At 39.6% G+C, this 72089-nt stretch overlaps 1 non-coding gene across 1 annotated transcript; it reads left to right on the top strand.

Annotated features, from left to right (window-relative positions):
- Positions 1-44083: 44083 nt before the first annotated feature.
- On the top strand, positions 44084-44189 carry LOC118491778. The gene has a single exon (XR_004892223.1). It is a non-coding gene; the product is annotated as a small nucleolar RNA R71 (small nucleolar RNA).
- The last annotated feature ends 27900 nt before the right edge of the window (positions 44190-72089 follow it).

Below are 72089 nucleotides of genomic sequence, written 5' to 3'. Positions count from 1 at the left end.
AGAATGGATATATCTTCTTTAATCGCTTGCTGCAATAAACTGATCATCATCTTCTCGACTTTGTACATCACCCGTTCCTGATCTATAAACTCAGATAACTGTTTGATAACCTGCAACTCCGTTCTAGGTAACACATACTTCTTCAATATACACTCCCATGATCTAAGATGGTTTGCCTGAACCCAGTTCTCGAACCGATCTTTCCACCCGTAATATTCTTTGATACTCATCAATTTCGGGGGCTTTTGGGTGGTTCCCGTCTCGTTTGCTAAATTCATGGCCTGAGCGATCGCAGCTGGAGCAGACGGTGTTGTAAACGCGTTGTAGAATTCAGTATCCATGATGACTTTGCACGTTTTTCAAGACAAATGACAAATAAGCGAAACTGATGAAATACCCTAATAAGCGAAACCAGAAATGACCACTGAAGCGAAACCAGTAAGCGAAACACCAAAGATAATCCTTGAAGCGAAACCTATAAGCGAAATACCAAAACTGCCTCTTAAAGCGAAACAATGAAGCGGAACCTCACTTATAGTGACGGACAAGCGAAACTATGCTACACTTTGAAGCGAAACCTCAGATATTTGACCGGATAAGCGAAACTATTATGCAGTTTGAAGCGGAACTGTCAAGATGTTCATTGAAGCGAAACATAGTCCGAAGATAGTTTGATCCATTTTTTGTCCGAATTTTGGCATGAAACTTTCCAGGGTTTGTCTTTGATCTATTGCGCACAATCTGAGAAATTTTGAACCAATTCTGACCGCTAAAACTTTCTGAATCGATAATAGAAGGTGTAGAAGCAAGAAAACAAGATGAAATCCAGCTAATTTCTGTAGAAAACCTTCTCCCATGCTCTGATACCACTTGAAGGATCGTGTTCTTGACCTAACGAGTCGTTCAGAGGCAATCTCCTATGTTTCAGGTGCGGAATAACAAGAAACATAGGTAGAAATAGCTTATTCTTCACTTTATTCAACTGTTGTATTGATTTATCAACGTTTACAGCTCAAACGTCACACCGGCAGCACCTCGGTATGGAAATCACAAAAGTTACAAATGGATTCGCTTCAGGGGTTTATATAGTGATGAGGTTTCGCTTCAAGTGATATGATCACATAAGCGAAACCTATCACTTTGACATTCAAGCGAAACCTTCTAATAAATGACCCTTTAAGCGAAACCTTGACCTAAAACCTATACAATCTCATATTTTCTCGTATATTGAACCCTAATCTATACAATACAAAGTAAGACTCGATCCAAGACAAAATCAACAGATGTAGTGCACTAACAGGTTAGATAGTTTACTCTGTGCATTAGATAACGTGATAATTGCTATTTGAACCTTGTGTGCTTACTCTCTACTGTCGTCCCACACTTACGCACTTTCGCGACACTTTCCTCACTTACATTGCTTCGTTATGAAGATCATGAACGAACGCGGAGGACATATCATCCTAACTCAAGCCCAGCTGACGGCTTTGATCAACGAACGAGTTGCTGAGGCACTCGCAGCTGTTCCTGCAGGAGGTATAATCTGCCATATCAACCCATCTTAGGACATTTAGATCCTACCTTCGCAAACCAACCCTCATGCTTAACCTTGTCTTTTATTCACGCACCTCAGGTCAACCTGCACAGCCTCCTGTGTGCACATTCAAAACCTTCATGGATTGCCGACCTAGCACTTTCAGCGACACAGAAGGAGCTGTAGGTCTTCTTCACTGGTTCGAGAAGCTTGAGTCTGTTTTCGAGGTGTGTGAATGCCCTGAAGATCGTAGGGTGAAGTATGCTACTGGAACACTAGAAGGTGCTGTGTTAACCTGGTGGAAGGCATAGGTTCAACTGCTTGGGCTGGCGGTTGCTAATGCCACCCCGTGGAATGGTTTCAAGGAACTGATCAAAGAAGAGTACTGCAGTCGTGACGACATCCACAAGCTGGAGGTGGAATTTTTCAATCTGAAGATGACGGGGTCTGAGATCGAGGCATACACGAAGAGGTCAAATGAGCTGGCCATCCTGTGTCCCACAATGGTGGACCCTCCCATCAAACGCATTGAGCTGTACCTTAAGGGCTTGGTGCCAGAAATCCAGAGCCACGTAACCTCAGCTAATCTCGGCACCATTCAGCAAATCGTCAAGTTGGCTCATCGTCTCACTGATCAGGCAGTTGAGCAGAACAGGCTGCCCAAACGTATTAGCGCTACTACTTCTGATGCTCCCAATGACAATAAGCGCAAGTGGGATGGAAATTTGGGAAAGGGTTCTACTTCAGCCCAGTCCCAGCAGCGAAAGACAGATGAGTACAGGAGCCCCAGTCAGCAGTCTTCTGGAAATCAAGGTCAGGGTGGGTACAAGGGAAATCACCCTAAGTGCAATCGATGTAATCTGCATCACAGCGTCCAGTGCAACAAGGGTCGTTGTCAGAGATGTCACAAACTGGGTCACGAAGCCAAAGATTGCAGGAGCCCACGTCCTGTGAATCAGAATCGCCAACAACAACAAGCTCCACAGAACCACCAGCAGCAGCATCAGCAGGGCAATAAAGGATGCTTTCTGTGTGGCGCTGAAGGCCACTTTAAAAGGAACTGCCCCCAGTTGAACCAAAACCAGAACAACAACCAACGAAACGGGAACCACAATGGAAACAACAACGGAGGCAACAATGGAGGTAATAATAATGGCAATGGAACCCAAGGTTGGGTGTTCGTGATTGGTTAGGGAGAAGCAAGGAACGATCCCAACGTTGTGATGGGTAAGTTTCTTCTGGACGACTTCTTTGTTACTGTGTTATTTGATTCAGGTGCCGATACTAGTTATGTGTCCTTAAAAGTTAGTCAGATGCTTAAGCGTACTCCAACACTTTTGAACACCAAACACACGGCAGAAATAGCAAACGGTAAAAGTCTTGAAGCCACACACATAGTTAAGGGCTGTAACCTCATCCTAGCTGGTCAGACCTTCTCCATCGATCTTATTCCTATCGTTCTGGGTAGTTTTGACATCATTATTGGGATGGATTGGTTATCTCAACACCAAGCGGAGATCATTTGCAAGGAGAAAATCGTCCGTATCCCTCATTCTGATAAAGAACCCCTCGTGATTCGTGGCGACAAGAGTGGTGCTGTTGTAGGCATCATCTCTTTCCTTAAGGCCCAGAAGTGTTTGCAAAAGGGCCACACCACTATTCTAGCCCTCGTTTCTGATTCATCCTCGGAAGAAAGGAAGATAGAAGACATTCCTATTGTGCGCTACTTTCCTGAGGTATTTCCTGAGGAATTACCTGGTCTTCCGCCTCATAGACAAGTCGAGTTTCAGATCGAGCTAGCTCCTGGAGCAGCGCCCATAGCTCGAGCACCTTATCATCTAGCTCCATCAGAACTCGAAGAACTGTCTACGCAACTACAAGAACTCTTGGAAAAGGGTTTCATACGTCCTAGCTCTTCGCCCTGGGGAGCTCCAGTGTTATTCGTGAAAAAGAAGGACGGTACCTTCAGAATGTGCATTGACTACCGTGAACTCAACAAGGTAACCGTGAAGAATCGTTATCCTCTTCCACGTATTGATGACTTATTCGATCAATTGCAAGGGTCGAGTTATTACTCTAAGATTGATTTGAGATCGGGATACCATCAGCTGAGAGTCCGAGAAGAGGACGTCTCCAAAACAGCATTCAGAACTCGTTACGGCCATTATGAGTTTCTAGTTATGCCTTTTGGATTAACGAATGCACCTGCGGTATTCATGGATCTCATGAACCGAGTGTGCAAGCCTTACTTGGATAAATTTGTCATAGTCTTCATCGACGACATCCTGATCTATTCTAAGAGTCAGGAAGAACACGAGCAACACTTGAGGCTTATTCTGGAACTTCTTCGAAAAGAGCAGTTGTATGCCAAGTTTTCGAAATGTGAATTTTGGCTTCGCGAAGTCCACTTTCTAGGCCATGTGGTAAACAAGGATGGAATTCATGTAGATCCATCCAAGGTTGACTCGATCAAGAACTAGCATGCACCCCGCACACCAACAGAAATCCGCCAATTCTTGGGTTTGGCAGGATATTACAGAAGGTTTATCAAAGATTTCTCCAAGATTGCACAACCTCTCACTTCACTGACTCAGAAAGGTGTCACCTATCGTTGGGGTGATGCACAAGAATCCGCATTTCAGCACCTAAAAGATAGACTTTGTAGCGCACCTATCCTCTCATTGCCCGAAGGCACAGAAGATTTTGTGGTTTATTGTGACGCTTCCATCCAAGGACTTGGTTATGTATTGATGCAACGTGACAAGGTCATTGCCTACGCCTCGCGCCTACTTAAAGTCCATGAAAAGAACTACACTACACACGACCTGGAATTGGGAGCAGTTGTTTTCGCGCTTAAGATATGGAGACATTACCTGTACGGTACCAAGTGCACCATTTACACCGATCACAGGAGTCTTGAGCATATCTTTAAGCAAAAGGAATTGAATATGCGACAACGCCGATGGGTCGAGCTCTTGAACGATTATGAATGCGCTATCAAGTACCATCCGGACAAGGCCAATGTTGTGGCCGACGCCCTCAGCCGAAAAGATACTACACCTAGGCGTGTACGTGCGTTACAGCTTACCATCCAATCCAACCTTCCCGCTCAGATTCGTGATGCTCAGGCTGAAGCATTGAAAGCAGAGAACACCAGGGCTGAGTCCTTATGAGGATCGAGGCAACGGCTAGAACAAAAGGAAAACGACGCCTACTATGTTAACGGACACATCTGGGTTCCACTTTATGGAGACTTACGAGAGCTTGTGATGGATGAAGCACATAAGTCTCGTTATTCAGTACATCCTGGTTCGGATAAGATGTACCACGATCTAAGGACCACATACTGGTGGCCTGGTATGAAAGCCAGCATAGCAACCTACGTCAGTAAATGCTTGACCTGTGCTAGGGTCAAGTTCGAATACCAGAAACCATCAGGCCCACACCAACAGCCAGAGATACCTAAATGGAAATTGGAGTAAATATCCATGGATTTCATTACTGGGCTGCCTAGATCTCAACGCGGAAATGATACCATTTGGGTGATCGTGGATCGACTGACCAAATCTGCACATTTTCTGCCTATCAAAGAAACGGATAAGTTTTCTACCCTAGCAGACATCTACCTAAAGGAAGTGGTATCAAGGCATGGAGTGCCAACCACCATCATTTCTGATCGTGACGCGCGTTTTACTTCTGAATTGTGGCAAGCTATGCACAAATCTTTTGGCTCACGTTTAGATATGAGCACCGCTTATCATCCACAGACGGATGGGCAATCTAAACACACCATCCAAACCCTTGAAGACATGCTTAGGGCATGTGTAATCGACTTTGGTAACGGCTGGGAAAAGCATCTTCCGTTAGTGGAGTTTTCATATAACAACAGCTACCACACGAGCATCCAGGCCGCTCCACTCGAGGCATTGTATGGACGCAAGTGCCGATCACCTCTCTGTTGGGCAGAAGTTGGTGACAGCCAAATCACTGGCCCAGAACTCGTAGTAGATACAACCGAGAAAATCGCTCAGATACGACAACGAATGGCGGCAGCTCGTGACCGTCAAAAAAGCTATGCTGATAAACGCAGAAAACCACTCGAATTCCAGGTTGGGGATCGAGTGCTACTCAAAGTCTCACCTTGGAAAGGTGTAGTTCGTTTTGGCAAACGAGGCAAACTCAACCCGCGATACGTTGGACCCTTTGAAATCATTGAGAAGATTGGCAAGGTGGCCTACAGGTTGAATCTACCTGAAGAACTCAGCGGATTTCACAATGTTTTCCATGTGTCAAATCTGAAGAAGTGTCTGTCAGATGAGACCCTCATAGTTCGCTTAAATGAGCTCACTATCGACGACCAGCTGCGATTCGTCGAGGAACCAGTAGAGATTACCGATCAAGACGTTAAGATTCTCAAGCACACCAGAATACCTCTTGTCCGAGTTCGTTGGAATTCTCGTCGTGGCCCAGAGTATACCTGGGAACGAGAAGACCAAATGAAACTCAAGTATCCCCAGCTGTTTAAGAAAAATGTAACCACTACTGAGGCTGAAGCTATCGCAGAATTTCGGGACGAAATTCCAAATCAACGAGGGGATGATGTGACACCCCAGGAAAACCAGGAAACCAACGCAACATAACTAGCTTCCTCAGTAACCATGTGCTAAATTTCGGGACGAAATTTTCTTAACAGGGGGAGAATGTGACAACCCTCAAAATCCCATGTATTCCGTACAATTTATTAATGATAATTAAAGTGCTTGACGACTGTGTGGAATTACTTAACTGCTCTCTGATTATTGTGTTATACTTACCTGTACTTGTCAACATACTAATAGTGTACAAAAAAGTCATTAAATAGTCTGTTATGCTTTCCTGAGTATTGAAAATAAAAAACGTTACAAAAATATATATGTATGACACTTTACAGATTAATTAAGCACTTTAACGGAACAGTATCAAACCGAACAACCGGACTTAACCCAGAACATAAAAATATTGCCAATAACATTGTTTATACTTTTCTGAGCTAGTTAGGGTCCCCGAACACCCTAACACCCCTTATATTCATTAACACACTAAACATGCTAACTAAATAACATTAGATTGCAACTAGATCCTAACTATGGCATTACACCCCAACCATACCCCCTCCCCCTCCTTCTACGGTTTTGTGGTGTGGGGAACACCCCACAATTGTTTGAGTATTTTATTAAAGAATGTTTAATATCTAGGTGACATAATATATGGTGGATAATAAGAAAGTTGGTTTATAAATTTGCACACTAGAACTTCCACCTTCATTTCATCCAACATCCAACACCAAACTTCTCTCTTCCTCTCCTTCCCCACCTTCGGCAGCCAACACCCTCCACCATATCACCACCATCAACTCTCATTCAAGCCATTCTCCATACAACCAAAGGTGCAAGAGGTCCAACAAGCAAGCTTGGTGCACTCGGAACTTGAAGGACCTTCTCTATTCGCTTTTAACCACCACTTTTCTACACTCGAACTCCCCTAGCCTTGAGCTAGTGGTAAGAACTTAGATCCGTTCATTCTTCATGTTATTTAAGTGGTTAATAGTTGTTTGATGATGAAAATCGAGAACACTAAAGATTAAAACTAAAAGTCTTGAATGAAAGATAAACTCGATGGATAAAGAGTAACTATTGGTGTAAATCATGTAGATCTTGTGTGGTTATGATTCTTGTTGATTTCTGATGATTTTGTTGGTTAATATTGATGTTTGATGTTGTTGTGATCGCTAAACATGTTAACGGAATCAATCGAACACACTTTATAATGTTAAAAGACTGAAAACAGCTTGCTGATCTGCATTTCCAGCCGCCTTTAACTGGCTGTAACAGGACCATAACTTAATGAAAAATGTATTTTCTGAAGTCTAGATTTATGTACTATGAAATACGGTTCTAATGGCACCGGAATCATAATTTTTGGACTTCGTTTACAATTTTTAAAGACCCGATTTATTACAGCAGCTAGAGCTGCATTTTTCTGCAGAAAATTGGCGATATGTTTTCAGTCATAACTTGAGTTCCGTGTCGAATCACCCCATGAAATCTGTAAAGTAGATGGACACTGATGTCGTAGTAATTGTCCCACTAGAATTTCGACAATCCGACTTACAATGAATTTTTAGTGAATTATTCCGTGGGCTGCAGTTAGCAAATAATAAATCTTAGTGCAGTCCGGAAAATGATTTTTAATAAAATATTGGTAATGAATTAGATCCCGAGATTTTTACACAATAATATTTGAGTCGTTTAGCATCTTTTGTTAAAAGTTGAGAATTTTTGAAATAAGATAACTATTTTATTAAAATGCTCGAAACAGCCTAGTTTCGGATAATTAAGTTGAAACGACATAAGTAGTGATTTGCGTGTCTAAATGTCGAATATGTTATCTGTGAATGATCTAACATGTTATGTGTCGATAAAACTGTTATGTGCAATGTCGTAAGTTTATTTGTGATTGGGAATAAATGGGGAGTTTATATGGGCATAAACCGTTAATGTAATGCATGTTGTGTGATAGATACGTGTAGGAACTTTGTGCTCTATTTGAAAACCACTAAATGATTAACTGGTAATTATATTAGGACGTGATTGACCGACCTCGACTGTTAGCTATATTTGAGAATCTAACCGAGCAAACCAAGGTGAGTTCACACACTTTCTAAGGCATGGGATACCCGATGGTTTGGGAATGGGTTAAAGAATTAAAACGGAATCTACATATCTTACTTAAGTAGGATATGTACGGCCATCCTCCTCGGGTAGGATGCCAGTATTAATCCTGCGTATTCTCTTTGGGAGAACTACGTACGTTCGTCCTCCTTGGGTAGGACAACAACCTTAAAACTTACTAGACAAAACTCTATCATAAGTCCCTCATTTTATATCGACTTAATCGCCAAGGCCAATGGCGAGCGGGTCATTAGTTAATAGCGCTATTAGGTTTAACAAACCTCACACCGTGCCAGTCGGACGTGCATGTACTAATGGACTATGGCAAACCATCAGTGATGATAGACACTGATGTAGGGCACAACTTACTTGCGTAGTAGTCGATATCATACGGTCTAGTAGTTCACATGGGGAAGCCCCCACTAATCATGGACAGGGTATGGGTAATAAAGAATGAACTGGTTAAACTTTCTTTCAACTACGGGGTAACCCCCACGGCAGTTACGCCAACGAAAGACAAACGGCGTTTTCAGAAACAACTTAAAACTAAATACCAAACGTGAACTCACTCAACTTTGTTGTTGACTCGTTGTTACATGCCTTACAGGTCGCTAAATGCTTGGAGCTTGCACGAGGAAGGAGTCGTTGTGGTGTACGGACTGTTATGTTCCGTGCTTAATATTTAAATCCCTATGAACTTATTACACTTGCGTTTTGAACTTTAACTTATAAACTATGGACTTATGTTTTTGGACTTTACGTTTATGCTTCCACTGTTTAATTTAAAACTTGGCTAACTAACTTTTGGTCACCAATCGTATTGTGGTTGGCTTTGTTTACTTAAATACGTTGTTCAATATGATTGGTGGCTCGATCCTGGTCACGTCACGCCTCCAAGCGGTGGTACCCCGCATGGTGGATTTTGGGGGTGTGACATTGTTGTAGGAATCCAGACGGCTTTTGATACTCGATCTTGATTCTAGCACATGTCAAGCATTTGCTAACGTACTTTGCTATGATCGCTTTCATGTTAGGCCACCAGTACAAGGTCTTGAGTTCGTGATACATCTTGTCAGAACCGGGATGTATCAAATAGTGAGATTTGTATGCTTCATCCATCACCAGCTCTTGGAGGTTTCCGTAGGATGGAACCCAGATACGTTCCATGAAATAATAGATACCGTCGTCTTTGAGTTAGAGCTGCTTTTCCATGCCCCGCATGGACTCAGCTTGAAGGTTTTCCTCCTTCAGCGCCTCCACCTGAGCGTTTCGGATTTGGTTAGGGTGGTTCGAATGAATAGTAAGCTGTAACGCACGAACACGTTTAGGTTTGGTTTCCTTTCGGCTGAGGGCATTAGCCACGACGTTTACCTTGCCCGGATGATATTTGATTACGCACTCATAGTCGTTTAGGAGTTTGACCCACCGGCGTTGCCGCATGTTCAACTCCTTTTGGTCAAGTATGTGCTGGAGACTTTTGTGATCGGTGTAAATCGTGCACTTGATACCATACAAGTAATGTCTCCATATCATAAGTGCGAAGACTACGACCCCAAGCTCCAAATCTTGTGTAGTGTAGTTTTTCTCGTGAACTTTGAGTTGTCGAGAGGCGTAAGCAATAATTTTCTCGCATTACATCAACATGCAACCGAGTCCTTGGATAGACGCATCCCAATAGACAATAAAATCGTCGGTACCTTCAGGTAATGAAAGGATAGTGGCGTTATAGAGTTTCTCCTTTAGCTTCTGAAATGCGGATTCCTAAGCATCACTCCGTTTGTAAGCGATACCCTTTTGGGTTAGAGTTGTGAGGGGTCGAGCAATCTTCGAAAAACCCTCGATGAATCTTCGATAGTAACCCGCCAATCCCAAGAATTGACGGATTTCAGTTGGAGCTTTAGGTGTAGGCTAGTTTTTGATAGAGTTAATCTTGGCTGGATCAACGTGAATCCCAGCTTCATCGACCACATGCCCAAGGAAATGGACTTTTCAAAGCCAAAAGTCACATTATGAGAATTTGGCATAGATTTGTTCATTTCGAAGGAGTTCCAGAATATGACGTAGATGTTGCTCGTGTTCCTCTCGATTCTTTGAGTAGATCAAGATGTCGTCGATGAAAACAATTATGAACTTGTCGAGATAATGTTTGCACATTCGGTTCATGAGATCCATAAAAACCGCAGGTGCGTTGGTCATTCCAAATGGCATAACCAGAAACTCGTAATGACCGTAATGAGTTCTAAAAGCAGTTTTAGAGATGTCCTCGTCACAGACTCTCAGCTGATGATAACCCGACCGCAGATCGATCTTAGAATAGAAACTCGACCCTTGCAGCTGGTCAAATAGATCATCGATGCATGGAAGTGGGTAACGGTTCTTGATAGTTACTTTGTTCTATTCACGGTAATCGATACACATACGGAAAATGCCATCCTTCTTCCTGACGAACAGTACTGGGGCTTTCGAGGGTGACGAGCTAGGACGAATAAAACCCTTTTCTAATAGCTCCTGTAATTGCGTAGATAGTTCTTTCAGTTCGGCTGGGGCTAGTAGGCTGGGGCTAGTAGGTAAGGTGCACGAGCTATAGGTGCCGCTCCAGGAGTTAGCTCGATTTGAAATTCAACTTGATGGTGAGGTGGAAGACTAGGTAATTCTTCAAGAAATACCTTAGGGAAGTCGCATATGATGGGAATATCTCCAATCTTCTTTTCTTCCTCTTGGTGTCAGTGACAAGAGCTAGAATAGCGGTGTGCCCTTTTCGTAAACACTTCTGGGCTTTTAGGAATGAGATGATGCCTACAACAACACCACCTTTCTCACCTTGAATAACAAGTGGTTCGTCAAGTGAATGAGGAATGAGGACAATTTTCTCTTGACAGAGTATTTCTACTCGCTGATCGGACAACCAATCCATACCGATGACAATGTCGAAGCTTCCAAGAACTATGGGAAAAAGATTGATGAGGAAGGGTTGACCAGATAGCACAAGTTACAGTTATTGATAACGTGAGTGGCCTCGATGTTTCTACCGTTAGCTAACTCGACGACGTGCTTAGTGTCTAGAAGAGTTGGTGTAGGCTTAAGCATCTTACTAACACGTGTGGATACATAACTAGTATCGGCTCCCGAGTAAAAAAGTACAGAAACATAATGATCATCAAGTAGGAACTTACCGGTTACCACGTTGGGATCATTCTTTACTTCACCAGCGCCTATCACAAAGTCTCTTCCTCTTACACCGTTACCACCATTGTTATTGTTCCTAGCTCCTTGGTTGTTATTATGATTTTGATTTAGCTGGGGGCAATCCCTCTTGATATGTCCTTCTGCTCCGCACTAAAAACAACCTTTGATGTTACCATGATGCTGTTGTTGTTGTTGGGGTTGGTTCTGCCTTTCTGGATGCGGGCTTCTACAATCTTTAGCCTCGTGCCCCAGCGTGTTACATCACTGACATTGGCTCCTTGCACATGGCCCATTGTGGTGCTGATTACATTTGTTGCATTTGGGAAGGTTTCCTCGATAACCGCCCTGGTTCTGGTTGGTCAGAGCTTACTTGTGAGGACCCTTGTTGTCACACCCCAACCGATGGCGGAAACATCGGGGCATGGCACTGAGCGAAACAGATTGTCCAGAAGTTTCCATAACAATTATATTTATCAGTTACTTAAAACAACATGTCCCATACCATGTCATAAAAGATAGTACAATTATTAAAGACAAAATCTAGGCAAATAGTTCTGTTCCGACAACTCATATTTCATTCGTACGGACAACTATTTGTTGGCCTCTAGGACCTTATTCTAGCCTCGCTTTCCTAGCAGATAAGCTTCCTAAACACCTGTCACATACGTTAAAATAAAGTCAATACACATAGTGTAAAGGCGAGTATACAAGTTTGATAATAGCATATAGGGTTCGAAATAGTTTACGCATAACCAGCACGTACACAGAGGAAAACGAAGCATGTTAGTTATCGACATGAACCTATCGATACCAATGACTGCGGGTTGACTACCCAAGGCAGTTCGTAATACATGATCACCACTGTAATCCATGCAAATAATTGTCCTTAAAAACCCCCGAGTGAACGGGTGCTGAGTCCAAACTATAGTACTATCGTCGTTAAGGCAGGTAGACAGCATTCCATGTGTAAACATAACGAACAAGCATTCATTAAGTCACGTAATACATGCAGTAGCGGTTAGCATTAAAAGTATTGCGTAGTTTGTTCGAGGTGATTTTGTATAAGTAACGTATGTAACATCCAAAAGTGCATAAAGCAAAAAGGGATCGAGTATACTTACAGCGATTGATGGATTGAAGGGAGCGCTTAGAGAGTAAGGTTAGCCTGATCAGAACGATAGCATAACGATAAGTGATGTGTAAACGAAAACAAGTGTCGATGGGTCGGTCAGCTGGTCGATCGGATGGTAGTCCGATCGGACGGCTGACCGTGCGAGTGATAGTCCATTCGGACGGCTGTCTGATCGGATGGCCGTTCGAGTGGATTGTTTCTTCCTTTGGGAAGGATGTGTTTGTGTATGATGGTTTGACTTTTGAAGTTTTTGTTGTAGTATTTTGAAAACATTGAAGTACCTCAGCCTTTCAGGTCGGTCGATCGGACGGTCGTTCGATCGGTCGGTAACCCGTTCGGTTAGGTGCCTTAGTGAGAACAAGTTCACAGCAGGTTGTCACTCGATTAGACAGCAGTTTGATCGGGTGGCATTCCTAGTGCATTGAACATGTTGAAAATTGTCTAAGTGTGGAAGCTCAAATGTCTCATGGTTCGATTGGCAGTTCGATCGGATGGTAGGCCGATCGGATAGTTGATCGTTCAGCATTCAGACTTCAGAGATTAACAAAAAGGTTATATGTGGGTCCTGTAGTGCAAGCCGTTCGGGTGACTGGTCGTTCGGGTGACTGTCCGTTCGGACAGCAGTCCGATCAGACGACACCTCGTCCTGGTCTTCCTGTTCGTCTCACACTTGGTTGTTTTGATTGTTTGTCGTTTTATCGAGACGATTTGATGACGTGTTAACCAACAGAACCTCATCCTTCGCTTTAGCGACCCGACTGAACAGGAATCACCCAAGCTCAGTCGGTCCACTGGTTCTAGACTATTGTTCTTGGTTAACCCGGAATCGGTAGCCTCATAGATAGAATCCAGATCTTGAGCCAACACGACCACAGATCGGGTAGTAAGCCGACACAAGTTCCGGTTCTATCGGTTTTGAGTGCATTGAGTGTAAAAGAGTTGAAAGAAGGTTGGATAACCATCTTTCAATCCTTTTCTTTGTGAATATGTTTAGATCTATGAAGGATTTTTGTTAGTTTATGTGGAAATCGGTTAGATCTAAGTTGTTCTTGGTGGATTTGAGGCCAAAACATGAAGTTCTTCAAGAACACATGATGACGTCATCCTAGAACACCTTGAATCTTGGTGATTTCACGGTTAAAAGTTAAGATTTAAAAGATAGAAAGGTGTAGGAGTGCGTATAGATTAAGAAAGTACAAGATTTAGGACGAGGTCTTACCGGAATCGAGAGAAATCGAGGAAAAGGTGAAGAGCACGAGCAAGTCGGTCAGAGAGTTTCCAAAAGTAGAAAGAATGAAAGTGACAGGGGTATTTATAGAGTTTCAAAAGAGGAAAGGGTTGGCCGATCTGCTAGGCAGCTCGATCGGACAGCCTGTCCGATCGGACGGCAGCCTCCCCGAATGGACGGCTGGTCGATCGGCTGGTTGCCTGATCGATCGGTCGCCTGGTTCGAGCGTTCGATGCGACGAGTTTTGTTGTTTCGATTTTGATTGCGAGCGTTTGCGATGCGGTAGAGTTTCCTTATTCAAATTACTTTTAATCCCAGCCACTCATATCTCGCGCTATCTCTTCTCCACTAATTATCATACTATATCTACATACAATCATCCTTATTTCGTATTTGTTTTGCGATTGCGATTCGATTGCGATTGAGTTCGATTGCGATTCGATTGATTACCACACATAACATAAATAAACATGCACAAGTAACACATAAGGCACACACACACGTATAATAATCACCAAAATGCGTAATTCGAGTTTGCGAGCGCGATGTTGATTAGATTAGTTCGATTAGCGTTTAGATGACTTTATCGCATTGTTACTTCCTATTATTCATAGTCGTAAAGCGATTCATAGCTATAAATATTCGTCGATTATTGCAATTATAATTAACTACTCCACATAATACAACTAACGTAAAACATAAAATAGACTAACTACAAGTCAAAGAAGTCAAAACAGGAATTTAGCAAGGAGAGACAGATCGCAATTAGCAATCTTTTCCTCCTTTGACTTCAATCTTGACTTTGACTTTCGAAACACGGGGTGTTACACTTGTGGCCCTCGAGTTTCCTTTGTTGAGCTGGAGGTTGTGTGGGATTAGCATATTTGCCCTGGTTGCCATCCCATTTGCGCTTGTTTTTTCCAGTGGTATCAGCAGTAGCACTGATTCATTTGGGCAGTTTGCCCTGTTCCACAACTTGATCAGTGAGGCGGTGTGCTAGACGGATGACTTGCGGGATGGTATGGAGATTTGTTAAAGTCCCCAAGCTTTGAATTTCGGGAACTAGGCCCCTGAGATAAAGCTCGATTATTCTATATGCAGGCTGTGACATTTTGGGACATAGAGTAGCAAAGTCGTTGGATCACTTAGTGTACGTCTCGATTTCAGATCCAACCATTTTAAACTCGTAGTACTCCGTCTTGAGTTTGTGGATGTCATCCCTGTGACAGTATTCTTCCTTGATCAGATTCTTGAAGTCATTCCAGGGAGTGGCATTGGCATCCGCCAATCCAAGCATCTGAACCTGCGCATTCCACCAGGAAAGCGTGTTTCCTTCAAGTGTACCAGTAGCAAACTTCACCCAATTGGTAGCAGGACAATCACACATAGCGAACACAGATTCGACCTTCTTGAGCTAGTACAGAAGCCCTATGGCTCCTTCGGTGACGTTGAAGGTGTGAGGTTTACAGTCCATAAACGTTTTGAAAGTGCAAACTCGTGGTTGAGTGGGTGCTTGTCGACCTATCGCGTAAAACGAAGCGAACAAGGTTAAGAGTGATAAGATGATACAAGAGTAGGATCTAAACATCCAAGAACGACAAGTTTACCTCCGGGATGGGCTGCCAAAGCCTCAGCCACCCGGGCGTTTATCAGGTCCATCAACTGGTCCTAAGTCATGTTAACATTGCCTCTTCCGCGTCCGCTGATTGTCTTCACATCCAAAAAACAAAAGTGAGGAAGACGTCGTAGTGATATAAGAATTGTAGGGGTAGTTTGATCGTCACACATAGGTACGTATCATATAACTAACGTTTTACATACTAAGCATACCAGTACATGTATCATCAAACATGTACCAATTAGGTAACAAGTAAACACATGCCCGAGCTATGTAGATTAGAGTGTTGAGCCTTGCACTTGGAGTGTAGTGTCGTTGCGAGTTACTTAGTACAAAATGGGTTATAGTATGGTTTTCTCAAAAAGACTTTTTTTTTTCAAACCGAGTTCACTATAACCAATGGCTCTGAACAATATAATAATAAAACAGTTTTTATCACAACCAATACGATTAGTGACTAAAGTCCACAGTTCATAGTTTTAAAAGCAATAATAAAAGTCAACAGCAGAAGCATAAGTTTGATAATTCAAAACATTAGTTTAAAAAGCCATAATTGTTATTTAAGAGAACCCAATCAAGGGTTAATGCGACCACTACACTTCCCAGCTGCAAGCTCCCGAGCTATCACTGAGTACCTGCAAAGCATGCAGTAGGGTGTCAACATAAAGTTTGCAAGTTCACGAGTTTACCAGTTTTATTTCCAAAAAACGTAAGTTGTTCAATATGCTTGGTGGCTTGATCCTGGTCAGTCACACGTCTCGTGGTAGTACTCCGCATGAGGAAATCGAGGGTGTGACATTCTTGAAAAAATAGAGGAAAGCTTCATGAAAAGGGATCATTGTTGTTGGTCGCTGGTTCATTTCGTTGGGTTGGTCGCAACTGATATACCAAAGAAGAAAGAGAAGAAAGGTGTGGATGGGGGTTGGGTGTATTATACATTTCTAATAATAAGTGGGTCCAACAAATATATATTTAATACTTTAGTGCTCAACTTTTGGAAATTAAACGGTAATTTGGTTTTTTTAATAGGAAGGGATAATTTAGTAATTTTACATGGACTTAACGGCAAAAACTAACGGCCGTCCACTCTAGGGACTATCCGAGTGACAACTTGACATACTACGGGGAGCATGAGTGTGATTTCCAAAAGTTAGAGACTAAAGGTTAAATTTCACTAAACTACAGGGACTATGCCGACATTTTACTCAAAAATAATATACAAAGAATGTTATTTATAAACCAGACACGTTCGCTTTTCAAGAACCATACAAATGAGAGAAATGGTAGACGTGCATTAAAACACACCCCACCTCTACCATTTCCATTTCCTTCATCCAAATGGACACCCACACAAACCCTAATCTTCAAACCACCGATCACCACTGCCACCACCACCACCACCATGTTCCACTGCCATCTTCACAAGATCTCAACACCACCACCACCAACAAAAAATATAAAAACACTTGCTTTTCACTGGCTGCTGGTGGAGTAGACACAAGAAGTATCACCACCACCAGACCACTATCGGCGGAGGAGAGCGGCAGAGAAAGGTTAACGAAGCACCGGGTGGAGATGTCGGGTCGGGTTTGGATCCCAGACATATGGGGCCAAGAAGATCTGTTGAAAGATTGGGTAGATTGCAGTGTGTTTGATGCTTCTTTAAAGAATAAGACAATAATGTCAGCAAGAATAGCTTTGGTTCAAGAAGCAAGATCAACGGTCAGGATTGAAAACCAGTGTTAACCTAATAATCATAACCAACTGATCGGGTATAAGCGGTTAAAGGTTAGACCCGATAAGTGGATGTTGGATCTTTTAAAAGTTACAAGGCTAGAGAATTGGGTTAGTTATTTATATTCTTTTTTATTGAGAAGAAAATGATTTCATTATATATTATGTGTTTATGTTGTTGATATTGAAGCTTAATTCATTTTATTTTGTATTATTTTTTAGGGTTATTGAATTTTATCACTCTTAACTATTCGGTATTGGTCACTATCACTCATAACTATCACTTTAAATCTCACCACTCCCAACTTAACACTTTGTGTATTGTACTACTCCACAGATGAACATTTCTTGGTGTTTGACTTGTGTTATTTGTGATATTAAGCTAACACTTTGTGAATTACCAATAACTAGAAGTGAATCTGCTTCTGAAAGACAAAAGGAGAGCCAAAAACCACTCAACCGGAGTGACACAACACACAAAGTGTTAAGTTGGGAGTGATGAGAGTCAAAATGATAGTTGGGAGTAGCAGCCACTAATATCCAATAGTTGAGAGTGATAAAATCCAGTAACCCTATTTTTATGCTGAATTTATAAGTTCAGAACACCACTGAATATCTTTATTATTTATAATTTGTTATATGTTGTGGTGTTTCAAGTTTATTAAATATGAAGGGAAAAGATCAAATAGAAAATTTGTTTTGGGTAGAAAGTGTAGAAAACAATGATAGAGTGACACATGACAAAGATAAAAAAAAATATAGTAAATTACAAGTTTTGTCCTTTATGTTTGTCCCAAATTTCAGGCGCTGTCCTTTACCTTTAAATTTGATGAGTTTTGTACTTAATGTTTGAAAATGTTGCACGTTATGTCCTTTAAGGCAAACCCAGTTATAATTTCCAGTTAAGTTATGTCATGTGCACTGCACATGAGGGTAACATTGTCTTTTCACATCCTAATTTATAAATGATTTTTAGAAACCAAATAAAACATAGTATATCCTACAATTTCTCTCTCGAACACACCCACACACATTTTCTCTTTTCAACCACCACTTGCCATCACCTGCTGCCACCACCTCCCACCCTCACCTGCCGCCGACCACTCACTATCTCCACCATCGCCTGACCCAGCATCACCACTCACTCCGTCGTCTCCAACATCACTTCTCCTCCATATAAATCTGGATATTCACGAATAAGCTCCACTAAAAATATCTCATTCTTGCAGTAATAAATAGAACATGAGAAACTTCCCATTTGATTTATCGGGTTCGCAACCCCCGTCCCCCTATACAAGTACAGGAACGGGCGGCCGCGGCCAGTTTCGGTGGTGTAGGATCGATATACGACCTGAATGAGTCGTTCAGAATCAAATCTAAGCCGTTAGAGAGGCGGAAACAGTCTAACAACTGAGAATCGGTGATAGAAAGGTGTAGAAACAGAGATTTATACTTAAAACAGGTTTTTCATTGATTTTCAACTTCAATACACAGAGAGAAACTGGCAGCACTTCGTTACACGGTTCTCTTTTTCGAACCAAATGAAGAACCAAACATCCCTATTTATAGGGAACTGATTTCGCATGAAATGGTATAGACTATTTCGTACGAAATGACAAACACTTCATTTCATACGAAATGGTCAAAACCTCATTTCGTGCGAAATGACTTACAAACATTCATAACATTATATTTGACACATTTAACCCTATTACAAGCTACCGACATAACCTAGACTGTTGACGTAGGCGATAGACATCGTGCACTAACAAACTCCCCCTTGGATATTTCCGGAGTCTTTAGTCAGATTGTCTTCAACATTTTCTTCTTTTCTTCAGCTTGTATCCTCATCCATTTACCTCTATTCCCTTCAAGTTTCTTTCTTTCTTTCTCAGCTTATATAGCTTCATCTTTCTCTATCTTTTGCCATTTAGACGACCATTCACTCTCGTTAATTCCTTTCTGAAAGCAGATAGATACAACTCTTAGAAACTGCATTGCTTGCTCTTTGTCTTCAGCTTTATAACAGATCTTGTTTACGAACAAACATTCAATGTCTTTTGCAAAACAATTAATAATCCACATTAGATCATACAAGTGGATATGTCTAACTTCATTCTCCACCTTGTATGTGATCACAGCTTCTGTTGACAAGCAGCTATAGACCCAACACAAAAACCCTTTATGGAAATCTTGCTCCATCTTTGGTAGTGGAATGTTTTTTTATCACTCTTGGCTTCTTGATTTGCAAGATCGTCTCTTCAATACCAGTCACTGGATCTATCCTCTTCACTTTCTTCGGATAGTGAGGTTTCCAGTGTTTAAAATCTTTGTAAGCTTCAAACTTTATTAAACCCCAAACAGGCACATCATGCTTTCTAATAGGATAATTCAGCATTCTAACTTTTGAAAGTTCTTCAACATCCCACCAGGGTAAGGACATGATATCCTGAATGTATGCAAAATACTGAACTCCATACTCTCGATGGATAGTATAAGCATTAACCTGTGGTAGAAAGCCCCAATTGATAATGTCACCTAGTGAAACAGCTCTGTCTCTCTTATAACACTTCAGTGGCCTTTTAAACTTTCTGTCAGTGTCTTTTCGGAACCATTTCTTCCTCTCTTCCTGTTGTTCATCTTTGAACGTTCCATTAAAGTTTTTATCCTTTAAACATTCTTCAACTCTCCTTCTTAACTCATCTATGTTTGCTTGACTGAAAAATTCAACAAGCGTTGGAAAGTCAGACGTATCAACATTCACACTTTCTTCATCACTGCAATCTTCGACTTCAACCCTATCATAATTTTCAGCCTCTTCAACATATTTATACTGATAATCGGGCTGCTGAATGATGTCGAACTGATTCAGGTCTTCTTCGAAATCAAACTTGAAAGTACTTTCATCAATGTGTGTCATCTTGATGATATCATCCATAGTATAAGTATGCCTGATTTCACCCTCTTCTACATCAGGCGCAAGATCCAGAATTAATCTCTCACTATCATCAACATTTTTGTCATCAACATGCTCCCCCTCACCTTCAGCATTCTCTGGCTCCTCATTTGCATCGTCATGAAGATAATCATCAACATTCTCTTCATTCGATGCTTCAGTAACTTTAATGCCAGTACCACCTTGATTATCATCATCATTATTGTCATCATCATGATCACTACTTGCAGAAAAAACGTCATCTGCATCATCTTTCTTAGCCTCATCATCTTCCTCTTCTTCATCATCCTCATCGTCTTCTTCATCTTCATTTATAACATCATCAACTTCAACATCTTCTTCAAATATACCAGAAACTGCAGAGATAGGACGAGGATTTTAGATAGGTGATTCAGGTACAGTTGATGGAACGATTCCCCTCTCAGTGACTTCAGAAACACCTTCAACACCTTTACCCTTATTCTTCATCTCAGCTTCAATCGCAGCTTAACGACGAGCTCTCACCTCTTCAACCTGAATTTCTTCAAACTTTTGTTCAACAGACTTCCCAATCAAATTTTCTAACACTTTGTTCAACATAAACATCTCGTGCTCTTTCTTTGCATTGGCAGCCTCTAACTCTTTGTTCTTTAATTTGAAATACTCATTTTGCTCATCCCTCCGAGCCTTTTCTTCCTCTAACTCAGCAATTCTTACTTTAAGAATATCAATGTCAGTCCGATCAGCTACAACTCTTTTCAACAATGACGAGTTTCAGCTTCTACTGTCTTGACACGCTTTTCAAGACAGTAGAAGCTTGAGTGGTGTGAATTCGGCGGTGGTATTAGGTAATGTGGTGTTTGGTGATGGTTGGGTGGAAGTAGGTATAAAGGATGAGGTCGTTTGACCCGTTGTAGGTGGAATTTGTGAATCAGCCATGATGTTTCTCGGTGTGATGGGTGAAGTGGGTGAACCAATGATCTTGTTTTCTCGTACTAAAACTCTGTTTTGTCTTAGCGTTCTTTCAATTTCCGGATCAAACGATAGCGGTGATGACCTGTGAGAGCCTCTAGTATGCATACACCTGAAGTACCTGCACACTAAAACACAACCAGCGTAAACCCGAAAATAACAAAACAAAACTAATAAACTGACACACGTTGCGCACTACTCCCCGGCAACGGCGCCAAAATTTGACGTGTTTGTCGTGGTACACGCAAATTTAATCCCAAAAACAACTATAGATAGTGGTAAGAGGGTATCGAACTCAGGGAGTATGTGGAAGGTATGTCGATTGTATAGCTTTGCACTTAAACAATTAATCTAATTTGCAGAAAAATAAAGATCAATGGTTTGGATTGTTGTTTTAGAATACTAAATTAAAAACTAGTTGCAAATCAAATGTTGGTTGTAAAACAATTTAGGAGAGAACAATGACCATCTTAGGATTCAGTTTCTTTAAACAATTGTGTGTGTAATTCCAACTAGAAAGAGTTACATAGACATAACTCGTGTATAGATAATTGAAGTGATAAAAGGGGACAAAGTACTCGGATTATATAAACGCGAGGTTGTTTCCCGATGACCAATTAATCAATAACCAACCCTAACCCTTCCCGTGATATCTCGATTGCCAACGACACCAAGAACGTATGATTGAGACTAGAAATTGCAATATCGATTAACAAATTACAAGCAATTAAACATACACCATGATATTCAAGCAACGCAAGTTATCATTCTAGAAATTCAGAAATAACACACAAAAGTTTAATAGAAACATTCACCTAAGATGATCACCGAAGAGTTTAGCCGGACATGGCTTGGTGAATCATCATAGTAGCAAATCCAATGTTCATGCGAATCGAAAATACAAACCGAATGATAGCAATTGTTCAAAACCAAGCAAGACAGCCAAAATTCGCCCCCAAGATGTTCTCTAACCGTTCAATGATGAGGAATGATGAAAATACCCCATCAAAACTAATAAAAGTGGCAGTTACACTTTTCCCGTCAGGCTCCACCGTAAATTACGGTATCACCGTAATTTACGGTGAACATAAAAGTTTTACGGTGATTTGAAACCGATTTACGGTGAGCTCCAGATGAAATCCAGGTCCACCGTAAATTACAGTAGGACCGTAATTTACGGTGGTGAGCTGATATGTCTTCTTTGTTTCGTCTCTTGTTCCATGCTCGACCCGTTCATCTCCAAACTCTCCAAAGCTGCATTTAATCCATCTTTTAACTCCTGAACCGCACCTGAAACATAAGCAACGGTAGTTATCTAATTCAAGATAATTACACGATTAAGTGAAGGATTATTTCGTCCTTTAACATGATTAAGGGTTGTCCAACGGACCACCCGTCACATCCCCACACTTAACCGTTGCTTGTCCCAAGCAACTCATCAAATCAATTTCAAAACAAGTGATCAAATTAAACCAAGCAAAACAAGCAATCCTTTTACTAACCCCTTTTCAACACCCAACCAATGCACCCCTCTCTAAATCTCTCCTCTCGGCTACAAGTGAAAACTAGCAAAGATAAGCTAGATACACACTTGGCAAACGGGTGGTTGCACAATCATAGGCTTGTACCTAAATCGATCATTCTCCTAAAATGTGTCAAACATAAATGCAAATCAAAGGGACTTTCAAGGTTGTAACGCGGCTAGGTGTATAGGTAGGAAATGGAATATATATGAAGTAGCGAAACTTGACCCGGTCTTTTATTACAAAAATAAACAAACAAACAACTATCAAACTTAACTACTATATACAAGATAACTAACATCACTTTTTTTCTATTTTTCATTGCTTTTTCTTTTTCTTTCTTTTTTTTTTTTTTTTTTTTTTTTTTTTTTTTTGCAAACAACAATACAATAACGCATTAACCATATCTACTTCAAACTAGCAAAACTACTAACACTATCACTAACACCATAAGACCGGGTCAAATTTGGGTAAATTTTTAAGTAAGTAGCTAGGGGTAACAAATGATAAGCTTTTAAGGCACAAAATGGGCAACTAAATGTCCAAACCCCCGCCCCTCTCACTACCATGCTCATATATATAACTTAAAAGGTCCAACCCCCCAAATCCCACACTCGCTCACACCAACGACGAGGCTACCTAAATGCCCTTATCCTTTTTGCATTCATGTCTAACTAAGGACTCAAATCGCATTCAAGCACAAGTTCTAATGCACCCCCTCCCGTAGCCTACTCTCATTAAAGATAAGCATTATTTATGTACAAGTGTGGCTACAACTCTTACCAAGACTGAAAAAAAATATCAAGGGTTGCCGGTGCACCAACTTGGGGTTAATCTAGGGTGTTCAAATTTTCACATCATTTCGCTTGACTCAAAATTTTTCAAAATCTTTAAAATTTCCCCCCATCCCCACACTTGGGATACATTGACCCCAATGTATGGCTTTAGGAGGCTTTGATCACTAAACTCATTCAACATCAATATAAGCTTCTCCACTCAAACCAGAAATTTCTTTTTGTATTTTTTTCATTTTATATTTTTTTTATGCTTTTCTTCTTTTTAACACACAACACCACCAACAAGCACCAACCCAACAAACGACACAATCATACACCACCCAACCGCCCAACCATAAACAAAATAAAACTAAAACTATGCACAAATTATACAAAAGAGAGAACACCACCTGACTAATAGTAGCGCGGTCCTGGAGGTCCAAAAATGGATGACATCATGTCATTCCATTCTCCGAATCCAAACGCGCCGCTGCTACTCCCTCCTTGTTGTTGGGCTCCCTCTTGCTGCCTCGGGTCAAGCCATTGAGAATGGTGAAGTGGTGGAGTAGGATATGAGACACTACCGTCATAAGGCGGTAATGAGGCATAATCCACATGTTGTGGATCCTCAACAACTGGCCTTCTGGCATGCCAATCTGCATGCATCCTCCTCGCTTGATCGTCATGATATCTATTATTCGTTTCCACCTCTCGGGAATACACCAATGTGCGGTTCCACGACTCTTGGCGATCAAAGCTGTGTTTTAACGACCGCTCTATACTTGCACTATTCCTCGTGTTTTGATCGTACAACGTCCTCTCCGACCCCGACCATGTATCAAAAATAGATGCCGGAGGACGTTGACTTTCAATCACTTCTTGCATTGTACCATGATAAGCCCAACCCGGCTCATAAGTTTGTTGCGCATAGTCGTAAAACATACCACCGTGACCTCCACCATAACCCCCTTGACCAACATTTTCACCACCATGCGGCTCGTCCGCATAGTCCTCATCTCCACTCGGAACTGCTTCTGCATCGCTTTCTGGCTCGTCCGGCTCTCCCGGTAACAAATCTCGTGCACCCAACTTTAATGCCCTCCACCTTTGACCTTCAGACTTCAACTTATGATAACGCTCTGATTGAGTATACGTCCAAACATTCCCCAACTTATCCAACGTAAAAGGCTGGTGCCTTTTTGTTGCTCCCCGATCTTCAGATGTTATCGCCTTCTGTTGTTTCATCAATCCCGTAATTATTCGACAATACGGGACGATGTCTCTTCCATACTTATTCCGGTAGATCCATAAGTGGTTCATGATAAGATAACGTATCGGGAAACGTGGAGCCCCATGCATTAACGAATAAAGAACGGGTACCTCCGGAAACCTCACCTGTTCTTTGTCTCCCCTTCGTGGAAGGACATTGAGAAGACAAATTGTATGCAACAATTTAGCTTCTATCTTCAAATTCTTCCGGTATAGAATACCACTGTATTTACCGGGTAAAAATATTGTTGCCAACATATCATTCCATCTAACATGTTTCTCCGGTTTGAGCAAGAGGTCATCGAGAGTGGGAACCATGTACTCACGAGCCGGGAGACTGTCATACTTCCCAAGCTTCTTCAGTGTGTCAAATGACATCTCCACCGGTACCCCGTGTACCTCTCCAATCAACTTCATCTGTGACGGCTTGTTAAAATTGTAACATTTCAAGGTTGCCATCCATTCTTGTATCTCCGTCATTAACAGGTTACTCTTGTCCTTATCGAAGCATTTAAGCGCCCCTTCCCAACCTAGAGCGCTAAATTTAGTAAACACCCCGAACTGGCCAAACTGAGCCTCATTAACTTCTCGTTCACAAATGAAAGCGGCTGCCTTGTTCTTAAGCTTATTCATGCAGTCGTGGTAAAGTGTCGGTTGCCACTCCTCGGGTTGATCATCCAAAGAACCCGAGTTCCACACCGGCTTATCACTCGGATCTAACTCCATTTCTTCTTCGCCTTCACTTTCGCTTTCACTAACCCGACCCATATATTGCCTTTTCCTTGGTTGTTCCTTTTGTTTGCCTTTGCCTTTTGATGACGATGAACTCGATCCCGCTTGTTCTTTCGTTTTAGCCATTTCCTGCACACATTAGACAATCAACAAAAGCAAACACAAAATTAAACCCTCTTTTCCAAAACATCCCCACACTTGCTTGTTATCATGGTTGTAGATGCTAGTGAACCAAAAGTATCTCAAAAATTTTTTCAAAAATCGGGCATGGTGTCTCTACAATGTAGAAATCCCCAAAAGTTCACTACTTTAACCACAACTCCTACATCTACAACCATATCCATGTTCAAATAACCCATTTCATAATCATATCTAAGAACAAGCAAGTGGGTATGGGCAAATAACCTAAATAACCTTACTTTTCACAATGTAGCATCAAAATACAACAAATAAGCTTTCATACCTTTGCTTGAATATGCTAAAGTGCTTGTGAAACAAAAGCTCCAAAAACCCCCAAATTTTTCGAACTAGGGTTTGGGATTCGGACCTAAAAACAGTGTTTTCTCCTAAATCTCTTGTCAAAATCAGAAACTACGTGAAAAATTAGTCAAGATAGACTCCGATTTCACTTAGTTTGGACAAGGATTGAAGAAGTTATGGAGGATTGAAGGTTTGGGGAAGAAGAAGAAGTTCTTGTGGTGGGTCTTGAAAGATGATAGTGATAGATGAAGAATAGATTGTGTGGCCAGGGTATACTCACGTGGTTTTGCGTTTTATTATTATTATTTTTTTTATGTATAAACCGGAACCCCAAACGACGGACATGAATTTTCTCCGCACCGTAAATTACGGTCCCACCGTAATTTACGGTGAGACCTGAATCACCAATCTTCACCGTAAATCAGTAGAACTGCACCGTAAAACTCAGAAAATTTCATCACTCACCGTAATTTACGGTATGACCGTAATTTACGGTGAAAACTGAACATGAAATTTTACCGTAAATCAGTACTGAAATACCGTAAAAACCAACCATATTTCCTTTCCACCGTAAATTACGGTAAAACCGTAAATTACGGTGAGTACTGGGCGATCCTGATTCATGCAGAATGCTGTTTTGAGGTATCATTTTTTATGATTTTCAATTTTTTCGATTTTTTTATGGTTTTTTTTTTAATTTTTTCAAAAACTTGTAAAAATTACCTACCCCCTCAAAAATCCCGTGTTGTCCTCAACACAATGTTAGAGTAATTCGTGACTCGAACATCCCCACACTTGTTTCAAACACGGATTTCGAGGAACTATGGCAATTGTGCAAATTATACAAAACAAACAAAACAAAATACTACTATGTACACTACCAAATGTGACATCTGTGCTTGTAATCATTGTAAACAGTTTAGTTATCAATGAAATAAAATTATTTGATCCCTATGTTTGTTTGTTTATGTTTGATGTTTTTCATATTTTGACTTTTATTCGATTTCAAACTCTATATTGCTTTCTGGAGAATTATGCGCAAACTGGTGCGAAAACGTAGTCAGTTTAACGCGACAAATACTCCGGAACATCAATTTATGCTTAACATACCTTAAATAACCTTTACATAACTTAGAAATAAGTTTTGAAGGCTTTGGTATGGCAAAATCTAGTCTATTCGCTTACAGGGACTAAAATTGACAAACTGCGAAAGTATGCCAATTTGAACAGTAACGAACATTCCGGAACATGATCATAAGTTAAACACACCCTAAATATCCTTTACATAGCTTAGAAATAGGCTTTGAGGGGTTCGGTGTGCTAAAATAAACTTTTGGGTCATTCAGGGACTAAAAGCGTCAAAAAGTGCATAAGTTTGCATTTTCGCGCATAACTTACGTTCTGAATTCATCCGGACATCCAAAAACTTATGTAAGCATTAAAATATTATGTTTTAATGTTTGGCATGAGAAAAATCCATTCGTCGCGCAATTTGGACCATTTTTGTGTCCGTTACGACTTCCGTCGTAATTAACCGAACAACGCAATCGTACGGCCAAACGAACTAACATCCGGCATATTTTTGAGCATATTTCAAGTCCCCTATAATTTAACTTCATTTTAGAGCCTTAAAATGGGTTTGACGGGTGTTAGAAGTGCCAAAACACGTCCATACGCGCACAGGGGTCAAATCTGCCAAAACTGAAAGTTAGCTGGTCTGCAGGTCCCTTACGGACCGTATGGGGTTGCTTACGGTCCGTAAGCCCCTCCCAGATCAGCAGAAATGCTTTCCAGCCATTTCCAGCTGTTACACACTTATGCACATGGTTTCTCCTAAACTATGGGCTGGTTTTGGGTGCCAATGGTTTTGTAAATCAGTGGGTACGAGGTGTACGGCTCAGATTTAACGCTTGGGGAACAAGAAACGATCTTAACGGTTCCATGTTTTCTTTAAATACCCAACCCCAACTTCATTCAAACCCACTTGATTCTGAGATTTTCTCTAAGTTGGAGTTATAAACACTTCATACCTGAGAAATACTCGGAAATCAATCTTGCGGGGACCTTCTGTAAGTATTCTTTCGCGTTTTTCGTTCGTTTTAGCGTTAAAGTCAAACTGTGTTTGACTTTCTGCTTTGACCAGTTTATAGTCAACACGAAGTTCGTTTGAACTTCCTAACGTGAGCGTAATCATCGATGGTTATAGTCCCTAGTGACTATACCTACTGATTTCCACGTTATCTAGGCTCAGTGACGAGTCGTAGTTTCGGCCAAAATGCGTTTTCTCACGTAATTTGTGACCAAACTACTCTAGGGTATTAAAACCGTTTGTTTTAATACCAAACCTGTTTTCTAACTTTACTAAACATGTTCTAGCATGTTTAGCTCGTCGCTTTTAGATTTGTGCTTGTTTAGGGTCGTAAAGGTAAGCGATCTAATCAATCGCTTATGCTTACGAACCCGACCCATTTGGTCGATCATTAGGATCCGACCAAACATTTTAGGTGACCATAGTTGTGTAGGGAATAACCTTCCGAGGTTATACCTTATGGTCACGACGTTTAAGTAGTTGTATGATAAGTAGTTCTTATGCCTTAGGTAAATTACCAAAATACCCTCTTTGCACCAAAATTCATTTTAAGCCTATGTAACATAAATTTTGACATCTAAACTGATTTAGCAACAATATTAAGCATGTTAAGGCATAACTTGCTTGTCATAGGACTAGTTAAGCATTTCGAACGCGTTTTACGCGAGCGACGCGTTAAAGTAGCATAAGCTACCTAAACGGGTCGTAACGGGTCAAAAGCACTTAGGATAGGTTTCGTTTTAGTACGTAGGCTTTGTTAAACCATGTTACATAAGTTCCCCTACTTATTTGGTTTACGAACCCTCGTACTACCCGATCCTCCGATAGGTCCGTTTATTAATGTAGATACCTATATAGGTGCCGTTTGATTCCGTGATCTTCTAGCATTGCTTGGTGGTTATCCTACGACTTCTAAGCAATCACAAGTGAGTACATAGTCCCCTCTTTTACTGTTTTCCAAACATTTTGGGGTGAAACACATGTGCCTACTTGTTACTTTCGTGCTTTCTTGTTTTCACATCATATACTTGCTATGTTCATTAGTACACTATTAGTACATGATTTCATTATGTTTTGCTATGTATGTTTACATTACATTACTTTGCGATATATGTTCACATGGCATATTAGCACATTGCTTTTCATGACTTTTCTGCTTTGTATGTTTACTTAGCATACTTAGTACATTGTTTTCACATAACTTGTTTACATTTGGTATAACATTTGGTTTGCATAAACGGTTCTTTTACTACATTCATTAACATTAGCTACGCCGCTCGGTAGTAAGTAATGGTACCATAGGACTTGACAAATCCCGTTCCTGACATCCTGGGTTGGTTTGGATGAAAGGAATGACTGAATCCGAAAACATTTTACTTTGATAACCTTTACTCTAAGGTTATCCTGCTGTCTCAAGGCTTGAATGTAATGCGTTAACTTACCACATAAATGTTTGTATCAATAAAACAAGCTTTTACTTGGCAAAACATAACTTTTTGATTTATTCAAAATACTTTGTTTTGTTCCTTTTTACTTATGGTTAAGTATTCTCATTTTGTTACTTACCATACATAACTTTTGTTTACACTTAACTACATGACTACATTTTGGGTTTTAAACATTGACAATGGTTTAGACAAGAACATTTGATGATTGGTTTGAACATGAACTATATACTTTGGTGGTTTGTTTAAGTGACTTAAGTAACGATATGTGTGTAGTATGCTACAAGCATGGTGGATACGCCGTTGGTACTTCCTATATATAAGTGCTTGTATTATATTACATGACATACCGTTATTTAAATCATTCAATTTTGGACTTATACATTTTTGCAAATAACATATTTTTCACAAGACTTTGTTGTACAAAACAATTTATTTCATACAACTTATTTTTACTTGGTTATTCTTTTAACCATACATCATTCTTTTATACATACATATTAACTGATTTGTTATCGCTTTTCAAACATTTTATAAGCAAACACTTAAACTAGATTCATGACAAGTTTTCATTAAACATTTTCTTAAACCTAAGTCATGAATCCTATTTTCATAAAACCTATGTTACTCACAGGCATTTTTATGCTGACGTACCTATTTTCACATGTGTTTCAGGAGCTAATGCATAGGATGATCGTGACACGCTAGGGTGGACTTGGGCCTTAGTGACATAAAACAGAGCTAGACTTAGTTTAATTACGTTATGTACTCCTTAATTCTGTGGTTTTAAGACAATGTAACATGTTGGTTCTTGTTTCGAACGATGTATTCCACCCTTGGGTGATGAATAAAATATTATTTTAATTACCTTGGTTGTGGAACAATAATTCTGTTACAACACTCCCCGACGTTTCCGCCACGATTTGATGTTTTACGTGGTCGGGGTGTGACAGAAGAGTTGGTATCAGAGCCAATGGTTATAGGGAATTAGGTTATTAGTAATGCTCTGACCTAGACTATAACCTTTCTAGGACCCCAACACAAGTTGTCTTGTGTTTAGATCTTAAAACATGCACTTCACCTATCCTTAGGTGATCACCAAAACAAGAACCCAGTTTTCTAAAACGATTTTTGAAAAACAATCCTCTGTTTTCAAATAATTTATTATATGGTTTTGAACCCTTTTTGATTTTTCAATTTGATTTTGAAACTTTATCATTTGTTTTTAAATGATTCTTTTGGCCTTGTGCCTTCCAAGTTTTCAAAATCTCGTCAAAGTTTTGGGTTCTAAATAGTGTGAACACGTGCAAACTGGAAGGGTGAATGCCTGTACCCTGGGTTTTCTGTCTAAGGCTAGAGTGTTCGTACAAATCCACATAATCGGACCAGTCACTCTTACCTGGGAACTCCTGGGGTGAGTGTTCACTTATAGGCGAGCATGTCTTCGCAAAGCATTATTTATGGACCCATTTACTTTGATTAGTCACTGTGTGTCATTTGTTTGCTTTGTGATACGGACGAATGACCACCATCCTTGCTTTGTTGATTTTGTTTCATCTCGTTCTTTTCATCTAATCATCTCACTCGTTTCCTCTCGTGTTTTCCTCTTTTTAGCATGCCTCCTCGACGCGAAAATCAGCTACCCAATGCCGAACTGGCAGAAATCATCGCACAGCATATGGCTGCTGCGTTCCCGAATCTTATTGCTCAGTTTAACCAAGCCAACATCAATCAGAACGCTCCTTGTAACTTCAAGAGCTTCAATTCGGCTAAACCACTCAAGTTCAGTGGTACTGAGGGCGCAACTGGGCTCCTTCAATGGTTTGAGAGCATTGAGAATACTTTTCATCATGTTCAGTGTCCTGATAATCGCAAAGTCGAGTTTGCTTCTAGTGTTTTTCAAAAGAGGGCGTTGACATGGTGGAACGGGGTTATGAGAGATCGTGGTGCTGAAGTTGCTTTAGCACAAACATGGGCTGAGTTGAGGACTCTCATGATGAGTGAGTTTTGTCCTCGTCATGAACTGCGAGCATTGGAAAGGGAGTTTGATGATCTGAAACAAGTAAGTGGTGAGCACCGGGCGTATACTGATAGGTACGAAGAGCTGAGTTTGTTATGCCCAACAATGGTTACCCCACTTGATAAGGCTATCGAGAGATACATCGATGGTCTACCTGACTCTGTGCAAGACATAGTTACTGGTAGTAAACCTACCACTGTTCGTCAGGCAATCGAACTATCTGCAACGTTGACTGAGTCGCAGATTCGAAAGGGTAAGTTGCACAGGAAGGGTGACAAGAAGGGTAAGAAGTAGGAGTCTGACAAGAAGGATAGCAAGAAAGGTAAAAGCAAGAAGGGGAGTGATGCGGGTTCTCCGAAGGGTTCGAGGAAGCGGAAGGCTTCCCAGAACTATGCCGTTACTACTCAGGCTCAAGCTGCTCAAAATCAGCCTGCGCAACCTCTTGCCAAGAAGCCATACTTTGGCAATGCACCTTTGTGCAACAAGTGTAACGGACATCATCAACCACACCACCAGTGCCGTCAATGCACCAACTGCGGAAGACCTGGTCATCTTGCTGCTACATGCCGCATTCCTGTCAATCAGAATCGGGCAGCTCAGAACCCGGCTCAACAGGTTGCTCAGCCTCTTGCTCAGCAACAAGGTCAAGCAGCACGACCTCACTTCCCACCAGGCTCTTGTTACAACTGTGGGGATCTGACCCACTACCGTAACCAATGTCCAAGGTTGATAAATGCAAACCCGGTTCAAGCTCAGGCTCGTGGACGAGCTTTTAACATGAATGCTGTTGAGGCGCAAGCAGACAACGAAGTGGTAAACGGTACGTTATTTGTTAATAATCAACCTGCGTCTGTTCTTTTTTATTCAGGGGCCGATAAGAGTTTTGTGTCGTTATCTTTTGAGCCCTTGCTTTGCGTGTCTAGAACGAAACTAGGTAAGCCTTTGACAGTAGAAGTTGCGAGTGGTGAACCCATTGTTCTTGATTCTGTTCTTCGCAACTGCCAGTTGAACCTTAACGACCATCTTTTTCCTATTGACCTCACGCCTATGCAACTTGGAAGCTTCGACATTATTGTGGGTATGGATTGGTTAGCCAAGCATCGCGCAAAGGTAGTGTGTTTTGAGAAGATCGTTCGTGTGCCGCTTTCGTCAGGTGAGATACTACAGGTTCGTGGTGAGAAACCTGCTAGTAGCCTCAAGCTTATGTCTTGTTTTCAAGCTCGGAAGTATCTGCGAAAGAACTATGTGGCCTTCTTGGCACATGTTACAGCAGATAAAGACCAAGGTAAGTCTATGCAAGATATCCCTGTTGTTCGGGATTATCCGGAGCTGTTTCCTGAAGAGTTACCTGGTCTACCCCCAGCACGCCAAGTCGAGTTCCGTATTGATCTTATACCTGGTGCAAATCCTATTGCCAGGGCTCCATATCGTCTTGCACCGTCTTAGATGCAAGAGTTGTCTAAGCAGCTTCAGGAACTTTCTGACAAAGGTTTTATCCGTCCTAGCTTTTCACCTTGGGGTGCTCCCGTTCTCTTTGTCAAAAAGAAGGATGGATCCTTCAGAATGTGTATCGATTATCGTGAGCTGAATAAGCTTACCATCAAGAATCGATATCCCCTACCTCGCATTGATGATCTCTTTGACCAGTTACAGGGTGCTACTTGCTTTTCGAAGATTGACCTTCGTTCTGGGTATCATCAACTTCGTGTGCATGAAGAGGATATTCCCAAAACAGCATTCCGCACTCAATATGGGCATTATGAGTTCACAGTCATGCCATTCGGTTTGACCAATGCTCCAGCTGTTTTCATGGACTTAATGAATAGGGTCTGCAAGCCTTATTTGGATAAGTTCATCATCGTTTTCATTGATGACATCTTGATTTACTCTAAGACGGGAGATGATCACGAGCGCCATCTTCGTCTTACTCTGGAACTCCTAAAGAAAGAGAAACTTTTTGCCAAGTTCTCCAAGTGTGAATTTTGGCTTAAGGAAGTTCAATTTTTAGGACATATTGTCAACGAACAAGGTATTCATGTAGATCCCTCCAAGATCAGTGCGATTAAGGATTGGGATACGCCTACTACTCCTACTGAGGTTCGTTCTTTTCTTGGTCTTGCGGGTTATTACCGCCGCTTCATCGAGAACTTCTCAAAGATTGCAGTTCCTCTAACTGCTCTAACTCAGAAGAATAAACCCTTTGAATGGGGTTTTAAGCAAGAAGAAGCATTTCAGACCTTGAAGCAGAAGCTTTGTGATGCACCTATTCTGACTTTGCCTGAGGGCAATGATGATTTTGTTGTTTACTGTGATGCATCGAAATTGGGTCTTGGCTGTGTTCTGATGCAAAGGAACAAAGTCATAGCCTACGCATCAAGGCAATTGAAGGTACATGAGAGAAACTACACCACTCATGATCTTGAGTTGGGTGCAGTTGTCTTCGCTCTCAAAATCTGGAGACACTATTTGTATGGCACAAAATGTGTGGTTTTCACTGACCACAAAAGTCTCCAGCATATCTTCAACCAGAAAGAACTCAACATGAGGCAAAGACGTTGGGTCGAACTCCTAAACGACTATGATTGCGAAATTCGATACCATCCTGGTAAAGCGAATGTTGTGGCTGACGCATTAAGTCGTAAGGAACGTATTATGCTTCATTGTGTTCCTGTTCAATCTGTTGTTCAAGCTCGATCTGATATCCAAGCACGCATTACTCAGGCTCAACAGGCTTGTGTTTCACAAGACTTGATGGGTAAGGAATTACCCTATCACATTAAGCCTGATCTTGTGCTGAAGGAAGATGGATCATATTATTTCATGGACCGTTTGTGGGTCCCAAGCCAAGATGATCTTCGCACTTTGCTTATGGATGAAGCCCATAAGTCTCGTTATTCTGATCATCCCGGCTCAGACAAGATGTATAAGGATCTTCGTACTCAGTATTGGTGGCCTGGTATGAAGAAAGACATTGCCTTGTACGTTTCCAAATGCCTTACTTGTCTCAAGGTTAAGGCTGAACACCAACATCCTTATGGTCTTTTGGAGCAACCAGAGATCCCAGTTTGGAAATGGGAAAACATTGCTATGGATCTCATTACTAAACTTCCGCGCACTAAGAAAGGTCACGATGCCATTTGGGTAGTTGTTGATCGTCTTACAAAGTCAGCGCATTTCCTGCCGATCCGTGAGAATCTATCTGCTGAAGATCTGGCCAAAATCTACGTGGATGAAATTGTATCTCGACATGGTGTTCCTTTGAACATTATTTCTGATAGGGATGCTCGCTTCTCTTCTCGATTTTGGAGAACCATGCAATTTGCTATGGGGACCCAACTCAATCTGAGCACAGCCTATCATCCACAAACAGATGGCCAAACAGAAAGAACAATCCAGACTTTGGAGGATATGCTTAGAGCGTGTGTGATCGATTTTGGTGGTAGTTGGGATTCACATCTTCCATTGATTGAATTCTCCTACAACAATAGTTATCACTCCAGCATCAACATGGCTCCTTTCGAGGCTCTCTATGGTCGAAAATGTCGTTCACCAGTCTGCTGGAATGAGATCGGTGAGGCTCAGCTTACTGGACCTGACCTCATTCTAAAGACAACTGACAAGGTTAAGAAAGTTCGTGATAACTTACAGGCAGCTCGAAGCCGTCAAAAGAGTTACGCGGACCGACGACGCAAGCCCTTAGAATTCCAAGTCGGTGATCGTGTATTACTTAAGGTCTCACCTTGGAAAGGTGTGATCAGATTTGGAAAGAAAGGAAAACTTGCACCTAGATACGTTGGACCATTCAAGATCGTCGAAAGAATCGGTAAGGTAGCCTACAGACTTGCATTACCTCCCGAACTTGGAAATGTTCATCCAACTTTCCACGTATCCAATCTCAAAAAGTGTTTAGCTGATGACAACCTCCACATACCACTTGACGAAATCCGTGTTGATAAAACACTACATTTTGTTGAGAAACCTGTGGAAATTATGGATCGTGAAGTCAAATGGCTTAAACGCAAGCGCATTCCGTTGGTTAAAGTTCGCTGGGAATCTAAACGTGGACCTGAGTTTACTTGGGAACATGAAGATCAAATGAAGGCGAAGTATCCACATCTATTCTCACGAGTTTCCTCTAAACAAATTTCGGGACGAAATTTCCACAAGTAGGGGAGACTGTGACATCTGTGCTTGTAATCATTGTAAACAGTTCAGTTATCAATGAAATAAAGTTATTTGATCCCTATGTTTGTTTGATTATGTTTGATGTTTTTCATATTTTGACTTTTATTCGATTTCAAACTCTATATTGCTTTCTGGAGAATTATGCGCAAACTGGTGCGAAAACGTAGTCAGTTTAACGCGACAAATACTCCGGAACATCAATTTATGCTTAACATACCTTAAATAACCTTTACATAACTTAGAAATAAGTTTTGAAGGCTTTGGTATGGCAAAATCTAGTCTATTCGCTTACAGGGACTAAAATTGACAAACTGCGAAAGTATGCCAATTTGAACAGTAACGAACATTCCGGAACATGATCATAAGTTAAACACACCCTAAATATCCTTTACATAGCTTAGAAATAGTCTTTGAGGGGTTCGGTGTGCTAAAATAAACTTTTGGGTCATTCAGGGACTAAAAGCGTCAAAAAGTGCATAAGTTTGCATTTTCGCGCATAACTTACGTTCTGAATTCATCCGGACATCCAAAAATTTATGTAAGCATTAAAATATTATGTTTTAATGTTTGGCATGAGAAAAATCCATTCGTCGCGCAATTTGGACCATTTTTGTGTCCGTTACGACTTCCGTCGTAATTAACCGAACAACGCAATCGTACGGCCAAACGAACTAACATCCGGCATATTTTTGAGCATATTTCAAGTCCCCTATACTTTAACTTCATTTTAGAGCCTTAAAATGGGTTTGACGGGTGTTAGAAGTGCCAAAACACGTCCATACGCGCACAGGGGTCAAATCTGCCAAAACTGAAAGTTAGCTGGTCTGCAGGTCCCTTACGGACCGTATGGGGTTGCTTACGGTCCGTAAGCCCCTCCCAGATCAGCAGAAATGCTTTCCAGCCATTTCCAGCTGTTACACACTTATGCACATGGTTTCTCCTAAACTATGGGCTGGTTTTGGGTGCCAATGGTTTTGTAAATCAGTGGGTACGAGGTGTACGGCTCAGATTTAACGCTTGGGGAACAAGAAACGATCTTAACGGTTCCGTGTTTTCTTTAAATACCCAACCCCAACTTCATTCAAACCCACTTGATTCTGAGATTTTCTCTAAGTTGGAGTTATAAACACTTCATACCTGAGAAATACTCGGAAATCAATCTTGCGGGGACCTTCTGTAAGTATTCTTTCGCGTTTTTCGTTCGTTTTAGCGTTAAAGTCAAACTTTGTTTGACTTTCTGCTTTGACCAGTTTATGGTCAACACGAAGTTCGTTTGAACTTCCTAACGTGAGCGTAATCATCGATGGTTATAGTCCCTAGTGACTATACCTACTGATTTCCACGTTATCTAGGCTCAGTGACGAGTCGTAGTTTCGGCCAAAATGCGTTTTATCACGTATTTTGTGACCAAACTACTCTAGGGTATTAAAACCGTTTGTTTTAATACCAAACCTGTTTTCTAACTTTACTAAACATGTTCTAGCATGTTTAGCTCGTCGCTTTTAGATTTGTGCTTGTTTAGGGTCGTAAAGGTAAGCGATCTAATCAATCGCTTATGCTTACGAACCCGACCCATTTGGTCGATCATTAGGATCCGACCAAACATTTTAGGTGACCATAGTTGTGTAGGGAATAACCTTCCGAGGTTATACCTTATGGTCACGACGTTTAAGTAGTTGTATGATAAGTAGTTCTTATGCCTTAGGTAAATTACCAAAATACCCTCTTTGCGCCAAAATTCATTTTAAGCCTATGTAACATAAATTTTGACATCTAAACTGATTTAGCAACAATATTAAGCATGTTAAGGCATAACTTGCTTGTCATAGGACTAGTTAAGCATTCCGAACGCGTTTTACGCGAGCGACGCGTTAAAGTAGCATAAGCTACCTAAACGGGTCGTAACGGGTCAAAAGCACTTAGGATAGGTTTCGTTTTAGTACGTAGGCTTTGTTAAACCATGTTACATAAGTTCCCCTACTTATTTGGTTTACGAACCCTCGTACTACCCGATCCTCCGATAGGTCCGTTTATTAATGTAGATACCTATATAGGTGCCGTTTGATTCCGTGATCTTCTAGCATTGCTTGGTGGTTATCCTACGACTTCTAAGCAATCACAAGTGAGTACATAGTCCCCTCTTTTACTGTTTTCCAAACATTTTGGGGTGAAACACATGTGCCTACTTGTTACTTTCGTGCTTTCTTGTTTTCACATCATATACTTGCTATGTTCATTAGTACACTATTAGTACATGATTTCATTATGTTTTGCTATGTATGTTTACTTAACATGCTAGCACACTGATTTACATTACATTACTTTGCGATATATGTTCACATGGCATATTAGCACATTGCTTTTCATGACTTTTCTGCTTTGTATGTTTACTTAGCATACTTAGTACATTGTTTTCACATAACTTGTTTACATTTGGTATAACATTTGGTTTGCATAAACGGTTCTTTTACTACATTCATTAACATTAGCTACGCCGCTCGGTAGTAAGTAATGGTACCATAGGACTTGACAAATCCCGTTCCTGACATCCTGGGTTGGTTTGGATGAAAGGAATGACTGAATCTGAAAACATTTTACTTTGATAACCTTTACTCTAAGGTTATCCTGCTGTCTCAAGGCTTGAATGTAATGCGTTAACTTACCACATAAATGTTTGTATCAATAAAACAAGCTTTTACTTGGCAAAACATAACTTTTTGATTTATTCAAAATACTTTGTTTTGTTCCTTTTTACTTATGGTTAAGTATTCTCATTTTGTTACTTACCATACATAACTTTTGTTTACACTTAACTACATGACTACATTTTGGGTTTTAAACATTGACAATGGTTTAGACAAGAACATTTGATGATTGATTTGAACATGAACTATATACTTTGGTGGTTTGTTTAAGTGACTTAAGTAACGATATGTGTGTAGTATGCTACAAGCATGGTGGATACGCCGCTGGTACTTCCTATATATAAGTGCTTGTATTATATTACATGACATACCGTTATTTAAATCATTCAATTTTGGACTTATACATTTTTGCAAATAACATATTTTTCACAAGACTTTGTTTTACAAAACAATTTATTTCATACAACTTATTTTTACTTGGTTATTCTTTTAACTATACATCATTCTTTTATACATACATATTAACTGATTTGTTATCGCTTTTCAAACATTTTATAAGCAAACACTTAAACTAGATTCATGACAAGTTTTCATTAAACATTTTCTTAAACCTAAGTCATGAATCCTATTTTCATAAAACCTATGTTACTCACAGGCATTTTTATGCTGACGTACCTATTTTCACATGTGTTTCAGGAGCTAATGCATAGGATGATCGTGACACGCTAGGGTGGACTTGGGCCTTAGTGACATAAAACAGAGCTAGACTTAGTTTAATTACGTTATGTACTCCTTAATTCTGTGGTTTTAAGACAATGTAATATGTTGGTTCTTGTTTCGAACGATGTATTCCACCCTTGGGTGATGAATAAAATATTATTTTAATTACCTTGGTTGTGGAACAATAATTCTGTTACAACACTCCCCGACGTTTCCGCCACGATTTGATGTTTTACGTGGTCGGGGTGTGACACCAAACCTGGGCCTCTCATGGTTGTTCCTCATCGACCGGGTGCAAGATGTAGCCCGCTTTGTCAAGCTCCAAGTTGTTGATGTCATTCCCCTCCAAGTACGGCTTCAATCAGTGACCGTTCACCGTTTGTTGTTTCAATGTTTGCTCGTCTTAGATGTCTACATCACCAAATCTCCCAACTCTCCGAATGACATACGGACCCATCCATTTGCTTTTGAGCTTGCCCGCAAACATCTTCAATCTTGAGTTATACAACCAAACTTTTTGCCCCACTTCGAATGTTTTCTTTCTCAATTTCGCGTCATGCACTTTCTTGAGTTTATCTTTATAGGCCGATGCACATTCGTACGCCTCATCCCGAATCTCTTCTATCTCGCTCAATTGCAACTTTCTCAACTTACCCGCCTCATCATAATCCGAGTTAACCGTCTTGATCGCCCAATGTGCCCGATGCGTCAACTCCATTGGCAAGTGACAACCCTTACCATACACCATCCGGTAAGGCGTTGTGCCAATAGGAGTCTTGTAGGCCGTTCGGTATGCCCACAATGCATCGTCTAACTTGCTCGACCAATCCTTTCTATCCGTTCTTACCGTCTTCATGAGAATCTCTTTGATTTGACGGTTGGACACTTCGACTTGTCCACTTGTTTGTGGATGATAAGGTGTGGCAACTCGGTGGTTCACGCTATACCTTTTCAATAATTTCCCGAAGTTGAAGTTTTTGAAATGCGAACCACCATCACTTATAATAACCCGCGGGATTCCAAAGCGAGAAAAGATGCTGGATTGAACAAATTTACAAACAACCGAATGGTCATTCGTTCGTGTTGCAATAGCTTCAATCCACTTCGAGACATAATCCACCGCTACCAAAATGTATAAGAAACCATTCGACTTTGGAAAGGGACCCATAAAATCTATACCCCATACATCAAATATCTCAACAACCAAGATCGGTTGTAACGGCATCTCATCCCTCTTCGATATGCTACCCATTTTTTGACAATTTATACAATTTCTGGCGAATTCAATTGCATCCTTGAAAATGGTGGGCCAATAAAAACCACATGAAAGAACCCGATAGCCTGTTTTGTGCCCACTAAAATGACCCCCACATGCGGACGAATGGGCATGGGTCAAAATTTCTAACACTTCTGTTTCGGGCACGCACCTTCGTATAACTTGATCCGGTCCAATCTTGAAGAGATCCGGTTCATCCCAAATGTATTGCTTTACTTGGACCATGAATTGTTGTCGACGCTTTTTGGTCCAATGACTTGGAATGGCACCCGTGGCTAAGTAATTGACATAATGAGCATACCACGGTGCAACGAAAGTGGAAACGGCTAAAAGTTGCTCGTCGGGAAAACTTTCATTAATTTCACTCACATCATCGGTCCCTTCCACCGGAATCCGAGACAAGTGATCCGCTACTACATTCTCACTTCCCTTTTTGTCTCGGATTTCTAGATCGAATTCTTGTAACAATAACACCCACCGAATTAATCGAGGCTTCGCATCCTTTTTCTCCATCAAGTACCGGACCGCACTATGATCCGAATAAACCACCACTTTGCTTCCCCAAATATACGAGCGAAACTTATCCAAAGCATACACCACCGCTAGTAATTCCTTCTCGGTTGTGGTGTAGTTAAGTTGCGCTTCGGATAAAGTTTTAATCGCATAGTAAATCACCACCGGCTTCTTGTCAACCCGTTGACCCAAAACTGCACCAATAGTGGTGTCGCTTGCATTACACATTATCTCGAACGGCTTTGACCAATCCGGTGGTTGCAAAATAGGAGCTTTGACCAAGTGTTCCTTCAAAACAGTGAAAGCTTGCATACATTCGTTAGTAAAATCAAATGGGACATCTTTTAATAACAAGTTGCATAAGGGTTTGGTGATAACACTAAAACCCTTAATGAACCGTCTATAAAAACCCGCGTGTCCCAAGAATGACCTTACACCCTTAACATTTTTCGGAGGTGGCAAAGATGATATTACCCGTATTTTTGCCTTATCCACCTCCATCCCCCTTTCAGAAATTACATGACCCAACACAATGCCCTCTTGCACCATGAAATGACTTTTCTCCCAACTTAGCACTAGATTTTTCTCAACGCACCTTTTTAAAACCTTTTGTAATTCGTTGAGGCAAGCATCAAAAGTAGTGCCAAAAATGGAGAAGTCATCCATAAATACTTCGAGCGACTCTCCAACCATGTCCGAGAAAATACTCATCATACATCGTTGGAAGGTTGCCGGAGCATTGCACAAGCCAAATGGCATTCGCCTAAAGGCAAAGGTGCCATATGGACAAGTGAAGGTGGTCTTGTGTTGGTCATCCGGGTGTATGGCGATTTGGTTGTAACCCGAATACCCATCCAAAAAACAGTAGTATTTTTGACCCGATAGTTTTTCAATAATTTGATCAATGAATGGTAGCGGGAAATGATCCTTAGAAGTGGCGGCATTCAGTTTCCGGTAGTCAATACACACACGCCACCCGGTAACCGGTCGGGTGGCAATTTGTTCACCACTTTCATCCTTGACTAATTGAATGCCGGCCTTCTTAGGCACAACTTGGGTGGGACTCACCCAAGCACTATCTGAAATTGCATAAATAATTCCCGCATCCAACCATTTAATTACCTCTTTTTTAACTACCTCCCGTAGGTTCGGATTCAATCGCCTTTGAGCCTCACGTGTCGGCTTTGCATCTTCAGTGGTAATGATTTTATGCATGACAATGGATGGACTAATTCCTTTGAGGTCGGCAATCGTCCATCCAATAGCTCCCTTGTTTTCTTTTAAGACCTCCATCAATGCTTGCTCTTGTGCCAACTCCAAATTAGAGGCAATAATGACCGGTAAGGTGTCATTATCCCCTAAAAACACATACTTCAAGTGGCTAGGCAAGTCTTTGAGCTCCAACTTTGGTGGTTCCTCCAATGATGGTTTCGTACCCGAATCGATCTCCGCCGGTAAACCTTCAAATTGATGAGTCCATGGCGGTCTACCTTCTTTCAACGCCATCACGTCTTGCTTTTCCTCTTCAACCCGGAGTGCATAAGCATGTACCTGTTCAGAAAAATCACACAGGCAAATATCCAAACCATCCTCCTCATACTCATGCGGGTTGCATCCGTCAACTATATCTGCCATGAAACACTCATCAACACCGTTAGCATTAGAATTGTTAGTAAAAACATTCAAACGCATTTTTCTATTTCCAAAAGCCATATCAATTGTACCAAATCTACAATCAATAATAGCATGTGCGGTGCTTAAAAATGGCCGACCCAAAATTATATTTTGTTGTTGCTTAGGGTCCGCCGATGAGTAATCCAAGACTAAAACGTCAACCGGGTAATAAAACTCATCAATTTTCACAATTACATTTTGAACCATACCCCGAGGTAGCTTATGAGACAAATCGGCCAAAACAACCGTTGTCTCCACCCTTGCTAACGGACCAAAGTCATATTGGTCATATAAGCCCCCCGGTAAAATGCTAACCCCGACTCCAAGATCTAGCAACGCCTTAGCCATTTGAAAATTTCCAACTTGTATATTAATCAATGGCGTGCCCGGATCTTGGAGCTTAGGAGGAAGCTCCCCATTCAAAACCGCACTCACTTGCCCGGTTAAATCCACCCGCTTAGGCACTTTCTTCTTGTTTTGCCTTTTTTGTGTACATAATTCTTTTAAGAATTTTGCATAAGCGGGGACTTGTTTTATTGCATCGAGAAGTGGGAGATTTATTTTCACTTGTTTAAACATGTCCCACATCTCCTCTTTTTGAGGACCTCTCGACACAATAAAATTTTTCTTTCCCGGGTCAAGTAAGGCCGATGGAAACGGGACTTGACTCGGTTCACCCTCAAATTTTTCATTCTTTTCATTTTCACCCAAACCCGGTTTTTTAACAATTGTTTCTTTTGGTTTAACCGGTGAAATTTCATCATCACTTTCATTACCCGTGACATCCTCAACTACCCCCTCAACCAATTCGGGTGACAAATTGGCTTTGAACTCTTTTCCACTTCTCAAAACACTAACATGATTAATATTAACATTACCTCGTGACGAACCATGTGAAGGGTTTACCTTAGTGTCGCTTGGAAGTTGACCCTTACCTTTCTTCAATTCCGCCACATCGGTTGCTAATTGACCCATTTGGGTTGTTAGTGATTGGATGCTTTTATCACGAACCTCGTCCTTTTGCATTCGAACTTCATCAAGTTGGTTCCGTTTTTGCATCTCCATTTGCATACTCTTTAGCATCTCCATCATCTCGTTTCCACTCGAAGACCCCCCTTGTTCTTGACCCGTTTGGTATTGTTTTTGATAGCCTTGGTTATTTCCGCCTCGGTATCCCCCTTGGTTATTGTAAGATTGGCGTGAACCAAAATTACCTTGGCTACCTTGAAAATTCGGGTTTGCTTGATTTGAAGGGTTCCCATATCTAAAATTCGGGTGGTTCCTCAACCCGAGGTGGTAGGTATTAGAGTTCATGTTGTTGTAATTCCTACCACCTCCTCCTTGACCTTGAACCGCATGGACCTCCTCGTATTGCCCTTCCAACATCCCTTGGCAATTTTCAGCCGCATGACCTATTTCATTACACAAAGCACAAACATCATAAATTTGGTTAGTGGTTTGAACATTACCATCATCTATGGCGTGCACTTGAGGTCGGGTAGTGGTTGGTCGGGCTCTTCTTGAAGCTTGAGCTTTCCTCTTTGATGTAGTTGCCATGCTTTCCAAGAACTCCCAATCATCGTTCTCATAATTTGTTCCAAAAGTCCCACCGGTAATAGACATCAAATCACGTGCATCTTCGGCACTCAACCCCTCGTGAAAGGCATTCATCAACTCCCACAATTCAATTCCATGGTGAGGGCAATTTTTAATCATCATATTGAAACGCTCGAATGCCTCATGAAACATCTCACCATGTTGTTGTTGGAAGCTTCTCAACCCCTTTCTTGCATCGTTGGTCTTTTGGGCGGTGTAAAACTCATCCAAGAAAGTTTGTTGCATCTCCCCCCATGTATATATGGATGCCGAAGGTAACGTGTAAAACCACTTCTTCGCCTTATCTTCCAAAGAAAATTGGAATAATACCAATTTGATATCGTCGGCCGAAAACCCTTGACTCCCAAGAGTGTTGCAAATCGAGTCATAAGCCTCTAAATGAAAGTAAGGCTCCTCCGTTGCCAACCCCTTGTACTTTGGTAAACTTTGCAAAGAGTTGGTTCTTACTTCAAATGTTCGCCCTTGATCATTATGAGGAATGACTACCGGTGAAGGGTTTTGAGTGATTACCGGCCGAAAATGTGCTTCGATGCCCCTCACATTTTCTCTAAGGTGTCTCCTTGGTACACCATACCTACCTCTTGGAATAATAGGACCATTTGGCCTTGGTACTTGCCCTTGTGGTGCGATCGGTTGTTGAAACTGTTGTTGTCGCATCGGTGGGCGTTGAGGTGGTCTTTGGAATTGTTGTTGTACATGTTGTGGCCGGACTTGTTGCAATGGGATAGGTTGTTGCATTGGTGGCCCTTGTGGTCTTGGCCGAATGTGTTGTGGTATGAGTTGTTGTTGTGGCATCCCACCAACACTTGTCATCCCTTGAGATTGACTTTGCACATACCCAAACTCCCCTTGATCACCATAACCTCCATAAAAATATCCATCCTCATCGTAACCCTCAAATTCTTCAAACCCTTCATCATAACCATCTCCTTGGATTCCCGAAGTTTGCCCAAATGGAAGGGTCGAATACTGAAAACCCGATTGTTGTTGTTGTGGTCTAAAAGATGAAGTAGTATGCACAATAGTTGAATTTGGTGCAATTGTGAAAGTGGATGATGATTGACCCGTAGTTGGGGGAAAGAAGTGGGATAATGGTGGGATTGTGGTGGATGGGTTGTAGGTGATGGCGGGTTCAGCTTGAGTGGTGATTGGTTGGGTGACATTGGATGGTGTGAATTCGGCGGTGGTATTAGGTAATGTGGTGTTTGGTGATGGTTGGGTGGAAGTAGATATAAAGGATGAGGTCGTTTGACCCGTTGTAGGTGGAATTTGTGAATCAGCCATGATGTTTCTCGGTGTGATGGGTGAAGTGGGTGAACCAATGATCTTGTTTTCTCGTACTAAAACTCTGTTTTGTCTTAGCGTTCTTTCAATTTCCGGATCAAACGATAGCGATGATGACCTGTGAGAGCCTCTAGTATGCATACACCTGAAGTACCTGCACACTAAAACACAACCAGCGTAAACCCGAAAATAACAAAACAAAACTAATAAACTGACACACGTTGCGCACTACTCCCCGGCAACGGCGCCAAAATTTGACGTGTTTGTCGTGGTACACGCAAATTTAATCCCAAAAACAACTATAGATAGTGGTAAGAGGGTATCGAACTCAAGGAGTATGTGGAAGGTATGTCGATTGTATAGCTTTGCACTTAAACTACAATTAATCTAATTTGTAGAAAAATAAAGATCAATGGTTTGGATTGTTGTTTTAGAATACTAAATTAAAAACTAGTTGCAAATCAAATGTTGGTTGTAAAACAATTTAGGAGAGAACAATGACCATCTTAGGATTCAGTTTCTTTAAACAATTGTGTGTGTAATTCCAACTAGAAAGAGTTACATAGACATAACTCGTGTATAGATAATTGAAGTGATAAAAGGGGACAAAGTACTCGGATTATACAAACGCGAGGTTGTTTCCCGATGACCAATTAATCAATAACCAACCCTAACCCTTCCCGTGATATCTCGATTGCCAACGGCACCAAGAACGTACGATTGAGACTAGAAATTGCAATATCGATTAACAAATTACAAGCAATTAAACATACACCATGATATTCAAGCAACGCAAGTTATCATTCTAGAAATTCAGAAATAACACACAAAAGTTTAATAGAAACATTCACCTAAGATGATCACCGAAGAGTTTAGCCGGACATGGCTTGGTGAATCATCATAGTAGCAAATCCAATGTTCATGCGAATCGAAAATACAAACCGAATGATAGCAATTGTTCAAAACCAAGCAAGACAGCCAAAATTCGCCCCCAAGATGTTCTCTAACCGTTCAATGATGAGGAATGATGAAAAGACCCCATCAAAACTAATAAAAGTGGCAGTTACACTTTTCCCGTCAGGCTCCACCGTAAATTACGGTATCACCGTAATTTACGGTGAACATAAAAGTTTTACGGTGATTTGAAACTGATTTACGGTGAGCTCCAGATGAAATCCAGGTCCACCGTAAATTACGGTAGGACCGTAATTTACGGTGGTGAGCTGATATGTCTTCTTTGTTTCGTCTCTTGTTCCATGCTCGACCCGCTCATCTCCAAACTCTCCAAAGCTGCATTTAATCCATCTTTTAACTCCTGAACCGCACCTGAAACATAAGCAACGGTAGTTATCTAATTCAAGATAATTACACGATTAAGTGAAGGATTATTTCGTCCTTTAACATGATTAAGGGTTGTCCAACGGACCACCCGTCAACAGGTGGTTGTGAAGATGGTGGTGTTTGTACTATAAGTGGAGAGGTGATAACAGGTTGTTCTAGAATTGGTGATTGATGTGGTGGTGATAGATGTGGTGGTGATTGATGTGGTGGTGATAGATGTGGTGGTGTAGGCTGTTTTGGTGGTGATTGATGTGGTGATGGTTGTTGTTGTGGTTCAGGTGGTGTAGGTTGTTTTGGTGGAGTAGGTGGTTTTGGTTTTGATGCACGTTTAGGATTAAGCTTGATTGTCAACTTTCGAGCAGCTGTAGTTACAACACGCTTTCTTGCACTAGCCTTCTTCCTACCACCAGATGATGGTGGTGTTTGAACTTCTGTTTGAGCATGCTCTGAAGATGGAATGTATAAATCATCATCATTTTTACCACTCCTTTTTCTCTTTTTATGTTTCTCTTTCTCTAGATCAGACATTACTTTCTTATAACGCTCAGTTTCATCAACCTCCTCTTCAGAACTGGATGAACTTTTTCCTTCATTGTCACCTTCAATCTCTCCAGCTGCTTTAGCTGCTTCTTCAGCTTTAAAACTTTCTTTAAGAGCTTTCAATAAACGATCAGATTCAGGAGATAAATGAACCTGATCTCCTTCAACATCAGCATCTGGTTCTTCTTCCTCTGACTCATCAACCAGCATTGTCTCAACACTTTTCTTTTGACGTTTCTTTGGTTGTGAAGATGAACCTTCCTCAGCTGGTTCTTTCGGAGTTCTCTTGCCTTCTCTTTTCTTCTTTTCTTTTACATCTTCCAAAAACCATTCACTTCTTGTATTTTTGAATCCTTCTAACGTTTTAAGTTCATCAGCTGCACTTGTTTCTTTCATCTCTTTATCATTCCTCCATTTGAGATGATCAATAGGATCTGGATCAACGTAATTTTTATCCTTGATAAATCCAAAGAATTCTGCTTTTATTGTTGATTCCGGATGATTTTTGGGATATCTGGCCAAAACTTTCAAAGTTTCATTATCCATGTGGAACAATGCCAACAAATCATTATTTTTCATCTTTCTCAAGATCTGGATAAGCATGATCCAGTATCATCTGTACAAATCTTAGATAGATCCATGTTTTGCTTTTTGATGTAATATTCTCCTTCATATAATGAAAAATGATTCTCGAGAAATTATACTTCTTGTTCAACACAAGTGCCGTCCCCATGTTCATCTGATAATCTCTCATGACATCATAACCACCCTTCCTGTGACTTAGTGCATGAATGATTGAATGAATAAAGAACTTGTAAGGCTTTTAAAAATTTGCTTTCAAGTAGTTAGCACTATTCAGTGGTCCACTATATCCCATCCTTAGCATACAACCCTTCACCATCCTTTCTGGAAACTTTGTCGGAGAGTTTTCATCATCAGGAAAATCCAACACTTCTCGAACAAGCTGTTCTGTAATGATGATCAGTTTATCTTTACCATCCAAGCTCACAATCGAATTTATCGTTTTGCTTTCTTCATCATACTGTGCATTATTCCAGAAACGCTCAATATGTGACTCAAAAACAAGATGCTGATTAGGTAAGGCCTTCTGAATAGGTAACCTCTTCATAAACTCTAGAATATCTTTGAATGCAGCCATTTTCAGAAGCTTTTCATCGTAAACACAACAGATGTTGTGTAACGGATCGAACTGCACAATCGAAGCCTGAAAAATATCATAGAAATTCAAGTTACACTTTGAATAATTTTGTAAGACAACACATCATTCAAACGAAATAGTTTCAAACGGAATGTCATTTCAAACGAAATAGCATCTTCAAGCGGAATGATGTTATCAAACGAAATGTCCAATTCAAGCGAAATAGCTATTTGAAACGAAATGACTATTGGATGCGAAATTACCATTTGAAACGAAAAGCCCATTTGACACGAAATGCCTATTTGACATGAAATGCCTATTTCGTGCGAAATACATCATCATTTCGTTTGAAATTCCAGTTCATGAACAGATTTCACAAAATTTTATCTTATGATGAAATTGAAACTCTTAGACTATTCTACTATGAATTCCCAGCATATGGGTATGTTTTATTCTCATTTTGACCCACAAATAAACCCTAAATCTAAGTACAAACTTTCAGATCTACCATGTTCATGCGAATCGACCAAATTGAACTCCTAAATCAGATCTATGATACATTCCGAGCATACAGATATGATTATTGTTCATTTTAGTTAACAATCAAGCCCTAGATATAAGTTTGTGGTTCAGTTCATCGCTGTTCATAAGAAACCGACAGATCTGGGTAAAATCAACATGATTTCTCACCTTTCCCATGTTCTAAGTTGAGTAAACCAACTTAAAAATGGATTACGAGCAACAAACAGACAATAATCTGGCTTAAATCGATGAATATGGTGTTTTCGCGTGAAATCGCCTGATATAGTGTGGTTGATGCGAAATGATGAAACTGATGAATTCAAGCGAAATGCCATCCCTATTTATAGACGAGCTCATTTCGTACGAAATGAGCTGTGAGGCAGTTTCAAGCGGAATCAAGGTTCAAGCGGAATGGCTATTTCGTGCGAAATAGTCATTTCGTTTGAAATCTCAATTTTTTCAAAATTTTTCAAATTTTGAACTTTTTGACTTTTTACCATCACACCCAGTTAACCAAGTCCAAGTTAATGACCCTGGTCAACTGTTTAGCCTGCCAAGTCCAAGTTAATGACCTTGGCTGACCAATTTATGAAGTTTGCTGACTTTTGAAACAGATTTAAGTTCAAATTAATGAACTTTTAAACTTTCAAGCTATTACCAACACCTTTTTCACAATCTTTTGCTTATCCAACCCTTATGATCCAAACTTGTTCAGCACATAAGAAGTTGATCATCAGATCCCCAATGTCTGTTGTCGAAAATAAGATGAAAATCAAATCTTTTTGTATTTTAATTTTGCTAAACAAACAGACAATCTTTTTGAATTTTTGATAAACAATAAACTGTACACACATATTTTTGATGAGCGTGTTAGGGGATCATATCAGCTGCCGACAAGATACAAGTACCGTTAAGCTTTTATTTCATACACAGCATTAAACAATTCGCTTAGATTGTCGATATACTGATCCTCTTAAATTTTCACACAAAGTTCAATCTGTTCAGGATACAGATTTAGTGTTTTAAGGTCTTGACTTTACGTGTTTACCACCTCAGAATATACTCCCGTATCCAGACCATTATATTCAGTCTTACAGGTGAGTGCACACTAATGATATCTGTATTGGGTGAATGCAAGGCCATGAGAGCTCAGGCTAGAACTTCCGTTCAATCAGAGAGATGATGGCTCGACTTTCGATGGGTTCCCTTTGGGAACCTTTTTTACAATAGCACATGATTATCATTTTACAATGTTTCATCATTTTTTATGCTGAGGGGAGGCTTTATGAATAAAGCAGTGCAGAGTATTATACGAGGACTAGGCTATTGCTTCCGCAAAATCAGAAGTCCTGGTATAATACCCCAGATATCATCACGTACAAAGACCTAGTATGTCAGAAATAGGATCTTTCAAACAGAATTTCAGGGGTTACCTATATATCCTGGAGATGTTCCCCACGTAAAAGCAAGTTATGATTTTATGTTTATATCCCAAACAAACTTCCTAAATGTGTAAAAACCCATCGGCACATCATCAGCGAGACTGCTTAACACATTTTAAACTTTACATTTCTTTAGCGTACTGCATCTGTCTAGCTGATGTACTATCATTTCCCCTTTTTACACAAACTCTTTTTCAAATTTTCAATGTTTTTGGATTTTGAAATTTTATCATGTTTTTGGATTTTCTGCAAACTTTCTCCCCCTAAAAACAAAAACATATTTTTGTGTTTTTGGTTTTATCAAAAAGCAGAAAATAAACTGAAAAAAAAACTTGACAACACGACGTGGATCACTTCTGATCGCCGTCCTCCTCGGCTTCACATTCAACAACCCTCCCAGAAAACAAATTTTTCAACCCATTTAATTTCAAAAGATAACTAAATCTCTTTTTATCAAAAGGTTTTGTGTAAAAATCAGCTTTCTGATCATCGGTGTGTATATGTTCAATTCGAATTAATTTCTTCTCGTAAGAATCACGGATGAAATGATGTCGAATTTCAATATGTTTCGTTTTAGAATGGTGAACCGGGTTTTTAGTTATGTTTATAGCTGCCTCATTGTCCACAAAGATTGGCGTGTCTAATAACTGCAAACCAAAGTCCCCCATCTGCTGCTGGATCCAGAGGATGAGAGCAACAGCTCGAGGCCGAAACATATTTAGCCTCGCACGTAGAGAGAGCGACTGAGGTTTGTTTCTTGCACTGCCAGGTGACTAGTTGAGTTTCGAAGAACTGACAGCCTGCAGTGGTGGACTTTGCATTTTGCTTGCAGCTACCAAAATCAGAAACAGCATAGCCAGTGAGAGAAAAGTCACCAGACTTAGGATACCACAAGCCGGTGCTTGGGCATCCTTTAAGATACCGTAAAATTCGTTTCACAATCGTCAGGTGTGACTGTCTCGGCCTGGCCTGATATCTGGCGCCTAGACAAGTTGGATACATGATGTCAGGTCTGGACGCAGTCAGATACATTAAGGATCCAATGATAGACCGACCGGTAGTACGTCTTATCCACCTTGTCACCGCTTTCGTCTGGACATATCCCATGATTCTGAGCTAAGGGGGTTGATGTTGGAGTAGATTCAGACATGTTGAACTTTTCCAGCACATCATTCACGTATTTTGTTTGATGAATGAAGATTCCTTCGGGCATCTGCTCAACCTGTAGCCCTAGGAAGAACAACATCTCCCCCATCGAACTCATCTCAAACTTTCTCTTCATAACCTTCTCAAAGTCTTTACACAAATCATCATTTGTCGAACCAAAAATGATGTCATCAACGTAAATCTGCACGATTAATAGATGCCCTGCAACCTCTTTTGTAAACAAAGTGCTATCAACCGCCCCTCTGATGAACCCGTTCGCCAGCGGATGTTGGGAAAGCGTCTCGTACCAGGCTCTCGAGGCCTGGTGTAGTCCGTAAAGTGCTTTATCGAGAAGATAGACTTTGTTTTTGTGCACTGGATCAGTAAACCCTGGCGTTTGTCCAACGTACACTTCTTCTTTGATTTTGCCATAAAGGAATGCAAATTTAACATCTAATTGGTAGACTTTGAATCCTTTCCAAGACGCGAATGCTAGGAAGATTCTAACTGCCTCGAGTCTAGCAACTGGCGCATACACTTCGGTAAAATCGATGCCTGAAACCTTGTACTACCAAACGTGCTTTATTTCGAACAATAACCCCTCTATCATCCCGCTTACACTTAAAAACCCACTTGGTCTTTATCAGCTTTTGACCTTCTGGGATATCCACCAATCTCCATACACCAAGCTTCTTGAATCGCAGTAACTCTTCCTGCATAGCATTTACCCAACTTTCCTCTGTTAATCCTTCTTTATAAGTTCTTGGCTCAACCTGCGAGATGAAACATTTTAGTGAGAATTCTTCCTTCAAGGGAGCTACAGAAGAATAAAAACATGTAAGGGCTTTGTTGATTTGATCTCGCGTTTTCACTCCACTGTGCAAGTCACCAATTATTTGTTCTGAAGGATGATACGACAAAGTTCTTGGCATGACAGTGTCAGGCACGCTCACTTCCGATTGCAAGTTTGTAATGTCCTGATCACCGGTGTGATCCACAACTTCTGAAGTTGCAACATTTGGTTCCTCGTCAAACATTGGATCGGGTTCCGATTCTGAGTCGTCAGATTAATCAAATGTTGGAGCTGGTTCTTCTAGGGTTTCGTGTGCTGTTCCACTTGGACCGACCTCGTGATCATTTGCACCCACGTTGGGTTGAGAAACTACTAACGGTCTTGGCAGTTGTTCTTGTGACATAGATTGCTGATATTGGTACAATAGTGCTAGTTCCTCTTCACTTGGCTCAGTTGGCAATTGGAACGACTCCCAGAGTTTGTCATAGTCAAACAGCAATCTTTTTCCAGGAAGTTATGGTGGAGCAGTATGCTTCTGACAATCAACATGTTGAACTTGAATAATCTTCCCCAGGCATGGAACGAATACCCTCTTCAGTGGACTCGCATAACCTACAAAGAAACCTTCATTACTTTTTGCACCAAACTTACCATCTGGATCAATGAAAGTACAAGGTGATCCAAACGGTTCTAAAAATTTCAAATTTGGCTTATAGCGATGAAGTAGTTCGAAACATGTTTTCTTGTATTTCTTCACTGTGAGAACACGATTCGATGTATAACATGCTGCTGCAACTGCTTCACTCCAGAAGAATATCGGCAATTTGGAATCGGCTAGCATAGTTCGAGCTGTTTCGATCAGTGTGCGATTCTTTCTTTCAGCTACACCATTTTGTTGTGGAGTGTATGGTGCACTAAATTCATGAAGAATGCCTTTCTTATTGCAATACTCGAGCATGCGATTGTTTGTGAACTTTGTTCCGTTGTCGCTCCGAATTCTTCTGATCGACAGTTTGTACAGCTTCTCCGTCTTCTTGAATAAGATCATCAACGAATCAAATGTTTGATCTTTTCTTTCAAGACACATCACCCATGAAAATCTAGTGAAGTCGTCAGTGACTACTAGTCAATACAAATCTCCACTAACGCTTTGCACATTAACTGGTCCGAAGAGATCCATGTGGAGTCTCTCGAGCGATACCTTGATTGAGTTCAACAGCTTCTGAGGGTGTGTCTTCTTCGTTTGCTTTCCCTTCTTGCATTCTACACAAACATCATTCAAATGAAAAGTTTTAAGATTTACACCTTCAACAAGATCATTGTGTACGAGGAAATTCATTTTTCTCACATGAATGTGGCCCATCTTACGATGCCACATTCTTGACTCTTTTTCAGTCGCTTTTGTTTTAGTTACAAAACATTTTGGTTTCATGTTTGTTGTTTTTGCGACGCTCATATCTAGGACATACAAATCATTTTCCCATGGAGCTCGCATCAACACCATATCTTCTGGAATTTTAAAACCAGGTTTTATGATTAAACACTCATTTTCTGTAAAGTGTACTTTAAATGATTTGTCACAAATCTGTGATATGCTCACCAGATTGTTTTCAAGTTCTATGATATAGTTCACTTTATCAAACGTCACAACTCCATTTGTACGAGTTCCTTCACCAACTATTCTTCCTCCCTGATTTCCTGCAAATCCAACATATCCTCCGTTGATTGACTTGACAACATAGAGCAAAGCTAACATTCCCGTCATATGCCTCGAGGCGCCGCTGTCCATGATCCACTTTGAGATAATTGACCTTGGAAGCCCCTACATACATCAAAGAAATTCATTCAAACAATGAAGCCCATGATTTTTTCACCTTTGGAACACTTCCAAATACTAGATCACAAGTCACATCAACTTTTGGAAAGTTGAAGACAACATTCGGAACTACAGGTTTTGACTTTGATTTAAGATTTCCCTCCCTGATTGGTGGAAATTCCTCAATCAATTTATCCAACTCAAATTCAAGTTCTTCAATATCATTTGCAAAAACCTTTGTTTCAGATTTTAACTCATTCTCCATTTTCTTTTCTTCAACTGATTGTTTTGATTTTGCCACCCAAGATTGGTTTTGCAAAATTTTTGTCTTTGGAGAAGTCTTTTGAGTTTTTGAAGATTCACCAATCTCAAATGTTGATTTCGGCTTGTCCTCGGACTTCAAAGATTCACCTCTTTTCAAAATACGAACGGGGGAAATCATTGGTGTTTTACCCTTAACATCAGTTGAAGTTTTAGGTTTGGGTTTCTGGAAAACAGGTTTTTCAATCTTTTTCACACACTGCTTGGCCATGTGACCAATTCCGTTGCAGCGGTAACAGACTCTTTTGTCATACTCGACAAAAGTTGATCTGTTGGTCTCTTCTCTCAACTTTTTAGCTGCATTGAAATCGTCAACAACTTTTTGACTGAAGATATAATCCTTTTCATCAACTATGTTCTTACCCGCAACAAACACATCATTCGACTTTTCCTTTGGCTTAACCTCATTTTTATCCATCTTCCTTTCAAAACCGACACCCTTCTTTTTAAAGTTGTTACCATGTCTTTTGTTCTGTCCATGATTACCCACCCATTCTTTCTTTTCTGGTTTGTTCGGTTGTTGTTTCACAAAAGACCTTTTTGGTTTTGATAAAAACACATTGTTGTTAACCTCTGAAATGTCAATCTCAACAAGTTTAAACACTTTTTCAACATTTTCCAATCTAGCATTTTGAATTAGATACTCAAAATCAGAATAGAGTTTGTCAGTTCCGGTCATTGTGTAAACCACAATGATCGAATCATCATTCATAACTTTATCTGATTTTGGTATGAACTTGTCCAAAAAGTTACCATCATCTTCAAAATCAGAATTCTCCAAATGAGTTTTCACTGTATCAGAATCTGAGTTATCACTTTCTTCATCTAACACTTGGTCAACAAGAGTTTTAATCACTTGTGACTCGTTATCAGTGTCGGATGGAGAAAATGTAACATAGATGTTCTCCGGTAATTCATTTTCCACAGTTCTCAACTTGAGATTCAAGCTGCTTCCACCCCATCTGGATATTTCTGTGTGTAATGATTCCACATTGGGGGTGGAACATTCTTGAAAACAGATTTCGCATCAGGTTGTTGCGGAACAATTTGATCAATCACATAAGATGAAGCAACATAACTGATCAATTTTTTATCAATTCTTTCATTTTTCAAAGATGCAATTTTGTCCAAAAGAATGTTAATTTCCATTTGTTTATCCATGACTGTAGCTTTGAACAAATTAGTAGCTTTATCATTTTCTAAACTTTCCTTCTGAATCATTTTGATTGATCGTGCTAAAGTGTCATATGCTTCTTTTACTTCACTAAGATCATATTTTACTTCATCAGTAAATTTTTTCAATTCCTGAAATTGTTTGTCTTTTTCAAGACAGTCCATGCATGGTTTTGAACAGTTTTTGCGTGGAGTTTCAGAAATCTGATCATCTTTTTCAAAAACTTTTTCCTTTTTTCAGTTTTAATATCAGTTTTACCAATCCCGTCAGACTCAGACTCTGAGTTTACTCCTGATTTGATCTCCTCATTTTCTGATTTCTCATCAGACTCCTTTTCAACTGACTCCATTTTGACAGACATATTTTCAACTGACTCTGTTTCTACAGACTCCGTTTCAGCAGACTCTGTTTCTACCTCTTTTAGCTTGCCCATCAACGCCTTGTCTGCAATCTCTTTTAGAGTCTCTTCATTCATTTCTTTGGAAACGTCTATGATTTCTTCAACTGGAGCTGGTTTGACATCATATTGCGGAAAAAATCCTGTAGTTGGCTCGCTGAAGAATCCTGCAAAAGAATCAAACATATTAGGAGGCATTATTGATTTAAAGAACTAGCAATAATCTCCTGTTCAGATTGATAGTAATAAACTTCTGCAGCTGCTTCTTCAAGCTCTGCCAAGCTCTCTTCACTCAATATTTCACTAACATTCTCAGCTTAAACAACGCATTCTGGCTCTTCCACAATCTCTGCCATCATGGCAAAAGCTTCACCGGGAACATATTTATCCCAGCTAAACCCTTCTGCAACCTTCTCATCATCCTGATTGACTAAAAGAGCTTTTTCAGGTTTGTTTTCAATTTGAGGTCTTTGGTTGAATGGTTGTTGACTAGTGTTGTGATAGATTGCTTGTTTGTAATAGTCATTGGTGAACGGATTTTGATGATTGTTGACTTCTTTGTTAGGACACTCTCGTTTGAAATGGCCCTTTTCTTTGCATTTGAAACATGTGACTTTCGTTTTGTCAAACCCAAGCTTTTGATCAGGTCCTGAAAGACTGTTTCACCAGTTATTTCCATAAATCTTTGTGCTCTCCTCACTAAGCTTGCCATGCCCCATTTGATATCAATAAGCTCTAATTCTTCTGGATCAATTTGATTGTAATCCTCCTTTGTCATGTCAGGATTACCGATCCTTCCAGTAACTAGACTTTCATATGATTCGAGAACGGAAGCTAATAGTGCGATATTTTGCTTTGCAGCTGCTTCTGTAAACTCTTGACCATTTTTGATGTTTACAGCAATATTGCACTGTATCCCAGAAGCGTAACTCTGATTGTTTGAGCTTGATGAACTTTGCGGAGACACTTGTTCTTGAACCTTAGGATTTGGTTCAAAACTTGCAAATAGTGAATGATTGTTGCTTGGTGTGCTTTGATAAACTTGAGATGTAGGCTCAGCACTAAATGCTGTCTGAATTTTTGGACTTAGGTTAGATGTTGCTGATGAGCTTCCTTTGTAGTAACAATGAAACATCTTGTTGTACATTAGAAGCATTCATTTTTCTAATCTTTTTCAGTTCAAGCTCATGTGATTCAATTTTCTCGATGAATGAGCTTAGATTTAATCCAATATATTCCTGGTTATTTTTCAACACCAACAAATATGTTCCCCACTCATCATATGGTAAAGCATCTGCCAGCTTATCAACCCATTCTTCATTTGTTTTCTCAATGCTTAAAGGCTTCATCTCAACAACCAGATGACAATATCTCTCGATCAACTGTTTTGTTGTCTCACCCTTGATACTCGTAAAGATATCAAACTCCTTCTTTAGCAATGCTGTTTTGCTCTTTATCATAGACACACTACCAAGAAACTTTACTTTCAATGTATTCCAAATAGACTGTGAGTTATCCTGATGTTGTAGAAGAACTAGAATATCTTCTTTAATTTCTTGCTGTAAGATACTCATCATTTTCTTTTCAGCTTTGAAGTTGTCCTGTTCAAGCGGAGTAAACTGATGGAGTGCTTTCTCAATCCCCTATCCATTTGTTGGAGGTACATACTTTGATTCGATTTTCTTCCAACATTCAAAATGATTTGCTTGAACCCAGGTCTTAAATCTATCTGACCATCCTGAATACTCATCAATGTTCATCAACTTCGGTGGCTTTTGCATCGTACCAAGTTCATTTTCCATGTTCACATTCTGTGCAATACTCGCTGGAGATTGAACTGCTGTCATTCCCCCTCCGGCAAACATGTTATAAAATTCTTGGTTATCCATTTTAGAATGAGATCAGTTTCAAAAAATTTTCAAAGTTTATGAAAATATGACTTTTCACACGAAAACACTTCCACACGAAATGGATTTTCAAGCGGAATGAACACACAAACAAAATGGACTTTTTCAAGCGAAAACAAGTTTCAAGCGAAAACAAGTTTCAAGCGAAAACAACTTTTCAAGCGAAATCAACTTTTCAAGCGAAATAACACTTTCAAGCGAAATGAAGTGTCATTTCGTGCGAAATCAGTAAAAAGGCTTCTTTTCGTGCGAAATGATCAAACATAATATATTTTCAAGCGAAAAGGCCCATTTCGTGCGAAATGAACAAAGTTTTCAAGCGAAATGATGAAATTTCACGCGAAATGGTTCATTTTGTACGGAATGAACTCACTTTTTCAAACGAAATGCTGTACTCTCACACGAAATGAAGTTTTTGGCCCATTTTTGTCAATTTTAGTCCGAATTTAGGTCTGAAACTTTCAAGGATTGATTAAAATGATGTTTTACACGTTATATCAAAAGATCAGTCCATTTTGTCTGAGGAATTGTTCAAAAATCCAAGAATGGGTAGAAGTTTTGAGTTCTAAGCACTGATTCAACCGATTTGACTCATCCTGAGCTCTGATACCACTTGTAGGATCGATATACGACCTGAATGAGTCATTCAGAATCAAATCTAAGCTGTTAGAGAGGCGGAAACAATCTAACAACTGAGAATCGGTGATAGAATGGTGTAGAAACATAGATTTATACTTAAAACATGTTTTTCATTGATTTTCAACTTCAATACACGGAGAGAAACTGGCAGCACTTCGTTACACGGTTCTCTATTTCGTACCAAATGAAAAACCAAACATCCCTATTTATAGGGAACTGATTCGCACGAAATGGTATAGACTATTTCGTACGAAATGACAAACACTTCATTTCGTACGAAATGGTCAAAACCTCATTTCGTGCGAAATGACTTACAAACATTCATAACATTATATTTTGACTTATTTAACCTTATTACAAGCTACCGACATAACCAAGACTGTTGATGCAGGCGATAGACATCGTGCACTAACAGGTGGTATCTTGTTTTTGTCTAATTTGGCAGCGGAATTTACATCTGGACCGTAGTTAGGAAATATTTTATCAGAGTAAAATACCACACTTTCATAATATTAAACACATGGGATAAAACCAAAGTTTTCAGTACACACATTTTCATAGGAGTAGATCCTATTTTATTTAGTAAAAACATCTATTTCTTTTAGGTAACTTTATTGCCACTTTTCCAAGCCTTCAGTGCTGTCCAGCTGGCTTCTATTTGGCTTTCACATTTTGTTACCTGAAACGCGTTTAAAAACATTTTGTCAGTGGGAAATACTGGTGAGTGAATCCCAGTTCAATCAAGTTTTAAATAAAACCATTGTACAGTATTGAGGGCGGTCGCGTAATTACATTTGTTTCCAAGTCATATCAATTACCACCCACGGTACTGTCAACCCGACTTGTGGTCATGTTACTCCTCGCAAGGCAGTAAGAAATTTTGTATACAAAACCCCAACATACCGACGATAATTGTATCCTTAAAAATACTCAATAACTGTTTAATATGTAATTAATTGTGTGAGGTTTTGTAAAAGTAGTTTGCAAAAAGGAGATTACTCACATTGCTGTCTTAGGTTTTCAGTAAGGACTTCCTGGGAATAATCTATAATTTACACAAATGCACACGTGTTAGTATAATAACCCATTTTAACATTAGTAATACCCCCCCCCCCCCGAGACGGCATTCCAACGACTACGTCGGGCATAACCACGACAACCGTTACGGAATCCTAGATCAATCGGGCAGAGTATCTACCCCCCCCCGAGACGGCATTCCAACGACTACGTCGGGCATAACCACGACAACCGTTACGGAATCCTAGATCAATCGGGCAGAGTATCTAATACGTATCCAGGGGTTATGATAATTACAACGGAGCAGAACCTCGTTATTTAGGGGGTATTAGACCCGAGTATAGCTTCAACCACTTCAGAATTCGATTAGAAAGAAAAGAAATGAGCGAGTAGACTGAAGATCCGATGCCTGCTACTTATAGGGCCTGATTTGGCCTTTTACGCGGCCCGCGTAAAACAAGACCAGGGCCTACGCGGCCCGCCTAGTAGGTGGACTAGGCCATAGGTGATCCAGGTCATTGCATAGGGTCGACGGGTGTTGGGCCACGTGGCGGCCTGGGGTTGTGCCAGCCATCACCTTCTCGCGGCCCGCGTAAGCTTAAGGGGTGGCTTACGCGGCCCACCTAAACCCCAAAATTTCCATTTTTAATTAGTTTTAAATATATAAAAGGTATCTATCACACCCCCAAAATCCACCATGCGGAGTATCACCGCTTGGAGGCGTGACATGACCAGGATCGAGCCACCAATCATATTGAACAACGTAATTAAGTAAATAAAACCAACCACAATATAATTGGTGACCTAAAGAAGGTAACCGATTTTATGTTAACAGTGGAAGCATAAAACGGAAGTCCAGAACATAAGTTTGTAGTTCCTAAGTTTAAAGACCCAAAACATAAGTTCCATAAGTTTATAAAGTTTAATTATTAAGTACGGGACATAACAGTTCGCATCCCACAACGACCTCCTCCTTGTGCAAGCTCCATAAGCATCTAGCGACCTGTAAGGCATGTAATAACGAGTCAACAACAAAGTTGAGTGAGTTCACCGTTGGTTGTTTAGTTTTAAGTCATTTTCGAAAACATGGTTTGTCTTTCGTTGGCTTATTTGCCGTGGGGGTTACCCCATAGTTGAAAGTATGATTAACCAGTTCCTTCTTTATTACCCAAACCATATCCAAAATTTGTGGGGGCTTCCCCATGTGAACCACTAGACCGTTAAGATATCGACAACTGACGAACAATAGTTGTGCCCTACGTCAATGTCTATCATCATTGACAGTTTGCCATAGCCCATTAGTACACGCCCGTCCGAACGGCACGGTGTGAGGTTTGTTAAACCTAATAGCGCTATTAACTAATGACCCGCTCGCCATCGGCCTCGGCGATTAAGTCGATATAAAATGAGGGACTTAATGATAGAGTTTTGTCTAGTAAGTTTTAAGGTTGTTGTCCTACCCAAGGAGGACGAACGTACGTATTTTACCCAAGGAGAATACGCAAGATTAATATTGGCATTCTACATATGGAAGATGGCCGTACATATCCTACCCAAGGAGGATATGTAGATTTCATTTTAAATTCTTTAACCCATTCCCAACCACCGGGAATCCCATGCCTTAGAAAGTGTGTGAACTCACCTTGGTTTGCTCGGTTAGATTAGTTACTCTAATAATCAGAAATCAAGCACGTCCTAATAAAGTACAGATAACAATCAATTTCTTATCCTACGTACGGTTTATCTACTCATTACCTCTATCACATACCACACATACCACACAATTCCAATGTCAAGGTACTTTGTTAAGTTATATTATTTTACCCTAATATAACTATCTCACAGAATAAACAAGTATCCACACAAGTGTTTTAGTATAAAATATATATTCTAAATATATATATTTAACCATTTTACTTGTAAAATCAACATCCGATACTTTGTATTTTTGTAACAAAACTCATGGCGAAGTTTATTTTGAAAAGCAAGGTTACAACGTATATGTGAACACTTGTTAGAAAAAAATAATCTCTAAGTGTTGGAATTTTTAGAAAAATTTCGCCAGAGTTTCCTTTGTAAATGGAGGTGTCCATGCTAATAAGCATATCATTTTCTTTTCCGAAAACCAATCAAACAATCAACAACGATTCACTAAGAGCAAACTATTCCAATTACAAACCAACATGAACTTGATGTTTTCGTAAAAACGCGTAGTAACCTGGTATGGCGTTTAGTGGACTTAGTTACCTTTCAAAGTGTATTTATTTCTTTAAAAAAATCATTTTATTAAAAAGAGTTAAGTGTTTACAACTTGTAAACAATTTTTACAAAATTTAACCTTTTGAACTATTCTTGTAATAAAATGTTTCTACACTTGTTTCACTTCAAAAATGGTGTAAGTGTATGTAATAGTCATGTCTTTCCAAAAATCGCTTCTTGAACTTGGTTCATTTAGAAAAGCCTTTTGTAAAACCTGGATCTACATGATCACCAACCTACTTTGTTTATTTATTCTTCAAGAAAGATTATTTTTATCAAGTTCATATTTAACTAGGAGATGATTATTTTATGTTTCATAATATTATTTCCTATTCTTGTTAAGTCATGTTTCTAATTATCACTTAACAAGTTCCATATGGTGATTAACACAACATAACCAAAAATCAACATGAAATCAATCAACATATTCACTACAATACCCTACTAACAATATTTCCTTTTCAAGTAAACTTTTTATGTAAAGCTTCATGTTCATATCTTTAGTTCTTGTTCTTTAGTGTTTTAAACATACTCATTATACTACAACTTTAACCATAAAAACAAGATGAACAAGAGTTTAATAAGAACTTACTACTAGCACAAAGGCTAGGGAAGATTTCTAGTGAAGAAGATGATGAAAAATGATGGTGAAAAGCAAGCAATGAAGCTTCTTAATGATCTACAACTTCAAGCACCTTTGATTCACCTTCTTGCACTTAGATGAAGCTTTAAAATGGAAGAAGATGGTGGATTTATGGTGGTGATGGTGGTGGTTAAGGGAGGGCCGAGAGGAGGGAGTGAGATGTGAGGAGAGTTGTGAATTTTGTGAAGTGATGATGGTGATCTCTAAGTCCATACTTATAAGATGTTCTTCAATATTTTGGTCATCTCAACAAGCAACAATTTAATAAAAAAATGGAAATAATCTAGAGAGTATGGTGTGGTTGATTTGTAGGTCCTCTTGGGACCGAATTCGGTTGGGGGGGGGGGTTAGTTGTAATTTTTTTTTGCAAGTAGATGGTAATCATAAGTTAGTTTCCAAGTATATGCTTACCTATGATATTTACTAGAGAAATTAGTGGGTGTTATGGTGAACGGGGATCATGACAAGCCAAAAAATAATTAAACAACGTGTTTGGCAAAAATTTGGTGTCCCGGGTAATGTCCGGTTGTTCGGTTGGATACCGTTCCGTTAAAGTGTTTAATTACTCCGTATAGTGTTCTATATATATCTTTTTGGTACATTTTCAATTCCCAACACTCAGGAAAGCTTACAAGACCATTTAGTCAATTTTCTGTACAAGATTAGTACGTTAACAAGCACATGTAAGTATGACGCAGTAACCAGAAAATAGTTATGTAATTCAACACAGTCATCAAGCACTTTAATTAACATTGATACATCGTATGGATACATGTAATTTTGAGGGTTGTCACATATTCGGGGCCCGTTTTCACGTATGTGGTATATTTTTTGGACATATTAGGATATTTTAAATATTTTTAGGGTGTCGAAAAATATTACGAGGGTGTCGGTTTACTTTAGGGTTGTTATATCGGGCCTTTGATTATCTCATCAATTATATTCTTTGTCTTTTTGAATATTGTCCTCCTCCAAGGTGACCTTAATAATGGTGTTGCAGTACTTTCCTTTACAACATGTATCTTCACCAAACCAATACACAAATCAGAGCAACAAAAATACACAAATCCCCAGTACTTTCCATCTATTCAAATTGCTAGAAAAAAACCAGAGCAACAAAAATACACAAATCCCCAAACCTTCAAACTATTCAGATTCCCAATCGTTCCATCTATTCAAAGTCCGCTCATCAGAGGACGATGAATAACAACAATCAACCAGAAGCCCGTGGTCACGAGGAATCGCCGCCTTGAAGAAGATTCGCGAGTGGTCGGAGGATGTGGTTTGATTCGCGAGTGGTCGGAGGGTGTGGTGTGATTCGCGAGTGGTCGGAGGATGTGTTGTGGTTCGCGAGTGGTCGGAGGATTCGCGAGTGGTCAGAGTTATCGCCGTACGAATGAATTTGGGGCTGTGATTTTTAGGGTTAGGGTTTCGAAATGTGGTGGTGGTGGTAAAAGATGGAGGAGAGAGAAAGAGATTAGAGTGTATATATAGTATTCAGTAATTTAGAGTGTATATATATAGTATTTTAGTTTTTTTAAGTGTTTTAATTAATTAGGGTGAAAAGACAATTGTACCCTCATGTGCCTAGCACATGAGCTTATTTAACCTAAAAAACTAACCGGGTTAAGGCCAAAAGACATAACGTGCAGGATTTTGAAACGTTAAAGACAAAACTCATCAAATTTAAAGGTAAAGGACAGCGTCTGAAATTTGGTACAAACATACAGAACAAAACTTGTAATTTACTAAAAAAAAGATATTTTAGTCAAACACAATTAGAAAATAAACCACATCACCACCATTTCACATCATCATCACCATCATAAACCACCAGAAATCACCTCCACCTAAAACATTTAACACACTATCAAACCCGTAAATCCGACTTCAGGCTATAACCGACCTCACCACCGTATTACACTATCAACCACCTATTGTCGCCGTTCACATCTCAGCGGCAACCACCGTCTTTCACTGACTTTTCAACAACCAGTTTCCATCTTCATTTTTTTCATCTATAAATTGGATAATTATTTTGCTATGAGTTTGGATAATTATGTTGCTAGTTGACTTTCGGAACCTCAAAAGCTGCAGATGGTATATAAGACTGGGGTATGGGGCGGGGTTGGCTGAAAACGCCTAAGCACCCCGGGTGGGCTTGGGTTTGGGCGTGGCCCTTTGGGCGGGAGTTTAAGGCCGGGCGTGGGGCATGCTAGCGATCCTATGTGGCCAACTCTTATTGGCTTGTTAGCTAGGGCATAGCGGGCATTTAAATTTTAAAATATAACCGTTGGCCAAGCCAAACGGTTCACCCACCCCAACTGTCCACATCACTATATAACCCCCAACCCCACCGGCTGTCTCTATCGCTACCCCAACCCAAGTCACCTACCCGAACCGCTACCCACAAACACTTGATCGATGGCCTCTTGGACACACGAGGAAGAGCTAGCCCTTGTCACGAGCGTCGTGGACGCGATTAAGGGACGCCAACCCGGTGAGACCCCGTACTGGCCGGAAGCTTTCGCAAACTACCGGCACAACGTGGGAAACTACCGGCACAATTTAAACGCGTGTCAACACAAGTGGCGCGAGTTACGACCGAAACTCGATCGTTTTAAAGCTTACTACGACAACGTCCCGGGCGGTGAGATAAGTCACGAAGACCGGGTGGGGGTGGCCAACATCGAGTTCCAGTGCAAGGAGCGGAAGCCGTTTGACAAGCTCGCCCTTTTCGAAATCTGCCTAACGCTTTAGGTTTTTTTTTTTTTTTTTATTTTGTAATCCTTTTTTTGTAGAATTTTGTAAGGTTTAGGAAATTTTAATAAAATTTTAGGCTTTTTTTTTTTAAATGTTGTGTATATTTTTTAATTTTAGATTTTTTTTATTTTAATACACCTGGCCAAGCCACGCCGGGCTAGCCACGCCCCGCCATACCTCACGGATACGTCACTCACCAGTGGGAGGGCTCGAACTCCACGTGTCAACCTATGCCCCAAATCCCCGCCCCACCATAGAGTTTTTTCCCAAACTAGTGTAGGTGGAAAACTTATTTACCAAAATAGGTTATTTGAAAAATATTTACCAAAATATGTGTTTTTTTAAAAAACTTCATTTTTCTCACTCTTAATCTTATTGAATAAAAACTAATTTGATTATAGAAATTATTCTTTTAAAAAACATAAGAAAAGAGTTTTACAATAAATAACAAATATATATATATATATATATATATATATATATATATATATATATTTTTGTTGGATTGTGATAGTTTGGAAAAAAAATAATGCTTCTTTAATTCTGTTATTAATATTTCGTTTTAACTCTTTTAAAATAGAAATATGTTTAGTCTTTGATAAAATTTTTCTACTAATTTTATAAATACTTATTTATAAAGTTTTTTTTTTAACCCAGTAACTCTACATGTGGTAATAAAATACCTTTTTTCAGATTTAACTATATACAATGTGATAAAAAATATAAGTATGTGTATTGAATTTGAAAAAATAATGGCACTTTTAACTAGTTTCTTTTAAAAATTAATTTTATTTAAAAAGAGAAATCTTATATTTTTATCTACACTTTTTTATGTGGTAACCTAAATTAACAATATAATAAAAAGTACGTCCATGGGGCTTAGAAAATTTAATAGCAAGTCTAATTTTATAAAATACTCATCCCACATAAAATCCAATGAACAATACAACCTACACGTAAAAAAGGTATGTAAAATCACTTAAAAAAGATATAAGTACTTTTTTGAGAAATAAAAAGGAAATATATTTACAAATATATACATAAAAAGATTACAAAAATTTTTATGAAAGACAATAATGTTTATATTTTATGAAAAGTTAAATAAAGCTCATACCAAAAAAAAAAAGCCTTTTTATACAATATCATAATTCAATAATATAGTTTCTAAATTTTCTAAGCCCCATTGAGACACTTTTTTTATATTGTTAATTCAGGTTACAACATAAAAAGTGTATATGAAAATATATGATTTCTCTATTTTAAAAGAGTTAAAACAAAATATTAATAACAGAATTAAAGACTCATTAATTTTTTTTTTTCTAAACTATCATGATCCAACAAAAAAAAAATATTTTTGTTATTTATTATAAAACTCTTTTCTTATGTTTTTGCAAAGAATAATTTATACAATCAAATTAGTTTTTATTCAATAAGATTAAGAGTGAGAAAAATGAAGTTTTTAAAAAACACCTATTTTGATAAATATTTTTCAAATCACCCATTTTGATAAATAAATTTTCCACCTACACTAATTTGGGAAAAAACTCCCCCACCATACCCCACGGTCTAATATCAATTTCATCTTGGTTTAGTGTCAAAATACAAACTCCAAATATCTTTACCGTAAGTTCATTTAATTATGAATTTGGAAACCTAATGAATACTTATCCTCTTATGCCTTTTTTTTTTTTTGTCATTTTCTAATTTCTAGCGGTGTATGACTTATTTTGGAGCATTAAACTTGAGTATTGCTAATGTAATTTTAAAGCATTAGTAAAACCCAATTGGTATTTTAGAGTATTAGAAAGTTAGTTTCTAAAACGCAATAGTTATAATTACAACTATATCATTAGAAAGTTACTGTGTAAAACAAACTAGTATAACACAATGAATTTGTAACTAATTGCGCTCTAGTTCACTCTGTTTAGAAAAAAAAAAAAAAAAACATTTTTTTTTGTTTTTATTCCATTGCGTTTTAGTAAGAACACTTTCTTTTATATTTTTAGTCCATTGCGTTTTAGAAAAAAAAAAAACATTTTCTTTTGTGTTTTTAATCCATTACGTTTTAGAGAGAACACTTTATTTTGTGTTTTGATCCATTGCGTTTTAGAATAAAAAAACACTTTCTTTTGTATTTTTTGTCCATTGCGTTTTAGAAATAACATTTTTTTTGTGTTTTTAGTCTATTACGTTTTAGAAAGAACATTTTGTTTTGTGTTTTTAATCCATTGCGTTTTTAGAAAAAAAAAACACTTTCTTTTGTGTTTTTTTGTCCATTAAATTTTAGAAAAAAAAATCATTTTTTTGTGTTTTTGTCCATTGCGTTTTACGCATCTGGTTTATCGATTTTTTTTCAAAAGTATAGCAATAGTGTGCTCATTTTAAAGATTAAATAACACTCATTTTTATTGTGAAATTTTTATAAAAAAATAATGTCGTATGAAAAAGTTATTAATGTTATGAAACTAGCCTATTAATACAAGAATATGAGAAGAATTATAAGGAGAAAAGAACTAATATTTCATTAATAGGTCTGTCATACGAGATACAATGAGAAATATATATAGGAGAAGAAGCTAATCTATTTTTGGTGTTGATAACCATAATATTAATAAAATATTTATAACACTCCCTCTTGGTTATCAACTTGATACGCTTGAAGATGCTGCCTCATTAAAAACCTTGCCAGTAAAACACAGTGGGACAAAACCTTAGCTAAGGGAAAAAGAGTGCAACGCGTATCGTCTCCCCCTGATACTTCTGGATCATGTATGTTGCCTCATTAAAAATCTTTCTAAGAAAAACCCAATGAGACAAAACTTAGTGAAGGGAAAAAGAGTGCAACTTGTATAATACTCCCCCTCATTTGAACATGTATTCTTCAAGTGACTAGTGCCCATTTTTCTTGAAAGTTGCTCAAAGTTTTTGTAATCAATGATTTGCCGCTTGATCCCTTAATGTGCAGTCATTTATGTTGAGCAATGTTGTATAATCTTCTAACGAGACTTTAGGTGCCTCATTTCAAGAAATATCATATGTATACGATTGTCTTTTGTTACATTCCTGCATCTACAAGACTAACCAAGCTTGTTTTGATGGGTTAGTAAAATATAATCAAATATCGTTTATACCTGAAATATTTCTTTGAACTCGTTCCAATGTCTCTTCGCTTGACAAAGGTTATATCATGACAATAAGCTCAAGTAAAAGATATTATAACCATACATAGCTAGCAAAACATATTAATGCACATATGTATTTAACGGTGGTACTTCTAGAATGAGAATCTCTACTTCGGTAGGAGATGATAATAGGCATTTCTTATAACAAGTGACTTAAGAACCTTTAACATACTTTAAGGTTTAACTATATCCATACTAAAATATCCCAACATCATCTTCTAGATGTACTTGAGGGATTGATAAAATATAATTACATATATACTGAACTGCAGTTTGAGTAATAATTAGACCGTGCCAATGTCTTTCAAAAATTCTCCCTCTAAAAGCTCGACAGTTTCTCTCGATGATGCCTAGACGTCACTACCTGTAAACTGCGATTATAGTGAACTTTTAAAAGTAGAATGTTGATAAAAACATGGCTAATTTAATCAAACTTATATCCCTCTTTAGGCGAATATCTCGAGTTGTACAACACTCGACCCGACTATTTTAGTCCATACATATTTTGTTAACTTCATCTAGTATGTTCTTGAGGTTTTGACATCAATGCTTCTGGCATTATCAATCCATGAGGGAATTCATTCCATCTTATCCAAATATGCATGTGCTTTCACTCTTCAGAAGTTTTGCTACATAAATTTGCCCATTTAACACATAGATATCTATATTATATGCAAAAATGTCATGAACACTTGTTTAGTTGCTTTTATCTCCAAAATCCACATTGTACAATGCGTGTACACTATTTATTGAGATATCATAATCATCATGTACAAGTTTTCTATGTATCATTATTGGTGCACAAGAATTACATCGTTAAGATGTTTCAATTCATCTTTAGGTAACTCATCAGGAGTTCAGTCGTATTCAAATATGAATATGTATACAACGATCATATTGTTCTCGAGAACTTTATTTACATAATTTTGATAATTTAAATCCTCCAGAGACTTTTGTGACAACTCGAACTTTAGACTTGCTTTGATGTAACGTTACGTACCTATGACACTTTGAGTTAATGAATATTATGAGGTTACGTACTTATGTGAACTGGATTATTGAATGAATGATGTGCATTGTGTATATTATATGTATGTATGTTATTGGCCCGAACGCACAACATTACATAACCCGAACCGCACAAGACTGTCGCACAAGTCCATTTTGTGTCCATTTTGTACGCGGACCATTGGGGCAGCCCATGTAAGGGCCGGCCCACCCCTCTAAACCGTGTATACACCTTTAGGGACTTGGTTTCACTTCATTTGTTACAACATACTTTACACACACAAAACCCTAGCTCTCTCCCTCTCTCTTTTGCTCGAACCCGACGGCACAAGGCACAGAAGATCATCGTCCCTCTCTCTTTGATTTCCAACCGGTTAGTGATGATGATATATTTCGATTATATGTGATATCATGCTGATTGTTATCATTCTGTTATGCGATGTAACTAGGGTGTATGTTAGTAATATTGATTGAATGTTGATGTTAATTGGTAATGTTAATCGGTCTCATGAATGGTGAATGTCCACATAAATCGGATTGTATGATGTAAGTCAAATGGTAATGATAATGTTCATGATAGTCGGCTCAATTATGTGCCTTGGATGATGTCGATTTCTCGGATACATGTTCATGTAAATATATATAGATTATTGTTCGTATGAATGTTGTTCATGTTGAATTGATTAGGGTTCTTATGAGTTAGTTTATGTTTGCATTGTTTGATCGATATCATGCCAATTGATTTACTGAAATTATGTTGATTGAAAGATAAGTAAGGAAACCGATAAATGATGTAACCGAATAGCATGATTTCCGGACAATTAAACCGATCGCACAAGACTTCTTGGTGTACAAGAAGTCCAATCGCACAATATGATCCAACCACACAAGGTGGTCCACTCGCACAAATGGGCCAGTCGCACAAGGCTGTATGTTGGGCCGGACAGCCCAAGACGCCTATCGCACAAGCTGCATGGGCCGGACTACCTTGGATCGCACAACCCAGCTGAATCGTACAAGATCAGCTGGATCGCACAACGTCATTGTGTATTATATTGGGCCGTAGGTTGTAATTGGGCTGGGTATTATTGTTGGCTATTTCTATCAGGTCGCACAACATGAACTGGATCGCACAAGATGCTTGTTACTTGTTCTATTTTGGGCTGATTGTTATTGGATCGCTTATGAATATTAATTGGGTCGGGTTTGTGTTATCAGTTTGTTATAATATTTGGGCCGTGAATGTTTAAATCATTTAACGAGATGATAGGCCGGGTATAGATTGGGCTTAGTCTTATAATCGCACAAGATGGTTGGGCTCGCACAAGCTCTTTGGCCCAACCATCCGAATCGCACAAGTGGTGTATATAATGTGTTGACTGTTTACGTGCATACGTGTTTGCCATGATGTATACGTGCACTATTTGAACCGAACCTGACTTGTGTGGTAACCCTGTTAGGACGTGGTTGACCACCCTTAGTTCAAGAGTCTTTTATTTGTGTATCTGCCGAGCAAACCAAGGTGAGTTCACACAGCCAAGGCATGGGATTCCTGGGTTGGGAATTGGGTTGGATATGTTGATATTGAAAGAGTTACTCGTACTTACGCATTCACTAGACTATAGACCATCGTCCTCAGGATAGTCAGGACACGTTACGTAAAGCCTACGTAACCCAGTATTTGCCATTTGTCTCCCGGGTCGGGAGGACACATTACGTAAAGCCTACGTAACCCAATACCTTCTACTGTCTTCCGGGTCGGAAGGACACGCTGCGTAAAGCCTACGTAGCCCCCCACGCGTACCACTGTCCTCGGGGAAGGGCACGTCACGTAAAGCCTACGTGACCCAGTACGTATTCCTGTTCTCGGTAAAGAAGAACACATGGTTGGAAGTTAGTCTAGTAAGTACCACTGATGAGAAGCCCTCATTAGTAAGGATAAACGTGGGAAGCCCCCACCGATAATATAAACACAAGGTTTGGGAAGCCCCCACCTTTAGTACACACTAGTATGGGAAGCCCCCACTAGTTATACCTATGCACTTTGTTATGAACTTACTTTCTGTGAACTCGCTCAACTAGTTTGTTGATTATTTGCTGCATGCCTTGCAGGACCTTAGGTATACTTGGAGCTTGCACCAGAGGAGAAAGCGGGTCGTTGTGGACAAGAACACGTGAATGCTTATTAAACGCTTTTACATTCACACATTGATAATTATGTTTTGGGTTTTACATTTAATGCTTCCGCTACATATACAATGTTTGGTTTTGAACATCAATTATGTCTATGGTTATTATTAAATGCTATGTTTGATATAATTGGTGGCTTGATCCTGGACAGTCACGCCTCCAAGCGGTGGTACTCCGCAGGTGGATTTTGGGGGTGTGACAGATTGGTATCAGAGCCATTGGTTATAGAGAACTTGGTTTTAATATGGGAAAACGTTTTTATTAAAACCGGACTATAACCAGAACAGTGCTCTCAACGATCCACAACGACGCTTCGCTCCACGTGCAAGACTCGACAACCTAGGTAATAAGGTTTATGTTTATTGCCTGTTTGCTAGAACTGCTTAGAACTTTGCTCGCATTACGTTTAGATACACATGATACCATAGCATGAGAATCCCTACGTGCTTACACTTTTCTGTCATCGCCCAATTCGCGAACCATTCTTACCTATGCTACTTGTTACTATGAAGATCATGTCTGGACGAATCAAC

Source organism: Helianthus annuus, chromosome 4 (genome assembly GCF_002127325.2).
Source record: "Helianthus annuus cultivar XRQ/B chromosome 4, HanXRQr2.0-SUNRISE, whole genome shotgun sequence".
In the NCBI taxonomy this organism is placed as follows: Eukaryota; Viridiplantae; Streptophyta; class Magnoliopsida; order Asterales; family Asteraceae; genus Helianthus; species Helianthus annuus.
This window is presented reverse-complemented; position numbering and strand designations above follow the sequence as displayed.